The 60,948-nt window shown below is 42.6% G+C and overlaps 2 protein-coding genes across 2 annotated transcripts; one reads left to right on the top strand and one right to left on the bottom strand.

Annotated features, from left to right (window-relative positions):
* Positions 1-368: 368 nt before the first annotated feature.
* Positions 369-5,966, bottom strand: B3GALT9 (beta-1,3-galactosyltransferase 9). The gene is made up of 3 exons (XM_021691599.2): positions 5,930-5,966; positions 2,696-2,787; positions 369-1,472 (listed from the first exon to the last, which is right to left on the bottom strand). Exons 1-3 carry the CDS (start codon positions 5,964-5,966, stop codon positions 369-371), a joined length of 1,233 nt encoding a protein of 410 aa, XP_021547274.2.
* On the top strand, positions 5,257-34,239 carry FBXW2 (F-box and WD repeat domain containing 2). The gene is made up of 8 exons (XM_021691267.1): positions 5,257-5,353; positions 5,456-5,564; positions 9,931-10,440; positions 17,375-17,569; positions 19,676-19,809; positions 22,382-22,468; positions 23,315-23,484; positions 29,290-34,239. Exons 3-8 carry the CDS (start codon positions 9,951-9,953, stop codon positions 29,576-29,578), a joined length of 1,365 nt encoding a protein of 454 aa, XP_021546942.1. The 5' UTR covers positions 5,257-5,353; positions 5,456-5,564; positions 9,931-9,950; the 3' UTR covers positions 29,579-34,239.
* Positions 34,240-60,948: the final 26,709 nt, after the last annotated feature.

Below are 60,948 nucleotides of genomic sequence, written 5' to 3'. Positions count from 1 at the left end.
GGGGCAGAGGGAGAGGGAGAAAGAGTCTTAAGCAGACTACACGTTGAGTGCAGAGCCCCACGTGGGGCTTGATCTCATGACCATGAGGTCATGACCTGAGCCAAAAACAAGAATCAGATGTTTAACTGACTGTGCCACCCAGGAGCCCCAAAAGGTTTTATTTTGTAAAGAGTCACACTCCATCAACTTAAATATAAAATGAAATCTCAATATGATGTAGTACATCACAGCACTAATAACATTTTGCAACTTGCTAAAAGAAACTACATAAACACAAGGAAGGAGGGATGCCTTCTATAACAAGGTATGAGTTAATTTAAAAATAAGACATTTATAAGAAAAAGCAAAAAAGAAAACCAAAAACCCTCCTAATCACCAAAATACATGCCATTGTTTTTCATGGTACTCAAGTGAAAACGTTTAAAGCTGTCAAGGTATGTCAGAAGTTTGCAGGAAATGAGCCCGTAGTAAGTCTCAAACAGGGTACATTCTTTCCCACTGCTAATTTCCTTCCATGCCAGGGGCATTTCAGCATCTGTAGTTTCTGAGGACGTAAAAATGAACTTATAGCAACATCTGTTGTATCTGATGTGCTTTTTCCCAGAAAACCTTGAACTGTGGATGGGAATAAGGCCAATGGCCTTGGCACAAATCCCTACAAACACATCAGCAGGAACCATAATGGGTACTTCTTTGAAAACCACATACATCATCCGAGCCACATCTTGGGACATAATAAAGGCCTCACTGCTGCAGTAATCTGGGTAATACTCTTCTTGGTACTCGCTAAAAGGAACAAATTCTTGATTATTAGGGTCTCTGTTGGGTGTATCCTGATGGATAACTCTTCCTAAATAGATATCCTCAAAGTGTTCTTTCAGATTGAGAAGATAGTCTACCAAGCTTGGTAGATTGACAAACATCTCTTCATCAACCTTGAGAATGAATAGGGCATTAGGGCAGAAAGTCACAGCCCATTGCATCATTGTGATGATCTTCAGGGTTTGGTTCTTAGAGCTGTCCAAGAAGATTCCTTCAATTATATCATTATTCTTATGGGACTCTTTGTCTATCTCTTGCTGGGTAGTTACCAAAACAGGCATTCCCAAAGCAAACAGTGTGAGAATGTGGTGCCCTTGGACGCTGGTCACGTTACCCCAGGTTTTCCTGATGAGGTCCCGCCTTGTTCCATTTCCTGGGCTACTGAAGATAAGAGAAAGTAAAAATATATTCTTCCCTTTACACACCTCCGACTGGCTCAGGATATAATATTTGGAAAGATTACTTCTTAGGGGTTCCACGTTCAATTTTCTTGCTTTATCCTTTATTTCAAGAACTTTCATATCTACATACGGCAAAGCATGCAGAAAGTATTCTTCCATAAAATCAGCCCCAAAAAGCAAGGCATGAAATAGGATAACATTAGATAGAATGAAACACCACTGGTGAGTTCGGAGTCTGCAGAATGTCACCTAAATAAGAAGAAAACACATGTTCATTCAAATTTCAACTCTATTCTTGTTTTTGCCCCCACTGAATGGTATAAGTACTTCTTACAGCACTTAGAAGTACACTATTTTAGGGGTTTCTAATTTATTTTTGTTATATGTCTCTCCCACTATATCATGGCCCCTTGGACAGGTGGTTTCATGCCTCTCTCTTCTCCAGTGCTGCAGAGTTTAGTGTTCGGTATGAAGTAGGAACTGAATAAAATGTTAGTTGGTTGTTTTCTTCCTCGTTTGGATGAAAGCCTACTTACTATATGCAAGGCACTGTGTTAGACACTGGAGAAGCAAAGAGGAATCAGACATAGACACATGGATACAAAGTAGCAAGTGGCATTGTGCTAAAAACGTATAGGAAAATATATGATGTTCTTTCTGGAAGTGAAGCATTTGGATCAGTTTCTTCTCTAATTATAAAGGTCAAGGCTAATTTTCCATGAAATAGTTGCTTTTGTTGGCCAGTGAACAATGGCTATTATCAAACATTTACATCCTTCTAGTATGACTTTCCAATTTAATCTAATACTGAATTCTGACATTGTCTGTTTTGGCAATGTCCCCTAATCCATCTGACACATCTATCAATATGGACAAGTTCCCTCTATCTGCATAGCACCCCTTCGGAGATCTAGGATGGACCTGTGCCAAGTTTACTCCACATCATCAAAGAAGATGGAAACTTTCCATCTGGAAGGGTAAATACAGTATTGTAACATAACAGAGAAAGGGAAAATTAAAGGAATTAAATTTCTACTGGAGCTTCGATTGACAAAGCTTCTCGTAATAACAGTAACCTCTTATTCAGCACTTGCAGCATGCCAGGCACTGTGCTAAGCACTTTACATGCCTTAATTCATTTAGCCCTGGTAATATCCTTTTCAGGTTATCTTCAAAATTAAGGTAAGCATCCAAGTTTCAAAACCTGCCAAAGATCACTCAATGGGTAAGTACAAAGGGTAGGGCCATGATTTGAATTCAAGTCTGTGAAATTCCAAAGCTCACTCTTAACCGCTGAGAATCCTGACTCTCATCTTTTTCTTCTCTACGTCTACTGAATTGGAAAAGAACAACAAAACAAAATGAACCCCTGCAATTATAATCTGAACTCCTTTCCATTTTCTCAATGCTGATGATTTGCACAGAGAAGATTTTAATAGATATCAAATGCTTCAAAGATTTAAGGAGCTTACCTGCATGTTATCTGTGAGCAATTTCAGGGCTTTGGAAATTATTGAGTCCAGATGCCAAATGATGCCCAAATGTAGCTCAGCATCATTCCAGTCTAACAGCAATTGAAGTAAAGTACTTTGTGTCTGAGACTTTAAGGATAAAGTTTCTTCCTAATCAACCTGAGCTTTTGTCCCAGAATACCTGCTGGCTCCATAGGAAAGCAAGTACAGATTATGTTACAGCTAGGGTGGATCCAGAACAAAGAACGGAGAACACAAACCTATTCAAATGCTCCCAACCTTGTGTACCTCTTGAAACTGATCCCTTGCCTTTATGCTGAATTCCTGGTGAAGTAAGTGTGGGAGTTGAAAGAGCAGTTCACCTACATCACCCCTCCACACGTCATCACACAAGGAGAAATGTCGAACAGTCTGTTTTGGAGTGCTCTCAAGAAACTAAACAATTGGAATAGTTCCTGCTGCCTCGTCTATGCACATGCAAGACATATACTAAACATCAAGGAATACTTGTAATCCCTAATGGGTGCATTTTTTTCTCCCAAAAGAAACATCATATGGTGAGGTTTGGTTTATGTTTGCCATTTTCCTAGGGCATGAATGTGTAGGAATTATTCCAAACACTGTTTCTACCAGCAAGTTGAAGAAAAGAAACAACACTCAGCATATTTTCATGTTCTTGTCATATAAGCAGTTGTATTGAGCATTCTGTTTTCAGGCAGGGCTATATTTCATCTTTGTCTTTTCACATGTTGATCTTCCTGCCTGCTACTCACAGCATTTTTTCTGGTAATTGTTTAGCCAGGAAAATCTCATTACATTCAAAGTTGGCTATGTTTTCTCAACCACTGTCATGTAATCTTGGAAATTTTTACAAAGTGGGAAAATCTACCCTAAAAAATGCAAGTGAAAGGAAATTTTTTATACATTCTAAGTTTAACAATTAAATAGGTCTTGTATTTAATTAAATACAAATCCTATTTTGCAATTTTTCATTTCTCAGCTATAAATTTTGTTCCCAGATCTCCTCTTGGCTTCAACTTAGACAGTTTGGTTTCTTTGTCCATGGGAAAGTCAAACAACATTATCTCCAGGCAGCTCTATCTGGGATTTTCACTTTGATTCATCAAACTCCTACCTCACTGGGGTTGAGACACATAGGGGTGCTTGGTTTTCTTAATTATCTTGGCATTGCCTTCCCTTTCATAGAGGTTATCTGATCTGCATACCCCTGTCTTCCTAAATTTTCTTATAATGTTGTCATCAGTCACTCTTTGGCTACAGAGGCTTCCTTTTGCTCTTCCAGACCTGACTTTCAAGACATCATACCCGACTTCTACCTCACGTAGTCAAATTTTTATTTCCCATGTTTCAAGTACACTAGATGAACCCAGGATGCTTGGACCTTTGGCCATTCTCCACCACTAACTGGATATGCGACTGTCTTATGGTCTATACAATGTGCTATCTCTTGGACCAGTCTGTTCAACAGGGTAGCCATTAGCCACGTGTGGCTATTTAAATTTAAATTAATTAAAATTGTATTTCCTCAGTCATATTAGGCATTTTCAAGTGTTCAATAGTCGCAAGAGGCTAGTGGCTGCCCTATTAGACGATGCAAATAGAGAATATCATTGCTGAAAAATCCTATCGGATGGTGTTGGTGTAAGATACGAGTGCGTGTATGCGGTTTATGAGCCTTCACAGAGCGACAAGGAGAATTTATGCTCTGAAGGGGGCCTGGGTTGAAATCCTATGATAGCCAGTTACTAAGACTTTAGGCAAGATGCCTTTTGACCTCGATTTCCCTATCTCTAAAAACAGAGCTAATAATAGTAACTACCGTATAGGGCTGCTGTGGGAATTGAGCGCGGTGACATAAAGTGATCAGCATAGTGCCTGGCACATAGGAAGCACAGTTTTAGTTCTTTGACACTTAAAGATTTATGCTTCATCTTTCAGTCCTTGGAAGGATCACAGGAGGAAGGTACTATAACTACTATGCAATAGAGGGAAATAAATCCAGAGAGGTTAAATAAGTAGGGCATGGGCACAGCCAGAGTGTTAAGAGCTGGGATTCGAATCTAGATCACCTGACTGTTCTTTCGCTCACCCATCCCCTCACTTGCTTAATTTTTCTCCTTAGCCCTTGCTAAGACTTGCACCATATCTTGTTTAGTTATTTATCTGTCTCCCTCCCCCGCTAGGACGTAAATCCCAGGCGGTCGGGTAGTTTTGTGCTTTTGGCTCATTAACCCTATCTCCCAGAACAGTTTTTGGGAAATAATAGGTGGCTCGATGGGTTGTTTGACTTTGGACACGTCTTGAAATTTTCCTCCCTCTCCTCCGTAAAGAGAGGATAAGAAAAAGTGCCACACAGTGCAAGGTCAGATCGGACGAGAGACATTTCCGATACACAGCACGGAAAGAAGTTTAGGACGAGGCTCCACAGGTCTAAGTTGTAGTACGCATGCTCGCCCCTCTCCGCGCCCCTCTCCGCGCTCTTCCCCGCCCGCCCGCTTCCCTCCGGAGGCCGGGGCCGGAAGTGCACCCGCGTCCGCTGGGCGCCGCGGGCGGAGGGACGCGCGGAGATGACGCAGGCAGCACCGGAAGCCGCTCCCCTGTGAGGTTGCAGACCCCGAGCGGCGGCCGCTGGTCCAGGTCTGTATTTGAGGCGGGGCCGGGCCGAGGAGGGGGCTCTTAGGCGCCCGCGCCTCTGCTGACCAGCCGCGCCTCGGGCCGTTTGTCTTTCTTTCCCTGCAGGCGCCATGGCTGCGGAGCGGACCCGGCCGCTGCGAGGCTCTGGCGGCCCGAGCGCGCCTAGTCGGTGTGAGCCCGGCGCGAGGTCCCGGGCCCCGGGGCGCTCGCTCAGGTCAGTGCTGCGCGGAACACGACTTTGGAAGCAGGGGACCTGGGAGCGACGAACGGGTTGAAGGGATCTGGAGTTAATAAGGGATCTGGGAAAATTGAGTCTCGGAGTTACTGCCTCTTAGTTCCTCAGTTTCCTTAGCTGTGAAATGAGTTAACAGTGATGTCCCAGGGCTGCCATGACTTTGAAAGATGATGAAGTGTGGCGAGGTGGTTTAGGAAGTACAAAGCGCTGTATTAATGTGAGGGACTGCGCCATAGTTGTGGGTATGCGATGGAAACAGGTGTGTATGTGGGGTGCCGCTTGCAATACAGATAACAATATTAATGCTAAATAATAATGGTATCTGGCGTTTCTTGGAGGCTTACAGTGTGTCGGGTACTGTGCTAAACGCTTTACGTGCATTATCCGACTTAATCCTCACAAAAACCCTTGTAGGGAATGCTGTGCGTGGTTGCATTTTTCAAGTGAAGAGATTGGACTTGAGATGGGTGAAGTGATTTCCCCAGGGTCACTCAGCAACAAGTGGAGTTGCAGAGCTTGTATTTAACACTATTTGTATTCTTTCCGAGCTGTTTTTATTTATCTTAAAACTAAAGGCGGTTTTAAAGTAAACAGTATATTCACATGGTTTTAAACTCAAGAAAGGGCTCCTCGCGCCTATTCCTTAGCTGTCTAGTTTTCTCTGGAGGCAACCAGTATTACCAGCTTCTTGAATATTCAAAAGATACCAGGCACGTGTATGTTTATAAATACACGTTTTCAAAACCTCTGTACCATAACTGCTGATAATGTTTGATAAGGAAGCAGGGAAGATGAAGCCTCCTCTCCAACAACAAATGTCTTGCTTTCATTCTTAACTAGGCCAGGTCCTGGTGGAGAAAAGGAAAACACATATGCGATGTTTTATCCAGAAGGCTGTCTCTAATAAAACCTAGGGGTATAGGTTTTGTTTTGTTTTGGGAGGGTGGGGGCTGGGAAAGATGTTAAGCAGCTGCTTCCTATGGGACCCTGGGAAAGACACTCTACTTCTTAGGCCATAAATTTCTTCATTTATTAGTTAAGGGCAGGAGTATTGATACTTTCCATGAAGTTCTGATAATCAGATGAAGTAGTGTCTATGAATAGTACTTGAGTCTTTTAAACCAATACAAATATGAGAGTTGCCTAAGGGAATATATGGAGTTAATGGCAGAACTAGAGACCAAACCCAGACCTCCTGTCTTCCAGTTTAGGAGTCTTCATCACACCACCCATTTCGGAGCCTTGTGATTGTTAATATTGAGGGCAGAAGGGCAGGTTTAATGTTTAATCTGAATTGGGGGGAAAAGGGCAAGACAGAACGAAGTGTGGGTAGAGACAGAAATGCACCTAGTGGGAAATTCTAGCCTCAAGTCAATAACTGCCCTTAATTATAAAATTAAATCCCAGTAAGCTTGAGCCCTTGAGTTTTTCCTCCATATATTTTGAGCCATTTTAAGGGAAATTTTATGATAAGGATCATAGGGTAGTAAGGGATGTTAGTGGTCTTATCTGTTCCAGCCTTATGGCTACTATAAGCTTTCCTGGCGGGTATTCATAGTGATAAAACTAACAAAAATACCATGTGAGTTAACTTTAGACTGTATGAAGGATGTCCTTGCCCTATTTCTGATTTTCATAACTCTCAAAGTGAGTAATAGCTTCCATTTTACAGATGACCGAACTGAAGTTTAGAAGTTGGTCAAAGTTGCCCATGATCCCATAGGAAGTAGCTGAATCAGTAAAAGATTTGACTGACTCCAGGGCATTTTCATTTACTTCATTCTGCCTCTGTTTCTAACTGTCCTTGACTTTCCCAGCAGTGGGAACCTCACACTGTTCTGGAGACGGCCCTTAAATTATTGGAAAGCTCCTGTTGAATTGAAATCCTGCTTCCTGAAGTTGTCCCATTTGGACCTTGTGCTGCCAGTAAATGATATTCCTAGAGGCTCTCTAAAAGGGTTCGTTTTAGACCTGTGACCTTAAGAAAGTTCCCTCCAAGTCAGTTGATTTTTTTTAGAAAAGTAAAAACTGGTGTTTTTTTAATAGTGCCGAGTTGGGGAAAAAATTATTAGAGGTTAAGAGAATATCTGAATCTCAGAAATGGCTGAGTTTTTTAAAGGTGCTCATGGGAAAGTTTGTCCCATAATCTTGTGTGGTGTCATGAGTACATTAATTTGGCATTCTGTAGGATGTCTCTTAGTTGTTGTCAATGGTGGCAACCTGATAACGTTTTCATGGGTATTATAAATTTGCCTTGTAGTCATTTAAATAATAATTCAGCTTCTTATAAGCGGAAATAAGCATTTCTGTGATGGATGTGTGGATACTTGTGTGTGTGTAGGTGTGAGAGAGGAAGTCTTCCACACTTTTTCACTGTAAAAAGTGATTCCTGGGTAGATGTTTTGGTGTATGTTTTTAATTGGCCAGTATTAATTAATTAGCTGTTGTGACATTTTGTGAATGTCCACAGAAAACGGTTGTTTTGCCTTGCTGTGAGTGGTTTTTTTATAGTAAAAAATTTCCAGAAATGTTAAAATGTTGTTTGGATTCAGAAGGAGGAGGCTTGTTAGCTTGTTTTGTTGATAAAACTTTTGGTGAACTATTTTTTGGTTGCCAAGTAAATCCTTAAACTAATAAATCCTACCTAGCCCAAACCCGGAGGATTCCAAAATATTATTTTAAAGTTCATTCACTGTTCCCAAAACCAAACTATGAGATAGGAGATGATATGATTGGAAGGTTTGGTTGCTTTTACTCTTTTGTGTCCGATAACATTCTTGCCAAATTTGGTATTGGGAAATTAATGGAAATGATTTTTACTGACCTACATGAACAAAGTTGAAAGATGAGATCTGGCTTTTGATGTAGACCTGACCTAGAAGACATATATGGGAAGGAATTTATTTTACTCTTCCACATTAATTTGGATATAAATTTTTAAAATTAGTATGACAGTCTGGTGGGAGAATAAGTGATCAGGTTAGAAGGAAAGATGGTTTTCTTTTTAAATTATGGAAATGTTTAAACATATGATAATAAAGAGAATAAAAAACCCTCCATGTACCAATCACCAGCACTAACATGTATCAACATATAGCCAGCCTTGGGAAAGGTGTTTTTACTGATTTGCTTCATTTTTTGTTTTCTTTTCATTAGTTTAGACCCTTTTGTTTAAAGTGGGTTGACACTTTGACACAGTATGTAATGCTGTATACTTGTAAGGTTTTTTTTTGTTCCAGTTAGTCCTGGAGCAATTTGTCGTTCTCCTAAAGGAGAAGGTGCTGTAATCAGGTAGTTACAGTGCCTCCAGATTTTATGACCAGCCTATGATGCTCCTGGTTGTAGCTGTTGTCAGGGTGAGACAGCTTGATGTGGTTGGAAGAGTACTCATGGTGAGAGCACTGACCTCCAGGCTGTTCGGATGCCATTTTAATGGCTCTGTTGACTACAGGCAAATCACTTACCTTATCTGACTTTTAACTTCCTCCTCTGCAAAGTGGACATGATGCTACCTGGTTTTTTGGTGTTTTGGAAGCATCAGGATCACTCATTTGACTTTTTTGTGCAGGCTTCCTTGACCCTCATTGCTCTGTGTGGCACATGGTTAGGAGTTGTCACCAGCTCATACGAGGCTTATAAAAACTGTGTGAGGCCACGTAAGGCTTATGGTAATTCATGTTCTAACAGGTAGTGCCATAAAGGAAGTAGAAGAACCAGAATACCTGAGCCACATAACTTATTACATATGCTTATTTTTCTTCCCTAAACCCTTTTTGGCTGAACATCTGTTGAAAAGCCAGTAGTCAGTTTTGTGATTTTGGTAACAGGTCAGGCTGTGCCTAGCATGATAACTAATATATCCAGTTACTGCTCAGGAGACTTGCCTTCTGGTTGTCACATGCTGGTGCTTATTTTTGTGATTTTAGTACCCAAATAGAGTGTGTATTAAGGAAGTGGTGTTATGATGGTTTTGTTGGGGGTGGGGTGGGGAGAAGTATATTATGTAGAATAAACTATTTTATAATGAATGAATACTTTGTAAATCTTTTACTGTGAAGATGCATGTAGCATTTGCTAGACTTCAAAAGGAGCAAGTCACATACACCTACATGAGTCTCACTGACTTGTGTTTCAGAGATCATGATTTATTAAAAGTATGTTTTCTCAAATGTATTTTCCTCTGTGTGCATGGAAGATTTTCAAATGCAGTATATTAACTGTAAAGTTGTAGTAACTCAGCATAAAGTTGTAATGCCAAGTTTTTTACACTAATTTTCATTTGTTAGCAGTCTTGCTTGAACAGTCTTTTTGAGCAGAACTAATACAATATTTTGATGTGCCACAGGTAAATTTTTCCATAACCTTATGGAGAGAAAGGACTTTGAGACATGGCTTGATAACATTTCTGTTACATTTCTTTCTCTGACGGACTTGCAGAAAAATGAAACTCTGGATCACCTGATTAGTCTGAGTGGGGCAGTCCAGCTCAGGCATCTCTCCAATAACCTGGAGACTCTCCTCAAGCGGGACTTCCTCAAACTCCTTCCCCTGGAGCTCAGTTTTTATTTGTTAAAATGGCTCGATCCTCAGACTTTACTCACATGCTGCCTCGTCTCTAAACAGTGGAATAAGGTGATAAGTGCCTGTACAGAGGTGTGGCAGACTGCATGTAAAAATTTGGGCTGGCAGATAGATGATTCTGTTCAGGACGCTTTGCACTGGAAGAAGGTTTATTTGAAGGCTATTTTGAGAATGAAGCAACTGGAGGACCATGAAGCCTTTGAGACCTCATCATTAATTGGACACAGTGCCAGAGTGTATGCACTTTACTATAAAGATGGACTTCTCTGTACAGGTAAGAGATCCTGGAACGGTTTTGTTGTTGTTTTGCATTTCATAGGGTATAATCTTAGAAACAGAACAAATGACTCCTTAGGCTTGAGGATGGCAAGTATTAATTATATGAGATATCTATAGCTGCATTCCCCCTTCCCCTATCCCTGAGTGGTTTTACCTGCATTTATCCTCTTTCCTTCCAGGAAACAAATCATTTTTATAAAATTGTATGAGAAGAAAGCTTCAGACATTCTTTTAAATGTGATGTGAATCAGGAAGCTGTAACTATTTTTTTCAGTGCTTTTTCCTTCCATGTACGGTTCTCCATGTTGGTTAAAATTTTTTTTTTCTGTCAGCAATGTTTTTTGAGAAAAATCAGTGAAAAAGTTGGTGTCTAGACCTAGTGAGTAGTTAGATCATCTTGGAAGAATTACTTAACCTCTCTGTGTTTGTTTCCTTGTCTGTATAATATGGGAAGGGAGGTATTTGTCTTGTGCTGTAAATTCCTGTAGTTCTAAGAAGAATTAGAATCTGAGTTTGGGCATGGAAACAAAGTTAGATATTTTAACCCTAAGCAATTAAGTAACTGTATAACAAATAAAATAATCATTAAAATTTGTAATTATGTATATCTTCTAATTATAATGAGCATATGTTTCTATGCATAATTATAATCAGTGCACATGTTTTAGGCAATACATTTTGATAGGCATTGTAAGTAATTCTTAGGCAATGTCTAGAATGGTTCCAGGCAGTTCTTATCAATGATCCCAATGCCTATTCACTTTCATTGTATATAATATTTAGGGATATTTGGTGTTCTTTCTTCATTCAAGATAATTCCTTTCTTCTTTTTTTTTTTTAATATTTATTTATGAGAGAGAGAGAGGGAGCAGAAGCGGGAGGGGTACAGGAAGAGGGAGAGAGAATCTCAAGCAGACTCCACACTGAGCGTGGAGCCCCACACACGGAGCTCGATCTCACAGCCCTGAGATCACAACCAAAGCCGAAAACCAAGAGTCAGATGCTTAACCAACTGTGCCATCCAGGCACCCCCACCCCCCCCCAAGATAACTTCTAAATAGTGGCCTTTTTTTAATTGCATATACTGTTCCTTTGTGTAAATATGTCATCATTATTTGGCCAATTCAGTATTAATGCATATTCAGATTGTTTCTGTTTTTATGAATATTTTTGTTTGCATTTTTTCCCCTTGAATTATTTACTTGGGGCAGAAGCCTCAAAGTAGAATCACAGATCCAGAAATATGAATGATTTTAAAGCTCCTTTTACTGTCCTTCCCAGAGAGATTGAATTGGTGCCATGGCCACAGCAAAGTTTTAAATAACCTGCTTCTCTCTGAGCGTTCCACCAGAATCAATTTTAATATTTTTGAGATGTATGATTTCTCAAGGATATACATTTTCTCATGTGGTGATATATTCTCTGAAATGCTAGATACTTTGCCAGTTTTATAAAATAAACATTAAATTTAAGGCATTTCGTGGTTTCATTTGTTTGTCATCCTGAAGTTACTCCATGCTCATGTTATTCCCTGTCCTATAAGCCAGATTATTGGAAAAGCATCATCCGTTCTTTTATATTTTGATGTACTTTCCCATTTGGGGTGATGGCTTTTCTTTGTCCTTTTTGCCTTATGATCAATGGCAGGTAGTTTTTAAAGATTAAGATGCAGTATTACCTTTGAGATTTGTGCTCATTTGTACTTGGTAAATATTGGCAGTTGACTCATTTTCAGAACCACATCGAGCTTTAAAAAAAAAAAAATTCTCGTCAAACTTTACTTTTGAAATGCGGTAAAACTTCAGTTACTTGAAGCAGAAGTGAATGGGACACATTCACTGAAATTCTTTAACTACCTGGAAAGTTAATACCTACAATAACTGTGAACCCAACCCTGCATTTTAAGGTTATTTTCTAGGTGGGTCTATATTTTGTATTTTTTACTCTGATTAAATTAAACAGGTTTGCATATTGAAAATTATGCTCTATTGAAAATAATCCAAAGCATTAGTTTAATTTTTCTAATAGCATCCCTGGGACCGTAACCAGTGAGAGAAGTATTTGTTATACCAATATACATGTGTTTGCTTCATGCTATTACTGAAGAGCTTGTGTTTTCTCTGTGGTTGAATTGGGAAATTCTGAGTTTGGCAGTAAGTTTACAGTGACATCTGTAGATTAGCCCCTTGAACAAGCAATAAAATAGTATTGCCAAAAAGATTGATGGCTCATGCTAAAAATTAACGTAGTATGGTTAGTTAGATAGTTATCCTTCTGCTTAGTTCTGAAATGTTAAGAAAGGAACCTGTTGTGCTTTGTGCCATCCAGTAGGTATTTATAAAATGAGCTCTATGTGAAAGACAATGTGAGGGCATACCTGGATGAATTAGGACAGTTCTTTGCTCAGAGAAAGTACACACTGGGATTAGAAGGTAACCTGATTAAGTAAAAGTCTCTGTGTAGACTGTGCTAATCAGAGAGCACTTGCCCTTCTAGGGAGGGTGTAGTGAATTATTGTCATGTGGGATCTAAGCTTAGAGTGATCGGATCTGATAGTAAGAGAATTCCCAAATCTAGATTTCTGTGCAATATTCTGATTTTTTTTTTTAGTGTACTGATTTTTAAGTATTATTCACATTTTTAAAATATTATGGTTGGGTCATATTGAGTCTGCAAGCTGCCATATTATGACCTTGGCTTATAGTTGGTTGAATAAGAAAAATAATAGCTATAAAAGAGGTGTGATCAGGTGATATAGTTGAATTATATGAGGAAAACAAATCATACAGTTGTTCAGAGGAAGGATCGATTTCCTCCATTTGCAAAAATTGAGCAGTATTTATGTTGAATCTTAGAGAATGGGTGGATATTAGAGAGATGAGAATAAGCGCTTTCCAGTAGGAAGGTCAGCATTAGCAAAGGTGTGGAAAGGAAAGCATGGAGCATATAGGAGGAAAATAAAGAAAATTCATTTTAGCTGAACTCAGGATATAAGTAGGGACTCTATGAGATTCTTAGAATATAAGCTGAAGAATTGGCTTGAGGTGTATTAGAAAAACCTTAAATATTGGGAACATGAGTTTGGACGATTTTCTGTGAGTAGTAAGAAAAAAAATATGAAAGATTTCTGAGCTGAAAAAGGGCCAGTATCAGAGCTGTCTTCCAAGTAGACCAGTGTTTCTTACTTCTGTCAGACCCAGGTCTTCTTATAACATATTTTATAATATTCTCTTACCTTGAAGTAAAATTCATAGAAATAACTTATCTGCACATACACATATTTCAGAAAATTAATGTAATACCTAAACTTTGATCCAGAGCAGAAATTAAAAAGACAGTAATTTAAAGTAGTACACATTAAACGTGTTGTGCTCAAGCACAGCTGTGCTAGAAGACAGAACTGTAATCAAATGTTTGCACCTATGTATGTACTGTTGTCATGAACATGACAACTCTAAATGCAGAATGTTGTATTTGTACCATCAGTGATGTGACCTCAAGTGGTGAAAAACTCTTAATAAAGTTCCCAACAAAGCAAAGTACGTTTTTCCTCAGTCTACCTGGTACACTCAGAAAATTTAGAATAAACTCCATGCTTTGTAAAACAGGTCCAAGGCTCAGACAACTAAGGATAAGCTTTTCACTTAGGAATATCAGGCAGTGGGGCACCTGGGTGGCTCAGTCGTTAAGCATCTGCCTTCAGCTCAGGTCATGATCCCAGGGTCCTGGGATCGAGCCCCGCGATGGGCTCTCTGTTCGGCGGGAAGCCTGCTTCTCCCTCTCCCACTCCCCCTGCTTGTGCTCCCTCTCTCGTTGTCTCTCTCTCTGTCAAATAAATAAAATCTTTAAAAACAAACAAACAAAAAAAGGACTATCGGGCAGAATCTTCACGAGGTCGTGCAAAATACGAGACAATTTTTTTTGTGTACTGTCCCAAACATTCCAGGATGTCTAGCATTTCCAGCCTTTGCTCGATAGAGGCCAGTAATGCCCCTCACCCCCTGCCCCAAAATCATTGTGACAATTGAAATCACCCCTACACATTCCTAATGTTACCTTAGGAGATGATACTACTTCTGTTGAGACCCTCTGACATAGACAAATGTAGAGTTTCTAAATTAAAGTATTAGGGTGTTGCAGTTTAGGTAAGAGTAGATAGATGTAGATTTAGGACAGTAAGGGTAGAGATTTTTTAAAGGAGCAGTTAAATGGAAGAGCAGCCATTGAAATGGAATTGACAGGATTTGGCGATGGATTGAGTATGTGGCGAGGAAAGGATTGATTTAAAAAATGACTGGGATTTCTAGCTATATATACACCTGGGAAGTTGGTGGTACTAATAACAAGAATAGGAAATGAAGGAATAAATTCGAGAGGGTAGAGGGAGTTCACTTTGGGATGAACTTAATGCAGTTGGATGTGAGTGGAGATTCCCACAAGTACCTGGAAATGCAACATCAGAGCTTCAGGATGTAGCTCAGAGCTAGAGCAAAAGGTTGAGGGGTTAGCCACATCACAGCTCTGGCTAGGACAGGGGAATTTAAAAAGGAGATGGAGAGGAAGAAGAATAGATGGAATAGGAAGGAAGGATAGATGGAAGAAGAATAGGATGGATCCTTGAAGAGTGTACTTAAGAGGAGGAAGAGGTACAGAAGCAGAATGGTGATGAAGAGTTTCAAGAAGGACATTGAAAATTGCCTGTCTCGAAGAGGCAGTGGCAAATGTTTGTTCATTTGGTCATCAGAGTCAAATGCCCCCAAGAGGCAGCTGAGAGCCGAGATCTGATTCTACCAGTTAAATATTTAAACTTCACTTGATCCGATAGTTTACTCCATTTGAGTTACAGCTCTGTTTTCTGCTTACCTTTTTGTTATGTACCCGTCCCTGTAATTTTTTATATCAAAGTATTATTTTCATCATCTTTCCTGAATTGAGAGGGCTTGTTTTTTCTTTCATATAATGAAAAATAGTCTGCATTTATTTAGTCCCTTTTCATCTCTGGGTTGCATCATTGATGACCTGCTGCTAGTCAGCGCAGCGAACGGGAGTCCACAGGGAAGGTTGAAATAAAACTAAACAGGAGGGGAGAATAATGGCTCCTGAAGGCTTAACAGTGAAGAGTAGACTTGCAACACTATAAAATGGAATTGAAATCAAGCTAATTGTTCTCTGATGTTTTTTTAGGGTGTAAAACTGAATGGCCCAATGTTTTCATATATAAATGAATTTAAATAATTAGGATAATCTCCCTTTTTTTTGTTTTTATCAAATTGTGGTAAAATATATACAAGATTGAGGAGCCAATCATGCCATTTCCTAAGACATATTTATGGAACACCTAGGCTTATCATTTTAACCATTTTTAAGTGTTGTATAGTTGAGATTATCTAGACAGAAGTATCCAGTATAGTAGCCACAGGCCACATAAGGCTTTTGAGCTCTTGAGATGTGGCTAGTCCAAACTGAGATGTGAAATGGGAAATACTCAATGGATTTCAAAGACTTAGAATATAAAATATTTCGTTAATAATTTTTATATTGGTTACATCAAGTTGAAATTATATTTTGATACAGTGGGCTAATGGAATTACATATTTTTTTACTTTTTAAAGTAAATAGTAGAAAATTTTAATTACATATCTAAATTACTTCTGTGGTTTGTATTATGTTTCTGTTGGACAGCACTGTTTCCAAAGATTTTATTTTTAAGTAATCTCTACACCCAGCATGGGGCTTGAATCCACAACCCCAAGATCAAGAGTCACATGCTTTATCGACTGGGCCAGCCCAGTGCCCCTACCCAGATGATTCTGATGTCTCATATGACCATTGAGGAGCACCAACCAAGTCCTATCCCTTATTTTTTAGAGAAGAAACTGAGTCTCTAAATAGAGTGACAACAAATATAATCTTCATTTCAGTATGTTCTCCTAGCGTTTGTCCAGGTTGAAATTCATGCTCTACCCCTTTCATAAGTGGTATTTTTCCATTGTGTGAAACAGTGGCTTTTCACCAGCCCTTAAAGGTAGAATTGTGGCTGGCTTTATTTAGTCATTTTGTCTATTCCAAAACTGGTCATTCGGTGCTTTCCTGCATACGATGTCCTTGTCATAATGACTGTATTTTTTGTATTCTCAAGACGTCTTTATTAATTCTTACTATTACTTTTTGTTATAAAGGTAAGTTGTGAGGCTGATCTAATCATTAGAGTTTTAAACGTAGTTAAAGCTACGCCTGAATTATCACCATGATCATTATAATCTCAGATGCAGAAATAAAACCTACTTTTTTCTGCAGAATCTTAAGAGGCTTTATAAGCTCATTGTTGAGTTGTCATGAATGTCTGGGAATAATTTATCCATGGTTTTCTTAGAGGTTCCTTTACACATTTCAGGATGGCTCAAGGAATTAGCAGTTAGCCTTTGCAGAAGGTAGCCTGTGATCTGAGGCTTATCTTTGACTTATCTTAAGAGTAGAATATATTCTAGCAGACAGTTTTACTATTCAGCATTCTTTATTTGCTCAGGGTTGTTGGGTCATGGGTAGGCATGCAAATGTATACGTGCAGTCATAGGTAATACCCATCATTTCAAGCTCAAATCAGAAAGCTCATGATAGTCAAAGATTTATGAAATTTTATAAGTGGAAGGACCAAGGGATGCTTTAGTCTAGTACTCCTCTATAGCCTTGGAAGTTAAGGGAAAAGGACTAAACCAGAAAGCTTGCATTCAGTCCCCGTGCTCTTCACACCACTTTGGTGACCCTAAGTGAGTCGTTACCCTCCCCATGCTTTGCTTTTCTCAGCTATGAAGTGGAAATGCTAGAAGAGGGGAAGATGATGTTCCACTTGAAGAATACCATGGTTTGGGGATTGACTTTCCTTCTTTAGTGTTTGGTTTCTTACTAACCTCCCTGTTTTTCTCTTGAAGGGTCAGATGACTTGTCTGCAAAACTGTGGGATGTGAGCACAGGACAGTGCGTTTATGGCATCCAGACCCACACTTGTGCAGCAGTGAAATTTGATGAACAGAAGCTTGTGACAGGCTCCTTTGACAACACTGTGGCCTGCTGGGAATGGAGTTCTGGAGCCAGGACCCAGCACTTCCGGGGGCACACAGGGGCGGGTGGGTTGCCCTTTTTCAGGGGTTTCTACAGTTACTTTAACCTCATTCCTTAAAACCAGGAGCCAAGAATGTGACCCCGTTTTGTTTTCTTTTTGTTTTTAACTTAACCTGCCTTTCCCTCCTCTTTTTTCTTAGTCATAGCAATTAATCCCTTTATTTAAGGTACTCCTGTTTGGAATTTTTTCCTGAATTTTGCTTTTCCTTCGCGCATTTTAAAACTCTTCTCTGTACCCTTGTGCTGGGAGGGGGTGGTTCTCCTTATGTGTTTCATTTATACCCTGTTGAACAGTCAGTTCATTTTGCTTTAGTCAGATTCCATACCTCCAAATCGAGCAAGTTCTACACTTGTAAATTCAGTCTACTCTATTTGTAGAATCAGGGCTCAAAATCCTTTGGAGTGACAGTAGTTCTCAGATTGTATGATCCACACATACTATGTTGAATTGGAGCTTGGTTGACAATTGATTAAAATAAACCAGTACCTAGAGATAAGATAAAGGAAACAGATATGTGAATATTTCCTAATAATTTTATAGTGGCCTAGTGTGCAGAAACTGGTCATTTGAATATAGCTTTGAGACCTGAGCTGCTAAACTCTCCTGCATTGTATTTTGGAGCTTTGTGCAGAAATCATGTTGAGCTGTTTCCCAGCCTCTTGTGCATCAGCTCCCTTCTTCCTTTCCTCCATTTAACCACTGCCTCAGCCTTGGAGAGTCACGTCTGTGATCTTAAGCATCACGTTTTATGAGCAGTCTTCTTGGACTCCCTTCTGCTATAGGTTTCCCCGATAACCTATATTTTGTCATAACACTCATCATACAAATAAGTATGGTAATCTGATTCCTCATCAGGCTATACACGCTAGGAGGACAGGGGCCCTGCCTGTCTTGTTCACCCTGAGGTCCTGAGTTCCTTGTATTGTGTCTGGTGCTCAGTAATACTTTGAAGTGAACCTAGCTATTTTGCTGAAAACAATTTTTTCCCCATTTTGTTTGCCATCTTATACATTTTTCCTCAGTCTATTTGTTACCACTTGCTTTTTAGAAATTAATATTGGAAGATATATGATTTAGTATGGTATATATTGAATTGAGTGTACTGTTCCGTATGTCAGGATGTACATTGACTTCCAGGTGATTTTATACCTGATCAACTTCAAGAGCTCTGCTCAAAAAATTTCTTCCTTGCTGTTCCTTGACATTGCTATGGCTTTTCCTAACTCCATGCCTTTGCTGTTCCCTCTACCTGCAATATTCTTTCTTTTCTTGACAAACTCTACTCATCCTTCAGGGCCCATCTCCAATATCGCCTCTTCCCTGAAGTCCTCCCTGATACCCCTGGGCAGAGTTAGTCATTCTCCTTGGTGTTTCCCTAGCAAGAGGTAAACATTTAATTTTTTTGGACTCCTCCTTCACCCTTCACTTAGTTCCTTAAGGAAAAGCCCAGTGTCTTCATCTCTGGGTCCCCAGTGTTCCTTTAGAGTTTGGCAGGCATTTAAAAACAAATGTTTGAGTACTTGCTATAGTCAAGCACTGTTTTAGGTGCTGGGGGTACACCCGTGAAGAAATTCAGATAATTGGAGAGAATGGCTTAAGTCTGACCTTTGAGATACTTGTGTGTGTTTTGTTTTTCTCATTACACTGACTTTTCTTGATTATGGGTATTGTTTTCTTGATTATGGGTATTATTCTGACATTTTGTCTCGTGATGAATATGCAAATCTGAGTAGGGCCACCTTTGTATGTTGTATTTTCCCTGCACGAGCTGGATTAGTTTTGTGGCGTGTCAGGCAGGCAGGTCTGAGTGGGAATGCCATTATCTCCAGCACTGGTTTTACCTCTCCCTTCGAAGCTAGCACACGTATAAGGGATTCTGTTATTCCAGGGACGTTCCATCCTTAGAATAATAAGCTATAATAATAACAAGAATTTTGAAATGGATATGTTTTTTATCATAAAATTCTTAGTTGAGTAGCACCATTCTTATAGTATCTCTGGTTGAGAAATTATACAATTGGTTAGCTAGGGAGAATGAACGTGATTGAACTCTATTATGAAAGACCCTCCCAGGGGCATGTGTTAACTTTGTGTATGTTATATATACTAGTGTTTAGCGTTGACTACAATGATGAACTGGATATCTTGGTGAGTGGCTCTGCAGACTTCACTGTGAAAGTATGGGCTTTATCTGCTGGGACGTGCCTGAACACACTCACCGGGCACACGGAATGGGTCACCAAGGTAGGAAGACTTACAGAAGAAATCTCCTTGACATCAGGCTTTGTAGGGGTGAGGGAGCTGGGGGTGGGGTGGAGGATGCTAGGTGCTTTCTTGTAAGTGGTAGGTGAGCTGTAAGATGGAGCAGATGTACCCACAATGCACGATGGCCTGCAACAGTGACCAGCCAAGTAAAAGACACTTGGTAAATAGTTTAACAAATGAATGACTTATGGACGTGGAAAAATGCCCACAGTGTATTCGGTGGGTAGAGGGAGCAAATAAACAGGTCATAGACAAAAAACTACATTGTAGAGTCTGATAGCAGTTTCTGAACAAATGTGTTATGCACCAAAATGTTATAGTTTATTATTACTTATGGAATTGTAGGTGCTTTTTTCCCTTTAGGTTAAGCATATTTCTTTTTTAATCAGGAAAGCAATTTTCACCTTGAAAAAATAATAATCGCAAGAAGTGGAATAAAGAAAAACGTATGGGATCTTTAAAAAAATATTGTGGTGGTTTCTTATTTTCAAAAAAAGGTGGCTGTGAGGATCAAATGCAGTATTAATCATGGGAATGTCATGCAGAAACACTTTTCCTGAGCTTCCCATCTTCCCATTCCTTTCTGTGCAGGACAGAGGATACAGGAGTGAGCAAAACAGACCCAGGCTTGACATAGACGTTAGCCCAGTAGGAGAAATAGTTATTAAACAGTAATTTCGCAAATAAATGTACAGTTGCAAATGGTGTTAAGTGCTTTGAAGACAAAGTGCGGTGCTCTGTGAAAAAGTCTCGAAGGTATCTAGTTTAATTCATTCAGGGAGAGCTTGAGAGAAGGGACAAAACATGAAGAAGAAATTGGAGGTAGCTGGATAAAGAGTAGTAGAGTGTTTCAGAGTGTGCAGTATGTGCCCAGGCCCTGAGGTGGGAAGGATCCTAGAACATTTGATGGCCTGAAGGCCAGTGGAGCTGTGTTGTGGTTGGGGGCGGTATGGGAGAGGTGGCCATCATGTAGACCTTCCTTGGCCATGTTAAGGATTTGGTTGTCATACGTGTAGTAGGAAACAGTTGAGTGTTCTGAGCAAGGAGCTGTGTGATTTATGTTTTAAGAAAATAACTGCTAAGTAAAATATGGATTAGAGTTGGGCACAAACAGACCGAGGGAGGCCAAGTAGGCTTTTGCAATAATCTAAGGAAAAGATACCTGTGGCTTGGACCCAGGTGGCAGGGAAGAAAGAGAAGATCATGCATGAAAGATATGTCTTTAGGGGAAAGCCAGCTGAACTTACCGACTAATGGGGAACAAAGAAGGAGGAATAAGAGCCTCCCAGTGGGTTTTAGGTTAGGTGGGTGAATGTGTTTTTCTGAAATAGGTGGAGCTAAAAGGACAGTTGGTGAGAAGATCAATAACACCACTAAACTGTACACTTAAAATAGCTGAGAATAGTACATTTTATGTTAATGTATCTTTTATCTCAGTTCTGTATTGGGCACATTGAATTATTTAAATGGAAAAGTTACATAAGACAATTTGGTGTTATGTTAAAAACATTGGACTTGGGGCCAGGACACTGTGATGTCTTAAGACAAGTCACTCGTCCCTTCAGGGCCTGAGTTTTATCTGATAAATGTTCTTGTGAATTCTGAATGAGATGATGGGACAGGACCCAGCAGGGCATCTGTGTGTAGTACGTCTGTCAGTTTCAGTTGAATCTGCAACCCAGACTTCTGAAGAAGTGAGCTTGGCCTCCCTCTCACTTGGTGCTGACTTACTACAAAAATAACTAGCCCCTAAATGTTTACAGACTATCCCAAGTGCTAATGGAATGTTAGCTTTTATTATATCATCATCATCCTCACTTAATTGTTTTATTTCATTTTCATTGCAGTTATGAGATATAATACATGCCTCATCCCCTATTTTAAAGATGAGGAAGTTGAGAAACTCTTGCCCAAGGTTGCAGAGTCAGTATATGGCAGATTCTGGTACCAAGTCCAGTGCTTTTTCCGTTATAATGCATGTGCTCAGGAAAACCGATCATTCGTATCTGCTTCTAGGTCTATGGGCTGTTTTCTTTCCTGTTCCTCACATTTTCTGTAAAGTCACATTTTACAGTTTTTAAAATCATTCCTAATGTTTGCTTCCAGACTAAAGTGGAAATTAAATGCTGCCAACAATTTATTTTTAAAGAATTTTCTTTTTTTTTTTTTAGATTTTATTTATTTATTTGAGAGAGAGAGAATGAGAGAGAGAGCACGAGAGGGAAGAGGGTCAGAGGGAGAAGCAGACTCCCTGCTCAGCAGGGAGCCTGATGTGGGACTCGATCCCGGAACTCCAGGATCATGACCTGAACCGAAGGCAGTTGCTTAACCAACTGAGCCACCTGGGCGCCCTAGGCAATTTTAGATCCTACTGACAATGTAGAGAATCTGGTTGTACTAACTAGAGGCTAATGTGGTTGTAGCATTACAGCTTCGCTCTTCTAGCATACCATCTCATTTCAGGCTCTTCTTCATATTTTAATTTTTAAAAAAGCAATATAGAAATAGTTTTAAATGGATCATTCTGAAACATGGATGTTTATATTTCTAGGTGGTTTTGCAAAAGTGTAAAGTCAAGTCTCTTTTGCACAGCCCTGGAGACTACATACTCTTAAGTGCGGACAAATATGAGATCAAGGTGAGGTTTTCTCCTCCATTAATTCACCTCATCAAAGGAAAACTGGCAAATACAAGAAAATTAAAATGGTGCAGCACAGGGGGAATATTTCAAGGGAAGCGGGAATGTCTTAGTATAAGCCATCTTAAACTCCTTGGAAAGAGAATTATTATTTCTATGTATGAAGCAGTTTCTTTTCTTTTTTAAGATTTTATTTATTTATTTGTCAGAGAGAGAGACTGAGGACAAGTGGGGCAGAGGGGAGCAGCATTTAGAGGGAGAAGCAGGCTCCTGCTGAGCAAGGAGCCTGATGCGGGACTTGATCCCAGGATCCTGGGATCATGACCTGAGCCAAAGGCAGACGCTTAACTGACTGAGCCACCCAGGTGTCCCGTATGTACGAGGCAGTTTCTACCCCTGATTTGTAAATGAAGAAAAAAAGATCCACAGAAATTTATCTTCACATTCTGTTTTCTTAAGACCCATATCTCATACCCTTTTAATTCTCAGACCTAAACTATGAAAACATAAAAATTTACTTGTGTAATAAAAAAAAACAATTTGCAAAAACTTTACAGAGCACTCTTATATATGTTCTTAGTGCATTTTTAAAACTATTCCATGTGGGTAGGTATCTTCATTGTGGGAACTGAGGTTCAGAGAGGTTAAGTATTATATCTGAGATCACACAGTACATACATGTAGCATCAGAGCTTGAACCCATGCCTGTCAACTATAAAACCTGAGGTCTTTCCAGTTTACTTCACTTTTTATCTGGCTTCGGCAAACACAAATCACATTGTTTAAGGACAAGCTTTTCTATGGTGATGTGATTTGTCATCTTCCCTAATTTTCTTTTATCTGTAGATTTGGCCAATTGGAAGAGAAATCAACTGCAAGTGCTTAAAGACATTGTCTGTCTCTGAAGATAGGAGTATCTGCCTGCAGCCAAGACTTCATTTTGATGGCAAATACATTGTCTGTAGTTCGGCACTGGGTCTCTACCAGTGGGACTTTGCAAGTTATGATATTCTCAGGTAATGTTTCTTTGAGCCTTCACCTATGACAGTCTGTTCCTGTTTAGTTTTTTGTTGTGGTTTAATAGTAAAGACCAGACTAAGTATTTGGATAAACCAGTCAGTAGCTTGAATCTGGGAAATGTTATAAACAGAGTTATATGCTGAAAATCACACACCTAAAAAATATTTTAGAGGCAATTATTACAGAGTTTTATGCTAGAGCTTAGAAGATGTAGGTTCTAATCTCTTCCCCTTACTGTGTCACTTCCCTTTTCAGAATTGAACATGCTGGGCAACCCTCTTGGGTTCTGTCTCTCTTCGGGAGCTTTTTATTAGCCCTCAATAAACTTTGCCCACCAAAAAAAAAAAAAAAAAAAAGAATTGAACGTGCTTTTCCGGAAGATGAGGGGCTTGGATGAAGAGATCTTTCAGGTCCCCTAGTTCTGATACATTTTTTTTAATATATTTTTTTAAGATTTTAGACCGATAATGTGTATTTAGTAAAATAGTGATATATTTATAAAGTTTCTTATTTTAATTCCAGTATAGTTACCACTGTAGTATTATTACTGTCAGATGTACAGTATAGTGATTCATCACTTCTGTATGTCACTCAGTGCCCCTCATGACAAGTGCATTCCTTAATCCCCATCACCTATTTCACCCAACCCCCCCCCACCTTCCCTCTAGTAACCATCAGTTTGTTCTCTATACTTAAAAGTCTGTTTCTTGGTTTGTCTCTCTTTCTCTTTTCCCCCCCCTTTCTTTGTTTTGTTTCTTAAATTCTACATAAGAGTGAAATCATATGGTATCTCAGACTTATTTCGCTTAGCATTATACTTTCTAGCTCCATCCATGTTGTTACAAATGGCAAGATTTCATTTTTTATGGCTGTTTAATACTCCTGTGTGTGTGTGTGTGTGTGTGTACACCACATCTTTATTCATCTGTTGATGGACACTCGGGCTGCTTCCGTATCTTGGCTATTGTTAATACTGCTGCAATAAACATCAGGGTGCATGTATCCCTTTGAATTAGTGTTTTGTATTCTTTGGGTAAATACACAGTAGTGCAATTACTGGATTGTAAGGTAGTTCTCTTTTTTAACATTTTGAGGGAACTCCACACTGTTTTCCACAATGGCTGCACCAGTTTGCATTCCTACCGACAGTGCAAGAGGGTTCCTTTTTCTCCACATCCTCACCAACACTTTTTATTTCTTACGTTTTTGATTTTAGCCATTCTGACAGGTACGAGGTGATAGCTCATCATGGTTTTTTGTTTTTGTTTTTGTTTTAGATTTTATTTGAGAGAGAGAGAGAGCGTGAGTGAGCATGAGCAGGGAGAGGGGCAGAGGGAGGAGCAGACTCCCCGCTGAGCAGGGAGCCCAATGCAGGACTCGATCTCAGGACCCTGGGATCATGACCTGAGCCAAAGGCAGATGCTTAACCCACTGACCCACCCAGGCACTCCTCATCATGGTTTTGATTTGCATTTCCCTGATGATGAGTGATGTTGTATATCTTTTCATGTGTCCGTTGGCCATCTGTATGTCTAGTTCTGATATTTTAAGTTCTACTTCCTGGTCAGTGGAATTCTGCATTGAGGGATCAAGTGGCCTTCTGTTGACTAGTAGAAAGACAGAGGTATTTATAGAAAAATAAAACTTATAGGGTTTTTTCCTGGTTCATGGCCAAATAATTTTGTGATTCATTGCATACCTTAGACCCTTCTTGGAGATTGATGGTATCTGTAAGCATGTTGGAGGCTAATGGAAGCCAGTGCTATATGGTGGCTAAGAGAAATTATTTTGGTGGGGCATCTAGGTGGCTCAGTTGGTTAAGCATCCGAACTCTTGATTTTGGCTCAAGTCATGATCTCAGGGTTGTGAGATCGAGTCCCATGTCAGGCTCCACTCAGTGCATGGGGCCTGCTTGAGGATTCTCTCTCTCCCTTTCCCTCTGCCCCTCCACACACCCCCACCCTGGGCATGCATGCTCTCTTTCTCTCTAAAAAAAAAGAGAGAGAGAGAAATTATTTTGGTGATAATCCTTGATTTAAAACCGGCGCGACCTCCTGTAAATTGGAGGATTTTATGTAAGTTTCTTAACCTTTCTGTGCCTCAGTTTCCTGATCTGGAAAGTGAAGATCAAATGAAGTACCTGTAATGAGGACCAAGCACAGGACCTGGCCGATCTTTATTACTAATAGCTCTGAGAAGCCCTACATAAAGAAGCCTGCTTGAATTCATTTAACCTACTGTACCTCTCACTTGTACTTTTTTTTGAGGAACACCTCTTTTACCACCTCACAGAATTAGTGTTCTGTGGCATGGTTCAGGAAATGCTGACTTGCAGTAGTACAGAAAATTGAACGTTCTCGTCGTTGTTTTTATGCATGACTGTTTGAGGTCAGCTGTATGGTATCTGTCATACTAGCCAGCAGGACTTCGGTGGGTCCTGTCTCTCTGGTCATACAGTTATAACCCCTTTTATGTCTTCCTGGAATCAGACCTACATTTCTAACCATTTAAGATTCCAAACTGTCAGAATCATTTCTAGATATGATTGATAATTATGCTTTGAGAAAAAAAAGACTGGAATAGATCCCAGAAAACATTAGTCTAAGCATTTTGTTTTATAGATGGGGAAAATGAAGCCAAGAGCAGGTATGGGCCTTGCCCAGCATCCCACAGCTCATTCTAGTCCTGCATCCAACCATCTGTCTGTCCATCTATCTGTCTGTCCATCCATCCATCCTGGCATCATCCAGCAGTCATATGCTTAAGGTACCAGCAAGCCAGAGAGAAGGAACTTTTGAAAGAACTTGATACTTCGCAAAAATCCAAGTAGTCACCGTGGGAAAATCAGACCTTTTATAATTTAGTATTGTGTTTGTTTGTTTTTAAAGATTTTATCTATTTGAGAGAGAGAGCATGAGCTGGGTGAGGGGCAGGGGGAGAAGCAGACTCCCCACTTGAGCAGGGAGCCTGATGCGGAGTTCGATCCCAGGCCTCCAGGATCATGACCTGAGTTGAAGGCAGACACTTAACCAACTGAGCCACCCAGGCATCCTTTATTGTTCAATTAAGGCTTGGATGGGAGGGATGCAGAAGTAAGGTGGAATAGAGGTATCATCATCTTTTTAATGCTTTGAGTTTCTAAAGGTTTTAATTTGATCCTGCATCTACCTTTCTCACGTATGTATTTTTCTTACTCTGAGTGGAGTGTAGAGAGTCCAGAGAGCCAGATGAAAGTTGTGTTAATTTTGGGGATTCGGGTACACTAGCTTTGAGCAATAAATCTGCAGAATTGTTTGCTGCCAGGAAGTGTTAGATTCAGATTTCTTGGAAAGGGAGACGTTTTATCTCTTGCCTCCTCCCCACTTCCAGCAACACAAATAAACCAGCCTCTTTTGAAATCTTAGTGCAACTCCTTTGGCCTCAGTTGCTAAGATCAGATAGGGCTACTTAGGCTTTGAAGCTAACTGAAAAGAAGCAAAGTGCAAATGGTAGCATGTTGCTCAATAAATCTAAGATATGATGCAATCTCTGGAACTGAGTTATCTTAGTATAACAAGCAGGGTTATTTAAGTTCAAGGGCCCAGACTGCATAGCAGGGATGTCTGTTTACAGTTCTCAAGTAATCAAAGTTAAAGGGGCAACGAGCCTGTCAAGACCTGTATTCTCCTCTGCAACATATTTTTGCTTCAGTCTTCGGAGTTGGCTCATCTTCACCAGGCTTAAGTCCTATCCCCAGCCACCCAGTTATCTAAGTTCTGATTATTTCCTGCTTTGCATCGGTGATGTGGGGCTTACTAGACTTTCTTGCTGTTTTCCCAGTTTCCTTTGGATTTGCTTTGTAGGAGTTTTTATGTGCCCATGTTCATTGCACCAATGCTGCATTCATTAGCAGGTAGTTATTGAGCATTACCTGTGTTTAGGTATTGGGATCTACACTGGGAGCCTGTAGAGATACCACACTGGTGGAAATTACTAACCCGCAGAAGGGAAGATTGACATTAAATAGCTAATTACCTAGGGATGTTTTCATGGTTGGGCTGAGGGCCACACTGTGTGTCGTACTTCGAGACCCCATCCCGTTGAGGAGTAAGGGAAAGCTCTTTGAGGAAGAGTTTGGGCTAAGCTCCGAAGGATGACTATCTGCATTAACTAAGTGCCAGCAGTGGGTGTGCAGTAAGGAGCATTGGACGCCAAGAAACCAGTCTGTTCAAAGGCCCTGAGACTGAAGGAGCCTGGTGCTGGAGATGTGAGTGCAGTAGAGAGTCCTAGAGGGTTTAAAGTTAAATGAGGTGGTAATAGGATTACATCTTAAGGTGAGATTAGCTGATTGAAAGGGGCCGAGAGTAGATGTGGGGAGACCAGTTGGAACTGTTGGCAGCAGTGCAGGCAAAAGAGACAAATTGGGTCAGAGTCGTGGCAATTTAGATAATAGTGAATGAAGTAGGAGAAAATTTAAGAGGTAAAATCGATAGATGGTGGTGATTGAATTGGTGGCTTGAATAAGGAGGAGAGTTGGAGGATTGCCATGTTTCCTAGCTTGAGCAACGGGGTGAAAGAACAAGCCAGGAAGTAAGGAGGAGAAACAGGTTTGGCCAGCGAGTTCGGTTTGGGATGACTTGAGTGCGAGGAACAGGTCTTTTTCATGACTAAATGCCCTCCCTTCCTAACATGAGGTGAAATCTGCTTCGCTGTAACTCTTTGCCTTGGACCTAGTTCTCTGTTCTAGAGCTCGTCATATCTGGCCTCACACATCCTTCACTTTGTATTTATAGGTGATGATCAGCTATAGTTTCCCTGTCCCTGCGAATTCTTTTTCTACCCCTCTCAGCTGATCTCCTTCACCTGTTCCTTATTTGTCCTGGTAACCAGGCCACGCCCGTTCTGGTTGACCTCTTAGACAGTAGTGTCCTTGTTGGAACTCGGGTTAACCGTCACGGGGCCCGGAACTATTGTCGCAGAGCACAATTTGCATATCCTTCTCTTGTAGCTCTTCCTAGTGCCTCCAAAGAGGACATCAGCTTTTCTTGTCAGCCTTTTGCCTCACTAAGTATGCAGACAACAGACTGTGTGGTTTTGTTTTTGTTTTTCATTTATGCTGCTGTTTGGCTGGATCTCTCCCATTTCTCTGTGCCTTTGTCATCAGCATTTGGGGAAAGTGAAGGCTGTCTGTCCTCCCGCTCCCCGAGTTTTCTGTTAACAACTTCGGACACATTTATTATTAATGTTTCTGGATTATTTAGGAACACTTCAGTCTTTCAGCCTCTACTGTTTTTAGAGTTTGCTACCTGCTGAATAGACTAGTATGTGAGTCACTTGGTTTCCAGGCTTAAGAGGCTCCCCTAGGCCAGTATTCTAGATTTGATGAATCCATCTTTTTACCTGGTAGTAACAGTGATTGCATCCCAGTTCTTACTGGTAACTGACCAGTTGTGAATCCTTAGACAAAGTATGTGTGCCAGCTGGACTTGAGTTTTCACATCTTGGAAATGAGATGTTAAGTGAGATCATCTGTAAGATCCTTTTCAGTCTTGGGCATTTTGTGCTTTCAGAAATGTTCATCAGATGCCTCCTTTCTCCTTATGTGCCTGGGCTGTCATGTCATTGTGAAGGGCTTTTCCCCCTTCCCCTTTCTTAAGGAAGCCTAGTTTTTCGTCTGTTCCATTTTATGGAAAACTTTCCTTTAGCTCTCTAAATTTTCTTGAATTTGCATTGTTTTTCTATGTGTCCAGAAAAGATGACAGTGGCAGAAACAGAAGTGAAGTTGCCTTCTGGTTCATATTTCCTAACTCTCGTCTCTGTAGGGTCATCAAGACTCCTGAGATAGCTAACTTGGCCTTGCTTGGCTTTGGAGATATCTTTGCCCTGCTGTTTGACAACCGCTACCTGTACATCATGGACTTGCGGACAGAGAGCCTGATTAGCCGCTGGCCTCTGCCAGAGTACCGGAAATCAAAGAGAGGCTCGAGCTTCCTGGCGGGTGAAGCATCCTGGCTCAACGGACTGGATGGGCACAATGACACGGGCTTGGTCTTTGCCACCAGCATGCCTGACCACAGTATTCACCTGGTGTTGTGGAAGGAGCACGGTTGACGCCACGAGCTGACCACTGCTGACCGACTTTGGGTGCCGGGGCTGCGGGTTTTCAGTGCAACCTCTCTGGCAGCCGACTGCATGAACCAAAGTTCTCACCTAATGGTATCATCGCGCAATGCACAATCATTTATCTGTGTTTGCCAGGGGGCCAGGGCTCGGGGCGGGGGAGGGCTTGTTTTCTTGACACACAGCACAGCATGCTAATGGGGTACACCATTGACTTCATTTGTACTTAGTTACGTTGGTCAGTATAAGAGGATGCATTTGGGGTTCATCTTTCTTGAATATTGGTTTTCAGTAAAGAAGGTTAAATGGTTCATTAATCTGCTAATTGGTTGCCTGTAAAAACACAGTCTATTAAAGCTTCTTACCATCGCCTTTTTTTCTTTTGAAGTTGAAGCAAAGGTGCTATGATGTTGTTCCAGCAACTTCTCTCACGTGGAGTTTAGCTTTTATAACCGCCAGTGTTATAAAGACCACTGAGTCCTATGACATTCATGAACTCTCCACCAAATACCAGTTCTAAAGAAAGTTTGTCTTCCAGGGCAAATCAAGTTCTATAAATTGATTGTTCACAACACATTCTAAACTCTAGTACTCGGCAGAGTCAAGGTTGGCCATGTCTGAGGTGTAAGGGAGTTCTGGAGTTTTTGTTTCCATGTGGAGCAAGCTGGTCCTCAGTCCCCCACCGCTTGGGTGAGTGCACACAGGTGATGGGATATAGTAGAAAGAGCACTGAGCTGGAAGGTTGAAGACCAGCTCTGTTACCTAGCATCCCTGCAGTATACCCCTCAGTATATCACTTTCCTGGGCCCCATTTTCCCTGCCTGTGTTAAGCTAAGTGATTTCTAAGGTTTGGTCCTGTGTCTGCTGAGGTGTGGACAAAAGTTGGTATTTCAGTTTTGTCCGATTCATTATTTCTTTTAGGTTGAAGATACTTAAATGAAATCATTGGTACAAAGTTATTATCTATAAGGAAACCAGATAAATGACAAGGATGGATAAAGGGGGAATGTAGAAAATATAACAGATTCCACCTAGAAAATGTTAGCAACTGGATGAAATGCTAAGGGGAATCGTGGTTCTTTAGACAGAATGGGTGGTCTTGGAAAGAAAGACACCTGAACCTGACTTTTCTTGCTCCTTTGCCTCTAATCTGATGTGTGGCTTCAGGCAGATTAACTTTCTATCCCTGGACCCTCATGTTCATCTTTAAAATGAAGGAATTGCCCTAGATTAGGGTTCACAGACTCAAATGCCCGGGGCAGCCATTCACATGACATAAATGATTGGAACGTGCTGGGCAGGGTTGTGCTGAATCATGGAAAGCTCATCTAATGGGGCAGTTACTCAGCTCTGAGTGTTAGGTAGAAGTGAGCCCAGTGGTGGCAGCTCTTAGGATTTTTTTCAGGAGGAAGTGGAAATCCAGATTTTTATTTGAAATCTGATTTTTAACATGTTGACAGCTAATCGAGGGTAGTTTGAAATAGAGTGAGCTAAACAAAGTGTGTCTACGAGCTGCCGGTTTGTATCCTCCACCCTCTCATTCTTGTAAAGTTAGGTAACTCTGGCATCAGCAGTGGGAATGTTTTAACATAATTGTCACAGACATTAGGGAGAGAGTAGAGGGAGCCAGCCCCAGGATAATTCACCTGTTTCCCATTGTGTTACAGGAAAGTGAGGGGGCATATTTCATCTGTACACCAACAGGAAGTAGTTTGAAGATGAACACACAAACTGGAACCTCAGTTGTAGCCTCTGCCTGGGAGTGTGAGCGACTCATTCTTGCTGGCACCAATATAAAGCATATCCATTTCACAGGTGGACAGAGGGCTTGCTGGCAGAGCTGGGAAGGAAACCAATCCTGGTGGAGACCCAGCTCTCCCAGAATCCGCAGTAGCACGGAGCCAATGCCGTGAAGTTAACTCTAGAGAATCGGTGGTCAGTTTCAAGGACAGGTGTAGTTCATAGTCCTCTTGGGACTCTAAGGAGATTAGGCAAAAGAATAGTATCTTCTCCATCCCCAAAGTCCATCTCACACTGAGTTGTGTGCATGAGCTCTGCTCGGTCTTCCAGAAATGGACTGGGAATTGCGGCTGGGCTCCATTTTGCAGGAGCCTCAGGGGACGTGGGGCAGTGAGGAGGGCGAATGCCTTTTTCCTTTTCCTCCGACCTGAACACATCTCTGAGATCACTGATCGGATGACCATCCCTACTCCCACCTCACTTCCAGATACATCCAGCAGTTTCACAGGGCAAGTAATTACAGTTACTTGTGGGAAATTTTTTTTTTTTTTTTCAAATGACAAGCCTGGAACTTGTGTGGCATGTCCCATTTCAGTTTTCAGTGGATGCTGGAGTTATCCTCCTGGTGGTAGCTTGGTGCAGCTCATGTTGACAGCAGTACCTGAGGCAGGGGCTGGAGTCCTAGCTTTGATTCCTCCTCACAGAGGCCTTTGTTAGACCTGAGCATTTTATTTAATAGCTTTATAGGTGCCAGGTTTAATCAGACAAGTGCCAGTTTTTATGAAAATGAAAAGCTGACACATCCTTTAAAAAGCAAAGTGGAGGGTCAGTGAGAGAAGTGGGTACGGGCTAGCCGAAGCTGGAGTGGCGTAGTCCCCCTGCTTCGCGTTAGGGGGCTACCTTCCCCGCGCGTTGACTGCTGCTTCCTTAGCTCAGAGGGGAGGAAATTGCCTTTTCCTCTTTTTTTGTGAGCATTCTCATTTCTGGAAAATTTGTAAGTCATGGGCACAGAGACCCCATCCTTTTTTTACGAGCGTTGGATTTCTTGAGTGAAGTTGTGTGGTGGAAGCGAAGGGCTCCTTTCCTCTCGGGTTCATAAAGAGCAGGGAAACAACTTCAGGCTCCGGGGTGAGGATGAGGGTCCAGGAGAGCTGAGTGAGTGGGACGTTTTCACATTCCAAAGGGAGGTAATTTCCTCCAGGCCAATATTTGAAGTAATAAGTCAGATTTGTCAAAATTGGCCCTAAGCTGACCTTTAGACCTATCAGAGAAATAGGAAGAAAGACTTCTTTTCAGGGGTGGGGCTAGACGTTGAAAAGTTCCACAGGAAAGTACAGTTTTGGATAGCTTTTCATAAGTGGAAGGTAGGGGAATACTGCTATTAAATTTTAAGGATTGCACTTCATTTTTCATAGTTAAAAAAGACCGTTCTGGCCACTGCAGACACTTGTAAAGTATGAATGAGGATTATGTAATCATTCTAGTGTTTGTTCTCAGGAGAGTGATTACTGCTGTGCATTTAGAAAACATCTTAGGGAGAAAAGAAATATTTTTGGAAAGAGTATTATTTTAGACACAAAGTTGTTTGTTAGGTTAGGCGTTTTGACCTAACAGAGGTAGCTAAGGATGGTGGAGCCGGGCTTTACAACATTGCTTTGGCCAAACCCAGCCAGCTCCTTGAAGCTGTGGCTGTGTGCCCTGGCTTCTTGGGAACCTAGAGGTGAATCTTCCACTATCACTCTACCAGTCTCTGGGCCTCCTCCGCTGGGCCTCTTACGGGCCGAGGTGGCCTGCAAGTGCCTTTCTCAGTAGGGAAGTGTACAGAATCTGATCACCGCTCTAGGATGCAGTCTGGGGCAGGGCACACGGTCACCTTTGCCTTTAGGGACACAGAGTTTGTCGGGGTAGGGGCGAAGCTCTTTAGGTCTGTCCCCTTGACACAGGCTTCCTACCTGGTTATGCTGGGGCTTGCTAAGATATTTTTAAGACCACCAAGACCCTCTTGTGAATTATGCAGTTCCCAGCTAGAGTGTCTGATGGAAAGAGCAGGTTAGCATTTTTGATAGAAATGCCCACTAGCCATCTTTGGCAGTGTTCGATCAGAGGGTCCCTTGTGACTACTCTAGGAAAGTGAAAGTTTTTTCCAGAATAAATCCTCCAGTAGAGTCCTGGATAGTCTTTGCACCACTCCCTAGTCAGGCTGAATGATCATGCTCAGTGCAAGATGGATGTTTGCCATCAAGTAGTTTCAGTGTGCTTCCAGTCTTCCGTACAACAGGGAACTTTAGTTGCTTCAGGTTAGTATCACAGTCCTGAGGAGTGTAACCCCACTGGATTATTGCAGTTTAAACCCAGCTACTTCTCTTCGTGAATGTGCTCAAATTAAAATGTTTTTGCATATTTAAGCCTGGAAAATCATTAATTCAGATGACGAAGCTCACAATTATTCTGTGTCCCTCTATTCACATTGTGAACAGACGTATTTCACTAATTTAGACTTAGTGCTCTTGATGAGAACGCTCAGGTTGAAAAAGGCTGGTCTCACCAATCCAACGTCTGTGGCAGTGTGGTAAAAATGTTATCAACTCCTGTTTCACTAATTTGATGTATGTTGTGATCTAGGGAAAAGAGCTGAAGTTTCTATCTGAAGTGTCTTTGGGGTGCGGGGAGAAGGGATCGCCAAGGCAGATAGTGGAGCAAATGGGGGACAAGATGTCTCCATACAATGAGAAGTTATTTTCATGCATCACGGGAGCATTCTTCTACCATGGTGATTGTGCTAACTATAAATCATTGATACTTATACATTAAGGCAGGTTCTCTCAATTAGGCAACGTTTGGTTAGTCAAGTCCAAGTTATTGTTTGTACTTGAAAGTAATAAAGCTGCATTTCCTTAAAAATACATCCGGTAGTTAAGACTATTTTCTCAGGCACCTGGGTGGCTCGGTTGGTTAAGCGACTGCCTTCGGCTCAGGTCACGATCCTGGAGTCCCGGGATCGAGTCCCGCATCGGGCTCCCTGCTCAGCGGGGGGGTCTGCTTCTCCCTCTGCCCTCTTCCCTCTCGTGCTCTCTCTCTCAAATAAATAAATAAAATCTTTAAAAAAAAAAAGAAGCCTAGGTACCGGGCGCCTGGGTGGCTCAGTTGGTTAAGCGACTGCCTTCGGCTCAGGTCATGATCCTGGAGTCCCGGGATCAAGTCCCTCGTCGGGCTCCCTGCTCAGCAGGGGATCTGCTTCTCCCTCTGACCCTCTTCCCTCTCGTGCTCTCTGTCTCATTCTCTCTCTCTCAAATAAATAAATAAAATCTTTAGGAAAAAAAAAAAGTATTTTCTCACTTTCTTTCCTCAGTGAATTCAGATGGGACTTTTCGAGAGTGATTGCGTTTTAGAATGTGTTTTTAGAAATGGAACTGCCTCTCGTGTGAGCTAAAGCAGCTCTGTGCCTAGTAATTACTGTTTCTGCATGTTCTAGAATAGAAGCCCAACCTTACAACAATTTCTGAGTGAGATCCAAGAGGAAAACAATACATTGAAAAGTCAAATGCAAGGAAAGAATTTTGGCGACCTCCATGAGTAGGTGCAAATTGGGCGGGGGGGGGGGGGGGCGTCGGGAGGGGAGTGCCATTAATGCAGGTTCCAGATCTTGGGATTATATCTTCCTGCCTCCTCTACTCAGCCAATCCCATAGTTGGTTCGTTCTTAATTTAAAATTGTAGGACTCCTTGTCGTTTACCAAACATGGTCCTGTACCGTTGATCCCTAACAGTACCAACATAGGCAGATTGTCACTCTGTTACACAGAGTGTAAGCTTGGAAAATGGCTAATTGCTTGGAGGAGTAGTGAGTGGTGAGGAGGAGGTTGGGGCCCAGAGTGTTAGCCTCCACAGACCCAGGTCCTAGATTTTTCCCCCTTTCCTTGTTTCCCGTCCCACTCTCTGCCTACTTCAAGACTCTTCCATCCAAACCTGTGCGGCTCCCCTCCTCCTTTGGCCCCCCTCCCCCGTCGCCACTTGTGTGCGCCTTTCAAACCGTTGGCACCTGCCTCCAGGGCATCTTGCCAACCACTCCTTTGAGCACGTGGCTTCTCTGTTCAAACAACCACAGTGACTCCCTATTAACAACGGGGTGTCTAGATTTATTAACCTATCCATAATTGAGTTCTGACTCATCTCTTCAAACAGTTCTTGCTCTTTCTTTTCCTGACTTTGCACGTTGGGTCTTCTCCCATCCTCATGGAAAAGCCCCCAAGTTCCTTTCTCCCACTCCTACAGCCAGCCTTTAGGATCCCATTGACCTCCCACTATCTTTAGAGCCTCGGCTGACCAACATCTCCCACTCAGCCTGACTCAACATTTTTGCCTAGGGTTGTGAGATGTGCAACCTGTTGGCAGTTCATCACATTGTACCTTTTGCAGTTGGCAAACCATTAACGTTCACCCTTGCTCCATAAACTTCTCAAAATTCAGGTGAATACCTTATCTCCCCAGCAACACTGTTTAAGGTTGAATTACTGCATGATGCTCAGTAAGTTCTTGGGAAGATATTTTAATAAGTTCCACGGATCATCTTAGGGGCTACATTAACTTTTGAGAGTATCAGAGCATTGAAGCAGAATGAAAGACCAATGATACACAGCTCTTCCTCTTAGATTCCCCTGTTCTGCCATATCCTATAAATGCCTAAATTGTTCTGAGAACATTTGCAAAGGCACAATGTTTGATGATCATTCTGTGATTAGACATGGGTAGTCCTTGCCAGTGGGATGTTCCTGTCCTTTGCATTTGAACCACATGTTCTGCTCTCATTGTGGTAAAGCTCATCGAACAATAAGACACATTTATGGAGAAAATTCTCCAGAGCTCCTGTATCATAACAATTTCTAATATTCTCTTCTAATCCTTATGCACCTAAGTATAGATTTATATGATGACAAATCATTGTGTTTTATTGCACTGTCAAAAATGTGCTTGAAGTCTTTTCATTTACCATAATACTTTGTAATATTCTTTTATTATTATGATTTGCTAACCTGTTCCTGTTTGGGTGGATAATTAGGTAGCTTCCAGTTTTGCTTTTAGACAATGCTACAGAGGACTTCTTTGTGCATATTTTCTTAGAACAAGTTCCTAGTAGAAGACTCATCAGTAAAAGCAAAGGAGAATTCTTTCTTAACATTTTTTGTCACAGACAGGGAAGAGTGCATAAAGCACACAGTTTATTGAACAATTACAAAGCAAACACCTGTCTGAGGACTGTCAAAGTCAAGAGGGGTAATTTCTGGCTCCCCAGAAACCTCCTCTGTGTCCAGGAAGGAACATTTCTTGGCTTTTGCATCATATTTATCATATGGCTTTCCAAAGGGGTTAAAGGGATTTATATTGTCACCTTGCTGGATTAAATGCAATGTTTCACCACAACATCATCAGTTTTGAGTATTTTTTTTAATTAACTATAAGAGATATGTTTATTATTACATATTCATCAACATGCATATTCATCAACATGCATATCCGTTTCCTAGTGCTGCTTATTTGATACACATTACTGCAAAGCCATTATAAATTACCGAGGAGGTATTTGGTTAAAAAAATAAATAATAAATTATACCGTCCAAATGAATCAACTCTTGTTGTGGGACAAAGAATTTAAGAGTATTTACCTGGTAATTCCTATGTTAACTGGAAAATACAGATGTATTGCCATAATTTTCTTTTACATTGATGTAACCTACATAGTTTGCAGAATTGTATAAAGTCTTTCATTATTGTAGCAATTAGTTCAATGGGAAGATTGAGTGGTTATTTTGAATATGTTTGCCAATTTAGTAGGTATAAAGAGGGCATCTCAAGGTTGCTTTAATTGACATTTCTTGTCTTTATGTGAAGACAGAAAACAGATTTTTTTAATGTATATTTGTATTTCCTTTGAATTCTGTCTGCATCTTTCACCCGTTTACTTTTATTACATTTTCAGTACTTGGGAAACATTGAGATGAATTAAGGTCACAAATAAAATTTCACTAATATAGGCATCACTAATTTAGAAATAATAATTAAACCCAAGGCATGTGTTGAAAGCAAACCTATCAACAATCACTATTAACATCCCAGTAATTAATGTGATAGGTCACAAATATGCATTGTGTCTCTCTTTTTTTTTAAAGATTATTTGTTTATTTGACAGAGAGAGAGAGAAAAGAGCGTACAAGCAGGGGAAGCTGCAGGGTGAGGGAGAAGCAGGCTTCCCACTGAGCAGGGAGCCCAACAATGTGGGGCTCGATCCCAGGACCCTGAGATCATGACCTGAGCAGGGAAGGCAGACACTTAACCGACTGAGCCACCCAGGCACCCCTGCATCATCTCTTAAAGTAGGTCTAGTAAGACCCAGAACTGCAGAAGAGAGCTAATCAATAGTACTGGACATAGGGCACCTGGGTGGCTCAGTTGGTTGGGCGACTGCCTTCGGCTCAGGTCATGATCCTGGAGTCCCGGGATCGAGTCCCGCATCGGGCTCCCTGCTCGGCAGGGAGTCTGCTTCTCCCTCTGACCTCCCCTCTCTCATGCTCTCTCTCTCTCTCAAATAAATAAATAAAATCTTTTAAAAAAAATAGTACTGGACATATAGTAGAACTGTATTTTTAATTTAATATTTTCCTAATGCAGATGTATCGCAGGTGATCAGTAGTATTTAAAGGAAAATATGGACAATCAAGGGCCGAGTTTTTCTTCCAAAATTAACTATAATATGTTTGAAATTTAAAATGGGGAATTAATCCAGGAGACAACCAAGTGCAGATACCAAGAACATAGTCATACTAGTGTTTCGTTTTTACTCATGCAGAGTCAGGGAGGAGGTTGTCCAGTGTGCTTTTATATCTCAAGCCTTGGTGGGTTCAGAGAGGAGAGTTTTCATCTCTCAGAGTTTTAGGAGAGCAGACATTCCTGAGTTTGGTAGTTCATCAGATTTAGCCATGTAAGGCAACTCTTGAACTAGTTGATCATTCAAGCTTTAAGGGTGCAAAGCTCGAACTCTATTTGAGACAGGATCAGAAAAACAAACACTCATGAAGGCTGCATGTCAGGAAGAAAAAATGGAGAGGTAGAAGTAATAAACAGAGCATTATTTTCTTCATTTCTCCTCCCTCCCACCCCCCTACAAGACTATGTCTGGAGAACAGGAAATCTCTTATTCTTTCCTGTGCTCATAAAACCGGTGCAAAGTAAACTGAACATGGGGATGCATGGATGTGTGGGTGAATGTGCTTTGGGTTGATCTACAACGACTTCCTCTAATTCAATGTTCTCAAGATTTCTTTCCGTCCAGCATATCAGAATTACCTGGGACTTGTTAGAAATGCAAATGGTTGGGCCCCAACCCAAGGCTAATGACTCAAACTCCCAACTGGAGCCTGGCAGGTGGTGATGATGCCCATGAAGGTTGAGAACCACCATTAGCTAACCTGTTCTGCCACCTACTGGAATATTTGGGAATAACACCTGGCAATGAGTCGAGTACATTAATTCTATTAACTTTTTTGCCCTTACAGCCACTCTGAGTGTGTTCTAAAACTGGAGTTGCCTTCTACTTGTTTCCAGTTATTATAGGGCAGGTTATGTCAAGATATCAGCAGGCAGTCTGTGCGAACTTGTCTTTATTGTTTTAGGAAAGCCTTTAATTTTGTACTGAAATTGCTTTTATCATACACTGAAATAATACACAACTATTAAATAGTGCTAGGAAGAATAATACATGGGGAAATGCAAAAATATACCTGAAAAACCAGGTTAAAATGGCCTACAACATTATTCAAACTAAATGGTTTAAATATGCAGAACAACAAAATGAAATACACCAAAAGGGTAATAGTGGTTCTTTCTTGGGGATGAGATTGTAGGTTAATATTTTCTATATGCTTCTTTTTCTTTTTTTGTATTTTCTAAGTTTTCTACACTGAATATGAATTATTTTTAAGAATAATTTTTAAAAAATATTCTAGTTATTCATTTGAGACAGAGAGATAGAGAGAGAGCATGAGCTGGGGGAGAGGCAGAAGCAGGCTCCTGCTGAGCCAGGAGCCCGATGCGGGGCTCGATCCCAGGACCCTGGGATCATGACCTAAGCCGAAGGCAGACCTTTAACCATCTGAACCACACAGGCGCCCCAAGAATAATTTTTAAAATGTTTTAGGTTATGTAATACAGCTGCAAGCATCATTTAGCTCAAATTCCTTCTCTCCGGAAATATTTACAAAGTCCCCATACCAGACATTGTGCTAGGGCCCAGGGATGCAGCGATGAAATGTGTATGGTCCCTGCTTCCTGGAGCTCACGGTTCTCTGGGGTGTCATACACACAAAACCCGAGAGGTATAATGAAGGAAGCACAAATAAGGGAGAAGCTCTACTTAAGGGTGATAACCACGGTTTCCTGGAAGAAGTAACTCTCCGTATGGAGTTCCCAAGCTAAGAGGATTCTAGATCCAGATACCCAGTAAGTTACCAGCCTTTGTAAGCCAGCTCTAGGATATGCGTGGTTGACTGGATTGTATTACTCCTGGGGGTCTCTGTAGTCAATACAGGAACACATAAGACAGTGCTAGAATTTGAAGACAAAATCATTAAACAACTGAAATTCAACACAAAAAGAGCAGGTTGTTGGTGGTGGAGGCCTAGTTTTTCAGTCTCTCCAAATCTGTCCATAAAAACAACCCCTCAGTAGAAAAACCAAAAACCCAGACAATACTTAAAAGTAGGTCTCGGGGCGCCTGGTGGCTCAGATGGTTAAGCGTCTGCCTTCGGCTCAGGTCATGATCCCAGGGTCCTGGGATCGAGTCCCGCATCGGGCTCCCTGCTCAGCGGGGAGCCTGCTTCTCCCTCTCCCTCTGCCTCTCCCCCTGCTCATGCTCTCTCTCTATCTCTGTGTCTCAAATGAGTAAATAAAATCTTAAAAAAAAAAAAAGTAGGTCTCAAGGTAACACCATGAGCCCCAAAATACAAGCAGGTGGGGCAAACAAAAAAACTGCCATGAGAACAGCATTTGCGCAGGAGGAAAAGGAAGGAACAGGGTAGTATATGACAGACGTGAGAACAGGAGAGCCCAAGATAGGCAACAGGTGATCACTGAAGAGGGGCAGCCCATCTAAAAATGTTGGCTGAAGCTGGGAGAACTTTTGTTCTCTCCCAACAGTGGGTCATGCGAGGGCCGGAGCAGGGCAGCCCTTATAAGCTCATGAGACTGCCTGCTTTCTTCTAGAACAGGACCCCACACTGGGGAAAACACCTGGGACTAAAAGCAGAATTGAGCAGGACAGAGGCAAAAGAGAGACTATTCCTCTTGAGAGTCTTTGTAGGCAATGTAGGAACATGTAAGACACTACAAGAATTTGAAGACCAAGGAAAGAAAGAGATGGCCGAGACCCAAGAAAGGATAAAGACAGAGACAGGAAGTCCCAGAAAACAAGCTGCTTTATTTTTAAACTCCACACACAAGCAACAGAAGAGAGGGCTCTGTGAAGGTTGAAAATCTTTCCTGAATATAGCCTTAATTGAAAAAGCCAGGAAGGATCATTTCACAATCAAACAATAGAAAAGTATTAAGGCCAAATTCCATCCAAAGTTATGAACAGAAAAGGGACCAAGAGGAAGCAAAATAACATCCCTATAGACAATGGAAGCACACCAGGGAGACTTGATTAGAAAGAGACCAAAACCAGAACATATTTAAAAATGAAAATACACTAAGCACATGAAATAAGACATGAGAGAATCGCATAAATCCAAAATGGGATGAAGAATTCAGAAAAGAATGAGAAATTATTTAAGAAATGAAGACTGGGGGGCGCCTGGGTGGCTCAGATGGTTAAGCGTCTGTCTTCGGCTCAGGTTATGATCCCGGGGTCCTGGGATCGAGCCCCACGTCTGGCTCCTGGCTCAGCGGGGAGCCTGCTTCTCCCTCTCCCTGTGCATCTCCCCTGCTCATGCTCTCTCTCTCTCACTGTATCTGTGTCTCAAATGAATAAATAAAATCTTTAAAAAAGAAAAGAAATGAAGACTGGGGGCGCCTGGGTGGCTCAGTCGGTTAAGTGTCTGCCTTTGGCTCAGGTCATGGGATTGAACCCTGGGTTTGGCGCCCTGCTCAGCAGGGAGTCTGCTTCTCCCTCTCCCTCTGACTCTCCCCCCTGCTCACGCGCTCTCTTTCTCTCTCTCAAACAAATAAATGAAAAATCTTAAAAAAAAAAAAAAAAAGAAAGAAATGAAGACTGGACCACAAGCAGCATAAGGACAAAACACAACAGATAACAAATACCTTAGGAGAAATAGAGGGTGATAAAGAAAAAGATGTGTAAGTAAAGAGAAAATGAAGAATCGGAGACAGAAGATTTGAGAGAACGTGATGCATCTTCGAGGCACGCAAAGATCAAACACACAGATTAACAGGGGCCCCTGAAGAAGAACACCAAAGCAAGAGTACAGAACAAATGCTAAAAACTGTAATTCAAGAAAAACATTCCCTTTAAATAAAAAGGTCGAAACTGTATTGAACGTATACTGTGTACCTGAGAATATAGAACCAGAGAGACCACCGAAATAACAGGTGAGGGGAAGTGCATCTTAATAAAAGTATTCCAACTCTGAGCGGGAAAAGAATGATAGAAAAGCACCAGTTGGCAGCCCCGCTGAATACCTAGTCATGAAGCATCAACAGCTGCTAAGATCCCAGTGAGGGAAACAACCAGACACAGGTCTCTTACAGTCTTGCCCAAGGGACCAAACCTGAGTCTGAACCATTCTCTGAACACAGCTGCCGTTGTGCAGAAATACGGAGGACTGAGGCCAGCGTGCAGAGCGGCCCGGGGCAGGTATGCGGTCTGCGGGAAGCTGCTAGTTCAATGATTCTGCAACACATACTTTGTAAGAAAACAAAAAAAGGACGGAAGAGGAATCTATAGATTAAAAGAGACAAAAAGCGGGACTTTAAAAAAGAGGCAAGGCTCTGAATGTGCAAAAGTTTTCGAAGTATCTTAACCAGTGTATTTTACTTTTGGTAAATGGATAAACAAAGGAAGGTAATATCCATACAATGGAATGCTACTCAGCAATAAAAAGGAAAAACCTATCGGCACATACGATAACATGCATGCACTTCAAAATTATCATGCTGAGTGAAATCGGCGGTAACAAGAGAATGCAAGCTCTAAGATTCTAGTGACACAAAATTCTCTATGTAAAACTGACCTTTAGTGACAGAAAGCAGATCAGTGGTGGTCTGGGAATGGAGATGGAGCTAAGGGTGGGTTACCAGGGATAGGAGGAACATTTTGGGAGGGAGGAGATCTTCATTATCTTGATTAAGATGGATACTTATGTCAAAACTCAAAAATCGAATACTTCAAATGTGTGCAGCAAATTGTATGTTAATTACACATCACGAAAGTTGTAAAAAATGATTTCCTGTTCTTGCTTTATATATATATTTTTAAAGATTTTATTTATTTATTTGAGAGAGAGAGAATGAGAGACAGACAGCACGAGAAGGAAGAGGGCAGAGGGAGAAGCAGACCCCCTGCTGAGCAGAGAGCCCGATGCAGGACTCGATCCCGGGACTCCAGGATCATGACCTGAGCCAAAGGCAGTCGCTTAACCAACTGAGCCACCCAGGCGCCCCCTTAAAGGCCTTTCTTTCAGCCTGTCCTCTTTCTGCTCCCTCCATCGGCCTTCCTCCCCTCACCCCCCTCCCCTGGCTGCAGGTACCCCACTCCCTGCTCCCAGGTGCACACACACCAGTTCCAGACAGACTTCTGACTCCCCAGGGGCCTCTTCTTATGTGTTGTTTTACAAGCTCCTCAACTCTGTCCTTCCATTTTCCTAAAGAGAGAGAACTCCGTGTTAGCTGACCATCTTATTACGGACCCCATAACTTAATTTATCTGCTTTAAAACCGTTGATATTCTTTGAAGAGGTAGTCTAGATCTGAACACGTGGTTCCAAACACTGTAAGAGAACACTAAAGACAAAAAACACTGAAGAATGACAGAAAAGTGGAAAGTAGTTTGCTGATTCCAAAGCCAGAAAAATAAAAACTTTCAGACATCTTTTGTCAAATACTTTTGGACTGTATCCATTTGAGTTAGCACTCAGTAAATGTGAGGGACTGGCATTACCCTGTTCTGAGTGAAGCAAAGAATTCTAAATACGTTACAAAGCTACCTTAAGCTAGAAATGTTGTATTTAACAGATCCCACTGGCCTCCAGGCTCTGTGTGAGTATATGAAGATTTTCCCACTTTGGTTGTGTGTACTGACTTTTCCATTTGCCTAGAACACACTTCTCTCAGATCTCCACTGGTAGTCCTCTTTCTCAGTACTTAGGACTATCCTCAGATTTCCCCTTTCTAGAGATTTCCATGACCACTCTACCCTCAAAATCCCCATGTCCAACACCAATTACTTTCAAACTTATTTGCTTTGATTTTCTTCACAGACCTAATCTCCAATGAAATTATATGCCCACTGGTTTACTTAATTATTGTCTGTTTCTCCCATATGAGGCTGGGGGCTTCTCCTATCTTGTTCTACAGGGTGCAGATCCCAACACCTAGGATAATTTAAAACCTGGTGCACAGTACGCCCTCAGTAAATGATTGTTAAGGAAATGAGTAACCCCCTGTGCATTGCTATTTCTATCTATTGCTAGGTAATAATCTACTCTGAAATTTAGTGGCTTAAAACAACAGTGATTTATTATGTCTCACAATCCAGCAGGTGAACTGGGCCTGCTGGGCTCCCCTGGTGGCTGGTCTGGGTTTGCCTCCCCCACATGTCTGGGCCTCCTCTCTCCATGGTCTTTCCACCCAGGGCTTCTGTTCTCCATGGCAGAAGCCTTCCAAAGGGCAAAGGTAGAAGGAACACCACAAATCGCTTCTACCATGTTCTTTTGGTCAAAACAAGTCATGAGGTCACTGGGCTTTGTGATGAGTGGGTGTTGGAGGGTGAAGCCGCCTTGTACGAAACAGAACCCTAGTTTTAAGAGCAGAGAGACATGCATTGGAAAAACAGCTGTGCCCCTGATAGTCTCTGTCACCCCGGGAGATCCACTTACTCTCAGATTCTCAGTTCTCATCTGTAAAATGGGGTTAATGACACCTATCTCATAGGGTTGTTATGAGATTAGAAATAGTGCCTGGTTATGGCGCATAACACGCCCTAACTCAATAAACAGGGTTAATACTACTAGTGTAATACCATGGGTGTATAGGATATAATAGATGTTCAGCAACCATTAGCCAAATTTAAATACCGTAAGACTAGAAGGGCAAGAATCGTATCTTTTTCTTTAAAATTTTTTATTGTTATGTTAATCCCCATACATTACATCATTAGATTTAGATGTAGTGTTCCATGATTCATTGTTTGTGCATAACACCCAGTGCTCCACGCAGAACGTGCCCTCTTTAATACCCATCACCAGGCTAACCCATCCTCCCACCCCCTCCCCTCTAGAACCCTCAGTTTGTTTTTCAGAGTCCATCGTCTCTCGTGGTTCGTCTACCCCTCCGATTTCCCCCGCTTCATTCTTCCCCTCCCGCTACCTTCTTCTTTTTTTTCTTAACATATATTGCATTATTTGTTTCAGAGGTACAGATCTGAGATTCAACAGTCTTGCACAATTCACAGCGCTTACCAGAGCACATACCCTCCCCAGTGTCTATCACCAGTCACCCCATCCCTCCCACCCCACCCCCCACTCCAGCAACCCTCAGTTTGTTTCCTGAGATTAAGAATTCCTCGTATCAGTGAGGTCATATGATACATGTCTTTCTCTGATTGAGTTATTTCGCTCAGCATAATACCCTCCAGTTCCATCCACATCGTTGCAAATGGCAAGATCTAGAAGGATGAGTGAGGTCCTCATATCCTATCTCTATCAACGTGAACGTGTTCGCTGGTTGTGAGCGCCGCTTGTATACCTGTGCGTGCGTACATGTGTGCACACGCATGTAGTTATTTTATGTCTTCTAAGGACTTCCAGACACATTTTGCTTTGTGTATACCCCACCACTGACTAAGCTGCCAGGGGTCAAGTTGTTTTCAGAAGCATTTTTTTGATTGTGGCACAGTGAAAAGAATACAAGCCTTAAAGAAGACCTTGGTTCAAATCCCAGATCTGACCAGCCCTACTTGAGGCAAGTCACTCATCCTCTCTGAGCCTCACTTTCCCCGTTGGGGACATAAGGAAGTTGTTGCCAAGGCCAAATCTGCTCTAGTGTGTTAGGATTCTGTACATCTAATGTACCTCAGATGGTGAGAACCAGCGTAGGCAAGTGGTGCCATTTTGTATTTTATTGTTGTTGTTTTTCTCATTGAAGATCATCATTAGCCAGTCACTTGTTGCCACATCGCCTTCATAATTATCATTTGTACTGACTGTACATTATTCTGTTGAATAACAGAATTTATCTAAACATCTTCTTTATTACGGACTCCTTAAGTAGTTCCAATTTTATGTTACTGTGAAAATTGCTGCAATTAACATCTTTGTCAACATAACTTTTTGCTTCAGTTGGATAATTTCCTCAGGAAACGGGGTAATTTTAACTGCCTCTTATGGAAGACTAGAAGGATGTTGTGGCAACATTTTTTTGCGTTAGCATTTTGTGTGAACCAAAATGAGAAAGATCAGAACTATCCTTCAGTAGGAAGTGCTTAAATAAACTATATGCCAACCAATCAATAAAATACGATGCAACCATTAAAAAGAACAAGGATTATGGAGCACCTAGGTAGCTCAGTCAGTTGAGTGTCCGAACTCATGATCTCAGCTCAGCTCTTGATGTCAGGGTTGTGAGTTCAAGCCCTGTGTTGGGCTCCATGCTGAGCGTGGAGACTACTTTTAAAAAAAGAGAGAACGAGGATTATTCATTATAGCCAAAAAGTAGAAACAAGCCAAATGTCCATCAACTCATGAATAAGCAAAATGTGGTATAATATCCATACAATGGAATGCCATTCAACTGTAAAAAGCAATGAAGTTTTGAGACATGCTACAACATGGATGAACCTTGAAAACAGGCTGAGTGAAAAAAGTCAGACACAGGAGGCCTCACATAATAGATTCCATTTATATGAAATGTCTAGAATAGGCAAATCCATGGAGACAGAAAATTAAGTAGTTATCAGGGGTTGCGAAGGGAATGGGAAATTCTAACTATTGGTTTATACCATTGGTATAATGGGTTTGCTAGCAGGTCTGTATTCTAATTCTAACTATTGATCTATACTATTAGTATAATGGGATTGCTAATAGGTACTAGGTTTCTTTGGGGGATGATGAAATTATTCTAGAATTAGTAGTGATGGGTGCACAACCTTGTGAACATACAAAATCCCCTGAATTGTACATTTTATTTGATTTTTAAAAAGATTTTATTTATTTATTTGAGAGAGAGAGAGCACAAGCAGGGGAAGTGGCAGAGGGAGAGGGAGAAGCAGACTCCCCGTTGAGCAGGGAGCCCGACATGGGGCTTGATCCCAGGACCCTGAGGTCATGACCTGAGCCTAAGTCAGATGCCTGACTGAGCCACCCAGGAGCTCTGAATTGTACGATTTAAAAGAGTAAACTTTATGGTATGTGAGTTATATCTCGATAGAAAAAAGAATGAGGAAGATCTATATTCATTGAAAAAAGCAAAGTGCAGAGCACTATCTAAAACATAGCATTTTGGTGGAAGTCTTGTTTTCTATCTGGGTGTTTGAGATTGTGAGGCTTCCCCAGGAAGTGTCGGTCCTGCCCTACTCTGCTGTAAGCTCAGGCATGAGAGAACCCTCTTTCTCTGGGCTGTAAAGCCCATTGTACCCTGGGGGCTGAGACCATGTATCATGACTTCTATGTAACATGTAATTATTCCCATCGTTTCAGATAACAGAATTGAGAGGTGAGAGAGACGAGTGGCTTGCCAAGGTTATACAGCAGGGAATGTGGCTCCACCAGGAATCAAACCCAAGCCTGTATGACTCCAGAGGAGGTGAATCAGAGGCTTGGGTGCCCGGAAGCTAGTTTATTTGTTCCCCGGGGGGCCGACTGGCCAGGGGCGTGGAGGCTGCTTCGCTACAGAGAACATAGCTTACAAGAATGCTGGTTTATGTATTTACCTGGAGAGGTCCTTTATTTTCCTTTATTTGAGGATTGTAGGAAGGGGATCTCAGAGACTTATATTGCCCCAGGCTAGTCCCTTATTGCTTGATGGGAATATTTCAGTAGTTCCTAACTGGTCCACCATGCTCCTTCACAAAGCTGCCCTTGCTGTTGTTTCTAACTAGAGAACTCTTCCTGCCCACCAGCCACTCAACGAACTCCTACTTACCTGTCAAAACCCAGCTCATATGTCCCTTCGTTGTTTTCTTCCTATCAACAACATTTATAGATGCTATTACTGGCATCTGTAGAATAATACCAATAATATTAATAGTAGTTATCATTTGGAGAGCCCCACCATGCGCTAGGCAATTTTAACCACTGACATGTCTGTTCCTTTCAATTCTCATGGGAATTATGCAATAGAAGTATAATTATTTACATCTCTTTCAGATGAAGAAACAACCTAGAGAGGTTAGGAAATTTGCCCAGAATCACACAACCAGGATGTGAAGAAACAGGTCTTTCTGACTCCAAAGTTCATACTTTCCTCTTACCCCACATCCTATCTCCTATACTAGTCACCTTGAATTGCAATGCTGTTTATTACTGTTTTCACCATTGCCCTGTGAGCCCTAGAAGGCAAGTAGGCAGTCAGTCTGATTTCAGGACTGTGACCCTACCGCCCAGTGTGGGGCCTGCTCCCAAGTGGCTGATCCTAAGAGTCGAATAGGAGTGAATTGTTCCATTTGCTGGGACCCAGCCTGGAAAGTAAACGCAGCATGTTTGTCCTATCCCTGCAGATGGGACAGGCTCGCTATCTCTCCTGGAGAGGTGATAAAGGGGCAGGTCTTGCCTCCTTGAGGAATTGCAGATGTTTCCTGAGGCCATGAGAGCACTTTCTGCTTCTTGCCAGTTTGTGTGAGCTGCTAGGAAAGCCGGCTTCATGGCTCTGCTAGTGTGAATGTCAACAACCAACTCTAGCCAGCACTCTGGAAATCACACTGAAATATTAAGGCCAGTAGGGGCTCGTGGAGGGTCGAGGCGCCATCCCCGGCTGGCTGGATTTTTGCTACAGCCCAAACGAGGCTTCACTGTAGGGACCGCAGGACCTGGTGGGTGGGACCTCCAGCTTTGTAGTTAGCTCCGGCTTTGAACACCATGTCCACCACTTACTTACTAAATCTGTGGCCTTGGAGCAAGTTTCTCAACCTTTCTAAACCTCAATTACTTCATTTTTACCTGGGAGTAATTGCCTCCTTTTAAAAGTTATGGATAAAAAGAGATAATGCACATCAAACCCTTACCACCAAGCCCAGTACGGTGCTTGCGTCCAGTGACAGGGGTGCTAATGATGGTAAGAACAATGAAAATAATTGTTATTATTGAACAATAACAATAAGAATAATTGTCATTCTTGAAAACCCATACGAGATATTTGTTGTTTGCAGCCAAGAATCCTGTCTGATATAGTTAATGTTATTAGTTGGGGAGCAGAGGAGTTCTCTAGAAGGACAGGCCAGTGGGTCCGGATGGGTGGTTTCCCCTGGTCCAGGACAAGAGCTGAGTGAGACAGTAATCTCCCACCCTTTAGGGTGAGCATGTGCGGTTCTGCCTGGATCCCAGCTCCTGGAGTAACCTGAGAAGGGAGTCGCCTAGTCAAGACTCAGATCCCCATTCTCCTGAACCCCAGGCAGCAAACAATCATTCTTCTGTCCTGACCACCTAATGGGGCATTGAGCAATTAGCAGTTATTAAAATCCTGGACTATATTTTGGAGAAAATGAATAATAATTTTATATTGAACCACATTGAAAAGTTAGGAAGCATTTTCCCACGGATTATTTTATTTACATATCTAAGCACCCAAATACCCACAAAACAGAGATGTGCTTTATTTAAATTGGATTTAAAATTTTCCTTGAGCTCTTTCAGTTTTCAGGTATAGGGCTCTAGGGAAGAAATTGATAGACCTGTGCAGTTTGGATTTCTCGTATTTTCACCAGACATTCTTTCGTACGCGTTTTTCCATGTCTTGACAAGATTTATATTTGTCATTTGTAAGGCTTGTCATAATGTTCGTTCAAGTGGATGGGTCAGTTTGTCCTTCCACCTGTCATTTGGCACTGTAGTTCCAGCTTTCTGCTGTTATATATAATACTATCAACCTTTATGAAAACAAGCTTTTAAAACAGTCTTTGGAAGTATTTCCTTACGACACATTCCTAGAAGCAGACTGAAGGACCAAAGGGTGGGAATGGGTTTTCTTGGCCTTCTTGCTTAAGGTTAGATCATGCCTGAGGAAAGATAAAACCAAATTGCAGAGATTGCCCATGTGTTCTCTCCTGGTCTGAAATGGGAAAGAAATACAGCCACAGTGCCAACAAGACGACAAGACAATTTGCTGAGCCAGACAGAACTTTCTGGAAGGGGCTAGACTTTTCCATGAGAACATCCTCGACTGATATCCAGTCCTCTGACTGTCCACTTATCTGGGGCCACCCCACCCTTCCACAAGAATTGTGCACCAGCCGTTGGTGTGGAGCTGGGTGCTCTGCAAATCTGCGAATTCCAAAGAGTCGGATGCCTATAGTGGGTGGAATAAATGTTTTACCTGAACAAGGCACAACGTAGCCTGGTGGAGTGAGTGCTGGCCCGACCGTGGAGCCAGAAGACCCGGCTGCAGGCAGGGCCCTGCCATCCACCTGCCGACTCCACACGCCCTCCCTCCCATGCCCACCTGGAGGACAGATTGCCAAAATTACCCACGCTTTGATGTATTCCTTTCACTCAGGACTTTGACTTCTGCTAAAATACAAGACTCCCCAGGAGAGGGCGGGCGTAGTGCCCTTTATACCCCAGGGTGAACCATTTTGTCATCGCTGACCCCGAGAAGAGGTCGGACTAGAGAAGAAGGTGAAGGGTCCCCGACAAGACTCTGAAAGCCAGGGTAGGAGCCCCATGAAGGAGGTGAAGCTCAGAGTCTAGCCTTTCAGAGAAACTTTTAGAACAGGGTCCTCTGTTTGCCTCTGACCTGTGGCTGTCCCAGGAGCGCAGAGTTCCCTGGGGGAGCAGCAGAGAGCCCTCCTGAGGTCATTGCCTAGGCAGAAACCCGGGGTGGAGGTCTGCTGTTGAACTGGAGAGCTCAGTCAGAGCAGGTGCCAGGCAGGTGCCCCAGTGACCCTAGCCCAGCCACGTGCGTGTGAGCACCCGGCCCCCCTCCTTCACGGGGCTCCTTCCCTGGCTTTCAGAGTCTTGTCAGGGACCCTCACAGATACCATCAGGGCGCTGCTGTGATTTCTGCTTTGCTGTGGTTCTGCTCCTTGGGGACTGGGCTCATGCCGTGGTTTATTCTTTGGCCAAGCACGGCACGGTAGGTTGTGGTGCAGACCACAGGCTCCTCTCAGATTTTATCTCCTTCCCTCTTCCCCTCAATCACTATGCCCTCCCCATGCCGGCTCTTCTCTTCCTCCAGCAGTCAGCTTGTTCCTGTCCCAGAGACAGATGTGCATGCGCTGTTCTTCCTCCTTGCCCTCCTTCGGGCCTCACCTCTTTTCCAAGAGGTCATGCTGCCCCCGAGTCACTGTTTATCCTGTCCCTAGCGTGTTTTCTTCTTAGCAGTGCCATTTCCTGAAATCATCCAATTTCCTCTGACTCCCTAACCGGAAAGGAAGCTCCAAGAGGGCAGCCTCAGAGCCCCTTGTGCTCTCTGCTTGGAGCAGAGAACCATATGGACATGTGTAAGGGAATCCAACCAAGAATCCCCAGCCGAGCTGCCCTTGCTCTTCCTTCATTCGGTTTTATCATTTTTCTCTTGGTGGGGGAGAGAGCTTGGCTGGCCTGTGTGCATATCGGGGCTCCTGCCTGACTTGGTGCCATCTGGGTCGCCTCCTACCCAGGTCTGCAGGAGGAGCAGATAGGACCCAGTGGACGGCAGCTCACAGAGGCCGACTCTAGTTCCATATGAAGAAGGCTCTGGAACAGCGCTGATGGGAGACAGAAGGGTCATTCCGCTGCTTATCTGGGCTAGCTCCACCCCTTCTGGCCTGCTCCCCACCCTCGGCCTCCTTGGGGCCTGCCTACCAACCGGCAACCTGGGGGAGCTCACTGGCTCTTGGAACTTTTTCCCAGCACAGGCACTGGGCACCCTGCCTTGCTAAGGAGACTGGACCAGATGCTCCCTGTGGGCCATTTATTCTCCAATTCCAGGGGCTTGTGGAGAGTTGTTTATCTCTAAGCCATGGCCTGGGGACTGCAGGGCCTTCAGGCAGGAGAGGGTGACAGCCTGGGCGAAGATGCTAATGGTGTGCTGAGGTTAAAGCTCAGTGGCCCACAGCACCAGCACCCTGCTCAGTGACCACATCCGCCCCACCTGCTGCTTGCTGTGCACTCAAAGCTGATCATCTGAATCAGGAATGCAGCATCTAGAAGAAAAATGAGTTCCAGGCCTGGTTCTGCTGCCAAGTTACGGTGTGAGCTCGACCACGTCCTTTTCTTCTCTGAGATTGGTGTTTCTTTCTGGAAAAAAACGAGAATGTTTGGATTCGACCTAGATGCTTTTAAGGCTCTCTCTCCCAACCCTAACATTCTAAGACTCTGCCACTGAGCCTCAGATGTGAAAAACAGGCTCACCCAGGTTCACAACTCTTCAGCAAGTCACCTTTTTTAGTTGACAGCCTGGCAAGCAGCCAAGACCCCTGACCTCCGTCAGCAGCTGCTCAAGCCTTTGCGGAGTGTCTGTGTTTATTCACAGCTCTGGCTGGGCAGATGACATCTGTATGTGATCTGTCAGTGGGCAGAGCCCAAGGTGTCCATCAGGAGAGAGCTGAACTGAAGCTAATCCAGAGTCACCCTGGAGGCGGCCCACCAGTGCCACTGAGGGGTCTGCTCCTCCAGAGGGCAGGACGGGGACTTCGTGTTCTGTCTTTGGCAGTGTCTATCGTGGCTTTTATGCCGTGACTACGCTGGGTGTGGCAGCCCTGGGCAGGCCTCCCTGTGATCCTGAACCAGGAGTGGGAAAGGAGTGTTCTGAAAAGGAGCACTTTTATGATGCCCTCTGCTAATTTCACGATGTTCTATAGTTTCACTCAGCTTTCCAGAACCGCATCTGAATTAATCTTAAGTACAACCACCTAGAAAGAACAGGGAAGCCTGACTCTCAGTTCCTGGGACCATTCTCTGTCCTGAGCCAGTTCTTTCTTTTACCCCATGGGGTTCCTATAGGAATGAGAGGCTCAGAAAGTCCAGTATCTGAGTAAGCATTTCCCTAGAATCTTCTCGGAGCTAACTCTAGGTTGGGAACTGGGGATTAAAAATGAATCATTAATTTTTTAATGTTCTATGCAATATACTTATCTACACAAACACAGGGCATAGATTCTCAGAGGAGTAGACTTTTCAGGAGGCATAAATCTCTCAGATCACCACCAAAGGGACTGAGACACTGGCTTAGGGGAATGTGTTTTTCATGCTTAAAAAATAAATACTAAAATTTTAAAAATGAATCACACACAGTCCCTGCTCCTAAGGAATTTCGATAAACCCTTTTGCCCCTCTGAGCCCACTTCTGCAAAATGGGATTAACAATCCCTGTCTGAGGTTGCTAGATTTAGTAAATGAAAGGCTACCTAGTTAAATTTGAATTTCAGATAATGAATACTATTTTAGCATAAGTATGTCCCGTGTAATATCTGGGACATACTTACCCTACAATATTATTCATTGTTTATCTGAAATTCAAATGTAACTGGCATCTCATATTTTATTGGGCAACCTACCCTGCACACACTAGTTCAGGAACTGTTTGAGGGAAAAAAGGAATAATATGTGAATTAATAATGTATGAAAGTGTTTAACAGTTTACAAAGTTCTGCGTCAGCAAGAAGGGTTGGGATTGCATTACTTGGATGGAAAAGGGTCTCTTGCAGGCCTAGGAGTCTTTTCTCACTGTGGAGATCCCAACGCATGAGGAGAAAGACCCAATGCTGCATCCCAAATGAACACTTTTATTCCAGGGCAGTGGATCCCAAACTGAGGGCACAGGATGGAGCACACATGAGGAAGGCTTGAGGGTGGTGCTTCACAGAAAACTCAAAACAGGACCCCGCGGGATGTAATCCGCCCCGGCAATTTCTGGCTGTATCCTCAGAAGTGGGGTCTGAGATACTGTCTGGCCTGCTCACACTCCCCCTGAAGGTTTCTTTTTTTTTTTTATTATTATGTTATGTTAATCACCATACATTACATCATTAGTTTTTGATGTACTGTTCCATGATTCATTGTTTGTGCATAACACCCAGTGCTCCATGCAGAACGCGCCCTCTTTAATACCCATCACCAGGCTAACCCATCCCCCCGCCCCCCTCCCCTCTAGAACCCTCAGTTTGTTTTTCAGAGTCCATCATCTCTCATGTTTCGTCTCCCCCTCCTATTTCCCCCCATTCATTCTTCCCCTCCTGCTATCTTCTTCTTCTTCTTCTTCTTTTTTTTTAACATATAATGTATTATTTGTTTCAGAGGTACAGATCTGTGAAGGTTTCAAAGGGACAGGAATGGGCAGGACTTAGGGGCCCTGGAAACCAGTGTCCTGGCAGGGGCAGGAGGAGTGAGCGTGTTTGACTTGGACATCTGTGGACCTAGGATACATAAGCCATATGAGTCCCGGGCTTTCTGGAAGGTGCCCCTCCCATCCAAGGTGGCATTCTGCTTTGGTAAAGGGCCCCACACAGACGTTCCTTTTGTTATCCGAATGAGAAGCAGAGTACCAATAGCAGAGCGATTGTTCAAAATGCAAAGTCTGGAAAAGCCCTTAGAACCCCCACTCCTCCCTCCTTCCATCTTCTGGATGGGGGAACCAGGCTGGAAAGGTGACTCATCCAAAGCCGTGTAGTAAGTTAGGGGCAGGACTAGGCCTGGAGCCAACACCTGCCACTCCCCAACTCACGGTCAGAGTCACTTCAGCCCATCCCCTCGGGTTCCTTCTGTTTGGGTGGAACCTTGGAGCAGCCGTGGTCCTCGGATACTCCGGAAACCTTGGCTTCCCACTGAGGTGAGGCCAGTTCTTTAATAATAGTGATGGCGGGGCGCCTGGGTGGCTCAGTCGTTGAGCGTCTGCCTTCGGCTCCAGTCGTGGTCCCGGGGTCCTGGGATCGAGCCCCACATTGGGCTCCCTGCTTGGCGGGGGGCCTGCTTCTCCCTCTCCCACTCCCCCTGCTTGTGTTCCCTCTTTGGCTGTCTCTCTCTCTCTCTCTGTCAAATAAATGGATAGAATTAAAAAAAAAAAATAGTGATGGCACTCTGCGTGGGGACAGTGCTTTCTAGTTTGCAAAATACTTTCGCGTCATTTATGTCCTCTGCCCTCGACTTCTACCTTCCTCCACCCTCTGTTTTCTGTGCTGGCCTCCCAGAGAGGCGGTTTGTGTGGTGTTGAGGGCAAGGCCTCCGGAGCCCAAGTGCGTAAGACTGAAGCCTGAGGTGGGATGGTGCGGCCTTCGGTGAGTTCCACTGCGGGGCTTAGCGGTGCCTCAGTCTCCTCGTCCGCCAAGCGGAGGTGATCATCGGAGTATCTAGTCCTCGAGTTCTCGGGTGAGGCCTCGGTGCGTAATTTCGTGCTCGGGACAGCCCCCTGCACGTCGTTAGGGCTTCACAGACACCAGCACATTCCACCACTGCTGGTAGCCTGGCCCACATTTGTTATTTCACAACTGTGATCTATGACGCCAAAGCCCTTCTCCTCCTCGTTCCTGTTGCTCCTTGGAGACCGCGCTCACACTGCCCTCCCTTCGGAAGACTCCTTTGATGCCCTCCCCGCAGCGCAGTTAGCCTGGGTCTGACTTACCTCACCGCGGACGCTTCCTGGGTTGCGGTCGGGCTCCCTGACCGAGCAGGAGATCTCCCTGGGCATCTTTAGCTGCGACACCACGCCCGGGGCGCAGGCGAATCTATCTGTTTCCTTGATGTTCGTTTGGTGACTGTATGAGTCACCCATCGATCCCCCAATCTAGACATCAATCTTGATGTCTTTCTTTCCCTCACCCTACACCCAAACCAAGAGTAAGTCTTGACAAGTCCACGTCTAAACTGGAACCTGAATGTGCCTCGAGGGCAGTCCTGGGCCGGTCAGGGCTGCCGTCTATCTTCTCACCCTTGGGCAACTCAGCCTTCTCACTGCTCCCGAGATTCACCTTCATGCCCCTCCTTAACCCTTTCTGTTGCCTTGCTGTTGCTCTTCGAAGAAAACCCCCTCCGCAGCATGGCGCAGAGCTCTGTCTAGCTAGCTCCTACCTCCTCCACTTGCCCTCCACCCCTTAAACTTCTCTGCCCTGCTCTCCTTCCCCGCCTCATGTCCTGCACTCACTGCTCCTTCTGCTTTCTGCACAGCCAGCTTCTTCTCTTGATTTCAGGTTGAAGGTCACATCCTCCGAGAGGCTTTCCCTGACCAACCTGAGGGTACGTCTCCCCCTTATTCTGTGTCCCAGCACCCTTTTAATCTCGTTTGTACTGCCAATTATTTATCTGTGAATAAATATTTACCCATTTATTTGTTAACTATCTCACTTGCTATATGGTATATATTTTTAAAGATTTTATTTATTTATTTGAGAGAGAGAGAGAAGCAGGCTCCCTGCTGAGCAGGGAGCCTGACGTGGGGCTCGATCCCAGGACCCTGAAATCATGACCGGAGTGGAAGGCAGATGCTTAGCCGACTGAGCCACCCAGGCGCCCCTCACTTGCTGTATTGTAAGCATCACGAGTGCAGGGTACTGTTTGTGTGTGTGTGTCTTGTTCACTAAGGTATCTCTAGACCAGTGTTTAATACATTTCTGCTGAATGAATGAAGGAATCCTCCTAGCAACACGATGAGTAGACGAGGCATTATACATTCACTGTGCAATGACAAAAGTGTAGAGAGGTTCATTCTTGCCCTAGGTAACAAAGGCTGGAAGTAGTGCGGCCAAGCCCCCTAGGTCATGGACTTTTCCACTAGGCCATTCCACTTTGAAGGGAGATAGACTCTGCCCTGGGAACCCAGCGGGGCTGATTCATAGACTAATGCTCTAACATGGGACCAGATGGCAGAGATTCCAAGATTCCTATCTCTAAAGAAGTAGCATTGCCAGTATGTGGCTAAAGATTACATCCAATTCCAAATTCTGGCCTGCACTTGGGGCACTGCACACACCCAACAAACACCCAGTGATTGTAAGAAAAGTGATTTCCTTTGAGAAAGGAAATCAGATCCACAGGCCCAAGAGCAGGCTTGATCTCCCAGGACTCTCTTTAGAGCCGTTCTAATTTAGGCCTGATGGAATGGGAAAGATGTTGTTTCTAGCTCCCTTACAACAGTGTGGCCTAATTTGGAAGATTTTGCCATTCCTGAGGTCCTGACTGCTGCCTGAGAGCAGACCCCGATTATTGTCATCATTTAAAATACTGCAAGCTGGCAGGAAGGCACCATTTCTGTGATTCCAGGAGGAAAGTGCCTGGCCAGAGACCCTGGTGACATAAAGAGCTCTGGACCAGAAGTCAGAAGGTCAGTGCTATGGGTGGGAAGGCCCTGGGGTTTCCAGCCAGCAAACTCTGGGTCCCTTGCTGGCTCTTAGCTGCCCCTCTGTAAGGAATGGCTCGGGTCTGATGGTGGCCTGAGGGTCATAGGGTGTGGTTCTGACCCCGGCTCTATAACAAATGTGCAGGGAGGGACATTTTAAGGCCTTTTCCCTTCTCTGGCTCTTGTTGTACTGTCTGTACAAGGCCAGGGTTGGAGGGCCTGATTCCTCAGCCCCTTCCCACTCTGATATTTGCTCTCACTGTGAAACATTGGCTCCTCCAGGACAGGGCTTCCTTATCATCCAGCCCTCAGAAACCAGCATGAAATTGACATAGCTATTTCAAAATAGTTCAACAAAGAGCATCTTTTTCTTTTTAATTAATTAATTATTTATTTTTAAAGTAATCTGTGCCCAACATGGGGCTCAAACACACATCTCTGAGATCAAGAGTCTCATGCTCTTCTGAGTGAGCCAGCTGGGTGCCCCTCAACAAAGAGCATCTTAATTCTAAAGGCCTGGATTTTTTAGGGGTGCCCGAGGAGTCAAGTGCCCACTCCTGCCACTCTGCCAGTCCTGGATGCTAGGTACCCACCCCAATGACAGATGCCCCCTCTAATGAAGGGGGGCTCTTCAAGAGGGGTGAGGTCATGGAAGCAGGTCAGGGAATATGACTCCTCTGAGAGTCTAGAATTTCTGGACATTGAACCCCAAGGACATTCTACTCTCCCTGCACTTGACCCACTATGTGAGAAGACAAGGTTTAGGAAAATCAGACGTGTTCCTGTGTTATTTGAGTGTTTACTCGGGGAGCAGGCCTTGGCTGAACACTTCCTATACATTGTTTTGTTTGACCTTGAGCCCTATAAGATAGATATTGTGATCCTCATTCTATAGAGGAGGAAGTTTTGACACAGAGCTAAAGTGACTTGTCCAGACTCTTAACTATATGAAACACACTGAGGGTTGTTGAAAGGGAGGTGGGTGGGGGATGGGGTAACTGGGTGATGGGCTTTAAGGAGGGCACGTGATGTGATGAGCACTGGGTGTGTTATACGCAGCTGATGAATTATTGAACACTACATCTGAAACTAATGATGTACTCTATGTTGGCTAATTGAATCTGAATTAAAAAAAATAAAGTGACTTGTCCAAGGTTATACATCTAGAAAGACCAGCATTGTACCCAGCACCCTACTGCTACACTAATGTCTCTCCTAATAATAGCAATACAAAATAATCAAAGTTGAGGAAGTTCAGTAAGCATTGGAAGTCACTGAACTTGAGGATTAAACAAATGGCTATAAATCCTAGTTCTTCCATTTATTGGCTTGGTGACCTTGGGCAAGCCATTTGACTTCTTTAAGTGACAGTATACTGACCTATGTGGAGATGAGCACTCCCACTTTGCAGTAGAAGGACAAAAAAAAAGATAATGTACATGAAGTGGTCAGCATTGAAGCCTGGCATAAAAGTGCTCCATAAATGTTAGTCACTAATATGATATTATCACTACTCTATTACTACCATCTTCCCTCCAGAGTGACTGCAAATTTCAAGGCAGATAATGATAGTGAAAGTTCTGTGTTCTGCACCTGTCAGTGGTCCCCTTTATTACAATTACAGCAATTTAAGGGAAAGAGTTATTTAGGAAGTTTTGGCCCCATTCCTCCCCCAAATGGCTCACATTCTTTGCTCTCTGGCCAACACTGATGATGAGTGAGGGTTTGACTTGGTGCCCACTCTGAATGACGTCCTTCAGTAGATCTCCAGAAACTGCAGCAAATGCTTTTCTGAGCTTATTTTTAGCATCTTCTAGAAGGACTCTGAAGCAGGATTTCAACATTTAGCCTCATTGTTTGGAGAAGGTGCTTTGCAATTAGTGGAGTTTGTGACTTAGGACTTTCTCTCTCTTACTATCCTAATTGAGATACCATGGAGGCAGATCAATGATGTGGCTGGCAGACATATGCCCAGATCCAAGTGAATTCTGTTGCTGGTTATCCTGATTGAAGTGCTATGTGTTCATTGAAAATAAAAATTTGGAAAATGCGGGAGCACCTGGTTGGCTAAGTCAGTAGAGCATACGACTCTTGATCTCAGGGTCGGGAGTTCAAGCCCCACATTGGATGTAGAGAATACTTAAAAATAAAATCTTAAGGGGCACCCTGGTGGCACAGTTGACTAAGCATCCGACTCCTAGTTCTAGCTCAGGTCATGATCTCAAGGGCATGAGATTCAGCCCCATATCAGGCTCCACACTGAGTGCAGAGTCTGGTTGAGATTCTCTCCACCTCTGCCCCTGCCCCCCGTCAAATAAATAAATATTTTTGAAAATAAGATCTTACAAAAATTTGGAAAATGCAAAACAATATGAGGATAAAATCTTACCCACAATGCAATCTTTCAGAGACTAAAATTATTCCTATATTGGTGTATTTCCTTTTGGTCTTTTATACATATATTCTTTTACATAATTTGGATCATAGTATAAATAGTTCCCTATTTAAAAAACATTTTTTTAAAGTAGGCTCCACACTATGTGGGCTTGAACTCAGGACCCTGAGATCAAGATCTGAGCTGAGATCGAGTCGGACCCTTAACTGACTGAGCCACCCAGGCACCCCGTCCCCTACTTTTTATAAGACTATTTTTAGAGCAGTTTTAGGTTCATAGCAAAATTGAGAGGAAGATACAGAAATTTCCCATATACCCTCTGCCCCCAAACGTGCACAGCCTCCCCTACTATCAACATCCTCCACCAGAGTGGTACATTTGTTACAATGAACTAACCTACATTGACACATCGTAGTCATCCTAAATCAATAGCTTACATTGTGGTTCATTCTTGCTGTTACATTTTATGAGTTTAGACAAATGTCTAATGACATGTATCCATCTTTATAATATATAATACTGTCTCCATAGTTTTGCCCTTTTCAGAATGTCATAGAGCTGGAATCGTACAGTATGCTGCCCTCTCAGATTTGCTTCTTTCACTCAGCAATATGCATTTACGTTTCCTTCATATCTTTTCATGGCTTGATAGCTCATTTTTTTTCTAGTGCTGAATAATATTCTGTTGTCTGGATATACCACAGTTTATCCATTCACCTACTGAAGGACATCATGCCTGCTTCCAAGTTTTGGCAATTACGAACAAAGCTTGCTATAAAGATCTGTCCGCAGGCTTTTGTCTGGACATATGTTTTCAGTTCCTTCGGGTAAATACCAAGGAGCACAATTGCTGGATCATATGTAAGAATATGTTTCATTTCATAAGAAACCACCAAACTGTCTTCTGAAGTGGCTGAACCATTTTGCATTCCCATCAGTAACGAATGAGAGTTCCTGTTGCTCCACACCCTCACCAGCATTTGGTGTTGTCAATGTCCAGGTTTTGGCCATTCTAAGAGGTGTGTACTGGTAGGCTATTTTTTTCACTATTTTATATTGTAAGAATTTCTTTCATGCGTATCATTTTTTAAATAGATGTATAGTGGCCCAAGTAGGGAGGTCATACAGCACAAAATACTTAACTTGTCCCTTACTGTTACCTGTTCAGATTTTTCTATTTTCACTATTATCAATAACACTCTGATGAACATTTTTGTATGTAAATATTTACATCTGATTATTTATTTCCCTTGGCTATATTCTTTTTTTTTTTTGAGTTAAATCATCAGTTATTTATTATCACCCAGACAAATAAGAAAAGCAATTGCTTGGTAGATTTCAAGTATTCACAGTTTTTTATTTATTTTATTTTATTTTATTATGTTCAGTTAGCCACCGTATAGTACATCATTAGTTTTTGAAGTAGTGTTCAACGATTCACTAGTTGCGTATAACACCCAGTGCTCAGCACAACAAAAAAGGATTTTATTTATTTTACAGAGAGAGGGAGAGAGAGCACAAGCAGAGGGAGTGGCAGGCAGAGGGAAAGG

Source organism: Neomonachus schauinslandi, chromosome 13 (genome assembly GCF_002201575.2).
Source record: "Neomonachus schauinslandi chromosome 13, ASM220157v2, whole genome shotgun sequence".
Classification (NCBI taxonomy): Eukaryota; Metazoa; Chordata; class Mammalia; order Carnivora; family Phocidae; genus Neomonachus; species Neomonachus schauinslandi.
The sequence above is the reverse complement of the archived record's forward strand: the minus strand, read 5'-3'. Positions and strand labels throughout refer to the sequence as shown.

Bases quoted from the DNA above. Each gene is read 5' to 3' on its own strand.
- FBXW2 (XM_021691267.1), top strand. From the start codon at position 9,951: ATGGAGAGAAAGGACTTTGAGACATGGCTTGATAACATTTCTGTTACA. The intron at 10,441-17,374 runs GTAAGAGATCCT...TTTCTCTTGAAG, and splicing joins AGATGGACTTCTCTGTACAG to GGTCAGATGACTTGTCTGCA. The intron at 19,810-22,381 runs GTAGGAAGACTT...TTATATTTCTAG, and splicing joins ACACGGAATGGGTCACCAAG to GTGGTTTTGCAAAAGTGTAA.
- B3GALT9 (XM_021691599.2), bottom strand. From the start codon at position 5,966: ATGCACGTAAAGCGTTTAGCACAGTACCCGACACACT. The intron at 2,788-5,929 runs GTAAGCCTCCAA...AATTGCTGTTAG, and splicing joins AGCACAGTACCCGACACACT to ACTGGAATGATGCTGAGCTA. The intron at 1,473-2,695 runs GTAAGCTCCTTA...CTTCTTATTTAG, and splicing joins TGCTCACAGATAACATGCAG to GTGACATTCTGCAGACTCCG.